This window comes from Pongo pygmaeus, chromosome 2 (assembly GCF_028885625.2).
Source record: "Pongo pygmaeus isolate AG05252 chromosome 2, NHGRI_mPonPyg2-v2.0_pri, whole genome shotgun sequence".
Lineage (NCBI taxonomy): Eukaryota > Metazoa > Chordata > Mammalia > Primates > Hominidae > Pongo > Pongo pygmaeus.
In genome coordinates this window covers 86301204-86373292 of record NC_085930.1, presented here as the reverse complement: position 1 = coordinate 86373292, position 72089 = coordinate 86301204, and positions in this window count along the sequence as shown.

Genomic DNA, 72089 nt, shown 5'->3' with positions numbered 1-72089 from the left:
GCAACCTCACCATGAAAAAGCCACAGGGGTAGAGTTTCCCAGGGCTTTGGGAGTCCATCCCTTGCAGCAGTGTCCCCTGGATGTGGTACATAGAGTCAAAGGAGGTTATTTTGGAGCTTCAGGATTTAATGACTGCCCTGCTGGGTTTTAGACTTGTGTGGGCCTATAGCTACTTTCTTTTGGTGGATTTCTCCTTTTTTGGAATGAGAATGTTTACCAATTCTTGCACCCCTCTTGTATCTTGGAAGTAAAAAACTTATTTTTGATTTTTGCAGGCTTGTAGGTGGAAGAGACTTGCTTTGTCTCAGATGAGACTTTGCACTTTGGACTTTTGAGTAATGCTGAAATGAGTTGAGACTTTTGGAGGACTATTGGCAGGAGATGATTGTATTTTGCAATGTGAGAAGAACGTGAGATGTGTGAGGCCAGGGACAGGATAATGGAGTTTGGATTGTAATCCTCAATGTTGGAGGTGGGTTGGAGGTGAGAGGTGTTTGGGTCATGAAGGTGGATTCCTTATGGCTTGGTGGTCTCCTCATTATAGTGAGTTCTCCTGAGATCTGATTGTTGAAAAGTGTTTGGCACCTTCATCCCCGACTTGCTCCTTTTCTTACCATGTGAAACATCTGGTCCCCCTTTGCCTTCTGCCATGTTTGTAAGCTTCCTGAGGCCTCCCCAGAAGCTGAGCAGATACCAGGACCATGCTTTTTATAAAAGCATGCAGAACCATGAGCCAATTAATTTTTTTATAAGTTACTCAGTCTCAGGTATTTCTTTATAGCAATGCAAGAATGGCCTAACACAACATATTTAACAAAGGACTTGTATCTGTAATATACAAGAACTCTTAAAACTCAACAAGAAGAAAATAAACAAGCCAATGAAAAAATGGGCAAAAGATCTAAACAGACACCTGAGAAAGAAAGATATAAAGATGGCAAAGAAGCATATGAAAAGATGCTAAATATAATTTGCCATCACGGAAGTACAAATTAAAACAATAATAAGATACCGCTACATTCCTATTAGAGTGACTAAAATCCAAACAACTGACAACATCAATTGCCAGCAAGGATGCAGAGCAACAGGAAATTTCACCTATTGTTGCGGTGGATGCAAAATGGTATAGTCATTTTGGAGGAGGTTTTACAGTTTCTTGCAAAGCTAAAATAGGCTTACCATATGTTCCAAGACTCATGCTCCTAGGTGTTTACCCAACTGATATGAAAGCCCATGTCCACACAAAAACCAGCATGTGAATGTTTACAGCTGCCTTATTTAAGATCACCATAAACTGAAAGCAACCAAGATATCCTTCAATAGGTAAATGGATACATAAATTGTGATACATTCAGACAATGGGATGTCATTCAGAAAAAATGAATGTGCTATCAAGCCACTAGACTAGGTTGGGGAGAACCATGCATGAGGTAGAATCTGACACTTTGGAGCTGGGCTGTCCAGGGGGAGAGTGACTAGCCACATGAACACTTAAAATATGGCTAGTGTGATTGAAGTACTGAATTTTCAATTTAACTTAATTTAAAATTAAATACACACCATGTGTCTAGTGGCTGCTATCTCAGCAAGTCCAGCTTTAAAACATTAAATTCTGTTCCTCTCTCCTGCAAATGTCTCCAACCCCAGATCTAGTGCTTCTCTCTCCATTCTTTGTTATAAGGATCAATTTAGACTTTCTCTGTTAGTTTTTGTTTGATGCTCCGTTATGGTGGAAGGTGAGGATATGGGATAGGAAGAGTGGGGATAAGTAGACAAGTCTACTGAAAAGACAGCACCCTCTTTTTGTAGAGTTTCAGACACTGTTCTAAGGATTCTGCATGGATTCGTTCATCTAATTGTCATAAAATCCTTGATCTAAGTACTATTATAATGATTTCCATTTTATAGATGTTGTACTTGACACACAGAGAGGATGGCAAGGTTCACATAGCTACGAAACAGTGGAATCAGGCCACGTTCACATTGTAAACCACTGTGCTATAGTGTCTCCTAGTATGGCCCTAATTTGTGGGGCCAATGGGCTTGAAATGGCATTCATTTACTTTCAATACTACAGAGTACGGAAACAGCAGCTTCTGGAATTTAGGTATCATGAATGATTAGTACCTTGTCCTACTCCAGGGAGTAGGACATAGAACATTGTAGGGCTGATATGGGCTGGGGAAGAGATGGCATCCATCTGCTAACAATATTTGCATTGATCATGTCATATTTAGGTCCAGTGTCTTCAGTGGCTTCCCAGTTGTCTAGGCATCAAATGCAAACTCCTCAGCCTGCAATTTGTATCTAACTTACCTTTGTGACTTGATCTTCAACTCCTTGGGTGTTTATAGCCTCTACGTGGTCTCTACTACCCACTGGTCTCTGAGCCCTTCTTGCACCAGTCTTCTTGACTTTCTAATTTGTGATTGAGGCATCTTCCCCAGTGGGATCTAGGTGGTCTAGCTCTTCACTCATGCTTCTCAACCTTTCATCTGCCTTGAAGCCTGTGTAGAATACACCAACCCAGTAACATGAAGCCCAGTGATTGCCTCCCTTCCATTCCACTGCCACTGCCCTTGCTTATGTCCACACTACCTAAACCACTGTGGTCTCCTAGCTCCTCCTTCCTGTAATCCACCTCCAAAATGCACCCAATAGCTGCTGGCTTGGTCTTCCTAGCACAGCTCAGCAACTCAGACTCTTGCTCATTTGCTTAACACTTTCACCCTTTCCCCACCACATGGTAATAATAAAGGTTTCCTACCTCTCTTAATCACTGGCCTTCTTGCGTTTTCCCAAGCATGCTGGTGTGTATTTACCCCTGAAGCTTTGCATGCAGTAGTCCCTCTGCCTGTGATGCCCAAGTGGCTGGTTCCCACGTAGCAGTCAGGACTATGCTCAAGTTTCATTCTCTCAGAGAAGCCTTCCATGAACAGAATACTGGATCTAGCTCTCCCTTTATTCTCTTTTCCCCTCTTCTTTATTTTTCTTTGAAGCATTTATCATTGCTTCACATTATATGGCAGGTCCTTGAAATATACCATTTTGTTCAATGTTTCATTACAATGTTGATGAGAAAAGTAATTGATTCTGTGGAGTCTGCATGTTCTCCCCATGTCCTTGTGAGTTTTCTATGGGTCTTCCGGTTTCCTCCCACATCCCAAGGCTGTGCATGTCAGGTTAATGGGTGTGTCTAAATGGTCCCTATCTGAATATGTGTGGGTGTGTTCATGCACCCTACAGTGGGCTGGTGTCCTGTCCGGGGCTGGTTCCTGCCTTGTGCCTTGAGCCACTGGGACAGACTCCAGCCGCTTGAGATCCTGAACTGGAAAAACTGGACAAATCATTATCTTACTTGTTTTGATTAATCTTTTAAAAATGTTAAGTATAGTTCACATTAATTTCAATGTTTAATATTAAAAGGGTTTTGGGTCTTTCTTTAGACGTTTGGCAATTTTGTGACTAGAAATATGCCAAAGGAACTTAACTCCTGTTGCTGTAAGTTAGCCTAGGTAAAACTGGTTTCATTATATGTAACTGCACTTAAAGTTACAGTTTCCAAGAATCTATCAAGGATATTAAGTGAAGACTTACTGAATATTTTTTGTGTTGTTTTTTTGTAGTCTCCCTACTGGAATGTAATTCTGCCAGGGCCCACATGCTGTCTGTTTTATTTACTGCTATCTACAGCACTGAGAACCATGCCTAGACCCCCAATAAACATTTGTTAAACAGATGAGAAAATGTAAAATATAAATCAGAATAGCTCTATTAATCAGACATCCTGGTTATAAGGAACAGAAATCTAGGAGGGCAGTGCTTATTAATAACATTTGGAAGGCGAATGGCCTATCAGTATTGTTTCTCTAGAGTTGTATGGACCAAACTGTCTTATCAATTTGCAGTGGCAGACTCATTTGGACAAAAAAAGATTAATAATAAATGCTGCATTCCATGTTCATTTCGTGAAGATCCACAACACATGGTAGCATCTTTAAGGTTCTGAGCCACCCTGTAATAAACAAACTAGACTTAAAAAAAACCTAAATATATATCAGCACAGAATTCGATTTCTAAAGAGCTCCTCAGAGTAGATTCAAGTTAAGGTGGTGGCCTGACATGAAATAATTCTATCCCACCTTCTTCTGATATAGGCATGCTATATCCTAGCACAGAGGTGTGCCTCTGTGCCTCACAATTTGTCTAACAGATGGACATATGAACTAAGCCAGGCCAATTAGAGGACATCTGAGAATTAAATGATGAATCTGAGAGACAGACTTCCCTTGCCTCGCAGGCTGTGGATCTAAGGCTGTAACTTTTCCCCCCATAAGTTAATGGGGTACAGGTGGTATTTGGTTACATGAGTAACTTCTTTAGTGGTGATTTGTAAGATTTTGGTGTACCCATCACCCATGTATACGCTGCATCATATTTGCAGTTTTTTATTCCCCAACCCCATCTCACTCTTCTGCCCAAGTCCCCAAAGTCCACTGTATCATTCTTATATAAGGCTGTGACTTTTAAGAGGCCCAATCTATACTCCTTGTCTCATGGAGAAAGTCTGTTTATGGCAGGACAGGAGCCAACATAATTCTCAACAAGAGAATTAGCTGAGAGATGGAGAGAAAAAGAGGAGGAAAAAGTAAATAATGGAGAATAATAGGGATTTAATAGGGATAATAATATGGCATTTAAGTCTTTAAATCCAGTCATTTCTGAAGTGAGATCCACCCTGTCTTGACATTTGAAAATTTCTTTCTTTTTTTTTAAAAAGATCAGCTCACTAATACACACTCAATACCATTTTTACATAATGCCCAATGACAAACCTCAGCAGTTAAGCCTGACTTGTTGACTAGCCCACTCAAAATTGTAAAGGACAACACATAACCAACCAACTAACCAACCAACAAGAGCAAATGGTGCCCTTGTCTCTGAATGATATACAGATTTTTTTCTACTCTTTCATGGATGAAATCTACATAGATTCTTAGCTTCCAACAAGAGTAAGATAATCAGATACAGTGTGATATTGTGCAAAGACCAAGGCGAGCACGTACAAGTTTAAAGTACACAATTCCAAGGGCTGGGGGTAGGTGCTATTCACAGCAGTCTTTAGAGGCTCTTTAGTCTGATGAACCTGACTATGCGAGTTCTCTACACCTGTGTTTCTGCAGAAGCAACAAGGGGCAATATTCCTCCACCCAGGAAAGCAAGACACTTGCCTAATGCTTCTTTATGTCCTCCAACAGTGTCTTACCTAGAGAAGGGCCTTAATTCAGGTTTGTGGAATGAATGAAACTCAGGCTGGTCCTGTTCCTTATTAACATGGTTATAGTCAAGGTTGGCTTAAGGAATTTGTAATAAAATTTATTTTCAGCACATTACTTCATGAATGCTATCCTTGTAGATTCATATATATTCAGTGGTTGCTTTTGAGAAATCTAAAAATACCGTCCCTTGGCATTTGCCCTAGAACAGTGTGCTGCCTTGATGCAGCCATAACAGTCATACCATATGGGAGGAAACCTGGGTACTTTCAAACAGACTCCTCTTTTAAAATCAAGTCTGCTGCTGTTGCTGGAGCTTGCAGCCTCCTGAACCTCTTTATTTAGATACAGCATTCCAGGGCCATTATTTCATTTGTAGAGGGATTTTTTTAAATAGCTTGCAGTTTGGGCTTTTCACCACTAGAGTTCAACCTTGCTCTTATCTAGATGATTTCATGGAAGAAAACTAACTACACAAAATAAATCAGCATCTCCTCAAACAAAACACAGAGAAAATTCCCTAAGTACCTTCTCTAATTCAAATCCTGACCTTTGACTACCAAAAGTCGGCTTTGTTCATGTGCCTTTTTTTTTCTGACATACTTAAGATTTCCTGGTTGGTCTTGTCATCAAGGATCAAATTCTTGAATGCCCTTGCTTAGTTACAAGTAATTTATCAATGCTTGATAAATAATTTCTCCTCAGATTCAGTTTGTTTATTTCTAAGTACAATCTTTAGCTGAAAATGCCTGGCTGATTGATGGGAGAGCATGCTTCTGGTTGGTAGATCCTGGGGGCTCACAACAGGGTAGTCAGAGCTACAGTGAAGGCAACTGCTGCTCTGGGTCTCATAGTTGATCATTAATTTTTTGAGAAGTTTTTTTTTTATAAATATAGCTTTCTCCCTGAGGTTTGGTTTTGATTTCCAAATTCAAGACATACCTCTTTTTTCCCTTTCTTTGTACCCATTGTCTTCAGATATATTTCTGAAGAGACCAAAATCAAGCATACAATTTTGTCACAATTTTGCTAGTGGTCAACCTATCACTCCCAGGGCCTCTAAAAACTATGCTGTGTCAAATTAGGGACACATAATAATTAGAAATGCATGATAAAAACTAACATTGGGCATTTATTATACACTTGGCACTTTAGATGGTTTATTTCATGCAATCTTCACAAAAGTCTCATGAATCAGGGATGATCCTCATTCCCATTTTACAGATAAATAAACAGTAATATATGTAAGTCTTTTTTTTTGAGATAAGGTGTCTGCTCTGTTGCCCAGGCTGGAGTACAGTGGTGCGATCTCGGCTCACTGCAGTCTCCACCTCCCAGGTTCAAGTGATTCTCATGCCTTAGGCTCCTGCATAGCTGGGACCATAGGCATGAGCCACCATGCCTAACTAACTTTTTGTATTTTTGGTAGAGACAGGGTTTATGCCATGCTGTCCCAGCTGGTCTTGAACTCCTGAGCTCAAGCATTCCACTCGCTTTGGCCTCCCAAAGTACTGTATATAAATAATTTGACTAAGGCCACTCAGCTAGTAAGTGGTGTAGTGAGAAGTGAAACACAGGTCTCTACCTGAACATTGTGGTCAATGAGGGTTCTACATTCATATAGCCTGAACTTTTTGAGGGCACAGATAAAGAGTATAATAACAACCCCGATAAAAGGAGTGGCCATAGCTAGGCAGAAAAGCAAGAAACTTGAAAGGGATACGCAGAAATTAAACGATGAAACAAAATGTGTTAACTGAGGTTTTGCAACAGACACAGACACAAACACCCTGTTCAAATGGCTGACGTATATAGGCTTCACCATCTCTAATAACAGAGAACAAGCTATCAACCTGTAATGTGGTAAGAACTTCTCTCAGTCATACTGGCTGAAATGTTCACCAATTTGTTACAAAGGAGAATCTTAAAATTGATCTTCAAAACTCACTATTTAGAATTTCACAGTTGTGACAAATAATAATGCTCAGGTTGGCTCTATGAGGAATTATCTAGAGTTCAAATAGTCTCATCTAACCTTTTGGTTATCACTTTAATATTCTGGGTTAATGAGTCCTGTGTCCTACCAAATGCTATTACAAGTACCTACCCCTGATAGGCCATTCATTCAACTATTTACTTATTCATTAAATACTAAGCGTCTACTACATACCATGCACTGTACTAGGTGCTGAGAATATGAAAGAAAACAAAACAAAAAACAAATAAAAATCTCTATCTACATTTTACATTCTGGTAGGGGAGATAGAAAATGAGCAAACAAATAAGTAAAATGTGTAGTATGTGTGATGGTGATAAATATTACATAGAGAAAAATAAAACTGGGAAGGGAGATAATAAATGCTGTTCGATTTTGTTTGCTTGTCTTGCAACTTGAAACAGGGTGGCCAGAGAAAGATAACAACAATAATAATAACAGTAATAGTAGTTCTTCTTCTTTTTTTTTTGTGAGACAGGGTTTCAGTCTGTTGCCCAGGCTGGAGTGTAGTGACACAATCTCTGCTCACTGCAACCTCTGCCTCTCAGGTTCAAGAGATTCTCCCACCTCAGCCTCCTGAGTAGCTGAGACTACAGGTCCACACCATCACGCCTGGATAATTTTTGCATTTTTTGGTAGATACAGGGTTTCACCATGTTGATCAGGCTGGTCTTGAACTCCTAGCCTCAAGTGATCTGCCCACCTCAGCATCCCAAAGTGATGGGATTACAGGCGTGAGCCACTGCACCCAGCCTAATAGCAGCTCTTGTTTTTGGTCATTCTAGGCAAAGTAGCGGCTAACATTAATTGAGTACTTACTATGTAGCAGGCCTCTTTAATTTATATCTCATTTAATTTTCATAACCACTCTATTTCACAGATAAGGGGCAACAAACACAAAAATCATGTAACTTGTCCAAATCACACAGCTAACAAAAGAAAGCTGTGGACATATTGAGTCAGAGCCCAGGTTCTTAACCCCACCAGCATGCTTTTCTTTTGGTATTCGCTGCTGTATACTTTAATTGCCTATATAAGAAACAACACCGAGTGAACCATGCTGACCTAATTTTCTAGTTCTAGTTTGTTTCATTCATAGTAATATAAAAATTAGCTGCTTATTTTCCATAATAACTCCTTAAATACACTTGTTATGTGGAATATATTAAGTTAGGAATATGGTTTATTTATATATCTAGAATGTGTACTCCCTTTATATTCCTTTATATTAAAATATTTATAGCAGCTGACAAAATTTAATGCAAAATAGACTGATTATCCATAAGAATTATAAATGATAAATAAATGAACCTCGGTAGGTTGTGCATGCAAAGACAAATCAGTTAATGATAAAAACAGAATAAAGATTATCTGCAGGAGAATGGAGTGCAGGTAATATCAGGCATTTGAGATGAACTCACTACTACTATCAGAAACTGAGTTTTGCTATACATTTCCTAGCTGCTAAGACAGAGCAACATCCATACTAGGTTACATAATATTCATTTTTTTGAGCAAAAGAAGATAGAAAAGTGTCCTTGAGAAAAACTTTCTTACACCTGATCCTTACAAAATGTTCATGGGCTAACAGTGAAGAATATTTTCAACTTCGCAGGAAGCAAGGACTCCTGAAAGAAAAAAATTTTCTACAATCTTCTATAATAAATGGGAGTGAAAATGAAATTGGCATTTTTTGAAGGGGTGGGGAGAAACCTTTGAGATAATATAATCTAGGTATTCTCTGTTCTGCATACCTTATTTAACAGTGGGTTGCAGAATGGGGAAATGGATAGTTAACAATTTCCATGGATTCTTCCTCAAAATATTAATTACAGTAAGCAAACTTTTGACAGGTGTCATATCAAAATTAATTTCATGACTAGTAAAAAATATAATAAGAGTAATAAAAACAGCTGCTACAAAATGACAGTGGCAGCTAATAACTACTGCATACTTATCAGGAGGCAAGATCTGTGTCGAATATTTTACAAACATTATTTCATTTAAGGTTTCCCATAAGTTTCTGAGTTAGGCACAGTCATGTTCCCATTTTAAAGATGAGAAAGCTGAGACTTAGAGAAGTTAGGAAAGTTTCCCAAAGTTGCCCAGCTAGTAAGGATCCAAGAGCTCAGATTCAACCATGGTCGGACTGGTTCCAAAGCTTGTGTTTTTATCTACTACTTTGTGGTTACTCTACCACCTTTATTATATTTATTCCATGTTTTTACTGAGACAATTGCACAAGACCTGAGGAGACATAAACATTTAAGATCAGAATACGCAGAGGAAAAAAAGATGTGTTTTCCACTTCCTAGACAAAATTAGTAAGTTTAAGAAGACACAGAACCATACAGATTACATGAAATCAGTTCTGCTATTTATCACGATGGACAAAAGAAACGATGAACCACTCTGCGCACTGTCATAGGTCAGACTAGGATCTCGCCTGGAATCCCAGGACGTGAGAAACCGCTGTGACTCATGGCTAACCGCTGTTTCAGAACCTAGGACAGCGGCACACATCCCTTCCACTAGGGGGCAGGTTGGTCATTACATTGTGATTGTTTATAAGCTGAGCCTGATTCTGACAGGCAGAAAGCCAGCTCAATTTCTGTAGCTTCAGAATAGGCAGCCAGTGGGGCCAAGTGTCCATGTTTGCCCCAGATAAGAAACTTGGACCTCTTTAAGTATTTGTAAAAGCATCCGGTGGACATCTTAGGTTTTTGCATTTGGTAACCACAGCGTCAAGAGCTAGAAAAAGTGTAAAATACCAAATATTAGAAGAGCTTTTGGACAGTGCCAGCTTGAAAATGCCTCTCTTAGCCACTGTACTTACGTTGATTGATTTCATATTTACCTGTGGACTGACTGCAATAAATAGTCTTGCTAGGACATTTTTGGAAATATCCTTACCTAGGCTATGAAAAGTTCAGAAAGGGAAGTTAAGGGAGAGCAGTATAACAAAAGTGGCTAGTAACATGGGCTTTGGAGCCAGATAGACATGAATTTAGACTTGATTTCACCACTTTTTCACAATAGGACTTTGAGTAAATGATAACCTCTCTTTCTGTCTTTCAATTTCCTCAACTATAAAATAGAAATGGTATAACAGATATCTTACAGGATTGTTATGATGACTAAATGAATCTCTAAAGCACTTGGCTGGATGTCTGGTACACAAGGCTCAATGATCACCATGATGATGATGAATCTGCTACCGAAGGAAAAAAATAATAACCTTAGCATATGTCAATTTACGTTACCCAATATAGTTTATGCATCTCAAACAAATATAAGAAATGTATATAAATATTCACTGGTTCATTTACTCATTTATTTATTCATCAAGCATTTATTAAACATCTGTAGTTTGCCAGGCAAGGGGAATACAAAGACAGTCATTAAGAAAGCTCACAAATATTCTAGCACATAGTAAGAATTGCTTTAGTCAATGAAACAGAGCAGTGACATACATTGTTGCCACGTAGGAGGATCAAAAGCCACTCTATACTTTGCCATTTGATATGGTTTGGGTGGGCTTGGTGTTCCCAAATCTCCTCTCAAATTGTAATCCCCACTTGTTGATGGAGGGACCTGCTGGGAAGTGACTGGATCATGGGAGTGGTTCCCCCATACTGTTCTCGTGATGGTGAGTTATCATGAAATCTGATTGTTTAAAAATGGCACTTTCCCCTTTGTTCTTTCTCTCTCCTGCTGCCTTGTGAAGAAGGTAGTTGCTTCTCTTTCACCTTCTGCCATGATTGTAAGTTTCGTAAGGCCTCCCAAGCCATGTGGAATTGTGAGTCAATTAAACCTCTCTACTTTATAAATTACCCAGTCTCAGGTATTTCTTATAGCAGTGTGAAAATGGACTAATACACTATACTTTCCTTCTCTCCCCTAAAACAATGCACGATATTACAGATAGCATCTTCTCTGCCAGTCTGGGTCTCTGAATGAGAATGATGGCAATGTGCAGGAGAGACCCCAGCTGACTTTTGATGGCAATAAAATGTGCACAAGAAATCAACTGTTTATTATAAGTCATTTAGGTTTGGGGTCATTTACTACCTCAGCACAACCTGGGATAGCCTAAATGATGTTAGGCTGCTGCTCTCAAAACAATCTACAATGCTGGAATCAATGTATGGATGCAAACAGGTAAACAATCATGCAAACTGCAGTATAAATGCTATAAGAGATGTGGGGGTGAAGTGCTATTAGGCAGGAACCAAAGTAATAAATTTGTGATGAACTTGAAAGGGTCAATATGCACCTATCTGCTAACAAAATATCTGGTGAGCCTACAATGTGGAACTCCATTTCAAGCAGAGAAAGACACCATCTGAGGGAGACACAGCAATGCCACAGAATGTGGCAAATATAAGACTTGGGGAAGGGGGATGGTTTATAATCCCACTGTAACTTGGAAGGAACATTGAGAAACAGAAAAGTAGGGTGACATTATATTCTAATGACCCAATGACAATAACAGTCTTACTAGTGTGCCATCTCTGGTCATATATTGTGTAATATTTGTCTTCATTTCCACTTTTGACCAATAGCTACACACAAGAGGCAGTAAAACCCCATATAATTTGGTCAAAACAATGTTGGGCTGGAAATCAGAACCTCTGGCTGCTAATACAGTGTACATCAATCATGAGAGGAAATCTGTACATATCGTTTTCTCTAGACCTCCATTACCTTATTGATAAAATGAATGGAAAAAACCTAGATTATTTCTGATCCATTCTATCTCTAAGAATGTGTTTCCTACACTTGAAATGTAACGTTTGAAATCTTCATTGTTTGCTTGAAAAGATTCCACCTGGGAAATAAAACCAGGCTATTGACTTGTTATAAATGGAGAGCTATTTGATTGCATCATAAACTGTAATAGACCCTGTGGAAGTGGGGAAGCTACTCCTGTCTCCTTGGAATTAGTGCACCCTCAAATTCTAATGGCCTGAGGGCTTTCTCTGGTGGCCAGAGGCTCCTTGGCCCCATTGAATAGGTTGGAAATCCTGAGAATAATTCCTCTTGGAAGCAGCCATGAACAATGACTACTGTAGGTTGGTAGACAAATGCCCAAGTTCTCTACTCTACAGGTAGGATAATTCTGAAGCTGGGCACCCTCAGGATTTCCCAGCAGGCCTGAGTTTCCATTACTCACATGATAACTGGTTTGACAATGTACATTTTATTGGCTACCTCCCCTTTCCTGTGTCACTACTCATTCATCTACTGGGATTTTCTAGATTCACCTCTGAAATAAAACATCTGCACTCGAATTCTTGTCTCAAGACCTGCTTCTAGAGAACCCTAAGACATATAATAATACACAGGTGAAAATACAACTACACTCCGCTGTCAATAATTTTTATGATTGGTTTAAATGTACTTCCTACACTTGGGTGCAAGTAAAATCACATTTTCAATTAATTAAATCTGGCTTTGGGCTGGGCGCAGTGGCTCACGCCTGTAATCCCAGCACTTTGGGAGGCCAAGGCAGGCAGATCACCTGAGGCCAGGAGATCGAGACCAGCCTGGCCAATATAGGGAAACATTGTCTCTACTAAAAATACAAAAATTAGCTGGGCATGGTGGCACACAACTGTAATCTCAGCTACTTGGCATGCTGAGGTAGGAGAATTGCTTGAGCCCGGGAGGTGGAGGTTGCAGTGAGCTGAGATCATGGGACTGCACTGCAGCCTGGGCGACAGAGTAAGACTCCATCTCAAAAAAAAAAAAAAAAAAAAAAAATCTGGCTTTGAACCCTAACCTCAATGCTCATTTTCCAGACTCTCATAATGATTCAAAGGTGAACGACTCCACTCCCTCTGTGCCAAACTGGGGCGTGGAGATTTTTGCAGTTGTTCACAAATATGTAAAATCTAATGTGCAGTCTCTACCATAGATGTGTTGCCTCACTGTGGCCCTATGACCTCCTTGTCATGCTTGAAACACATTATTTCTTTCTTCTGTGGAAAGCCCCATTTTGGTTTAAGGCACTCCACCTTGTCCTCCTCTAACTTCCAGTGCTGGTAGCCATCTTCTCTGACTTTGAAGGTCTGAAACGTGCAAACTAAATCTTTCATGTCTGAATGTATGAGTTTGGGTTGTGTGTGTGTGTGTGAGAGAGAGAGAAAGAGAGACAGAGAGAGAGAGAATGTGTCAGAGAAAAACAAAACAGAAAGGATAACTTAATTTTCTCCTGAAAACCCAACAATGCTCTCTCTTTCTGAATGGGGAAAATAAAATGCTTTATTCCCCACTACAATTCCCCAAAAGAAATGAAACTAGTGTTGAGATGTGTGCGGCTGTTATTGCTGTTAAAATAACTCATCCTATATCACCTTGTGAAAGTTTGAACTTCATGTGCCTAGGAACTGGCAGGGATAGATAAAAAGGAAAAGGCAAACAGGCATTATCTCCTTTTAAGATAGAAGACTTTTAAATATTACTTTTGCATAAGAGGGGCTCAAATCTTCATCTTCAAGATGTTGCACTCCCTTAGGTATTTAACTTGTGAGTAGGTTGTCTATTTCTCTATATACTAGTCTTGGAAGAGATTACCACTTATATAGTGGCAGAGGTAAAATCAGTCAGGTGTTTTTAGTGGCCAGATCACTCTCTGAGAATAATTTTCTTAGTAGATGTAACTAGGATTTGAGTCTAGCCCTAGTAAATGATATCGTCACTTTAATAAGCAGGCTGGATACCAATTCTCTTCAGATTTATGAAAAGAAACCCTCTTGGGGGAAAAAAAAGACTTCTAATATGGAGAGATTTCATTTTCAATGAGGTAACCTCTTTTCTCTTTGCACTGTCATACATAGCTTCCATGTAGAGCCAAAATGTTAAATATTTGAAAAAGGAAGAATTTATATACCTGAATAAGGGTAATCAGTTCTGTTAATGAGAGCAGGCTGCTAATGATGTCAGAGTCACAACTTTGATCTGTATCTGATTTATTAATTTCCAGTTGATCTATACCTTTATTTTCTCCTATCAACCCCCTGCCGACCATATGTCTAACGCTTTCAAAGGGGTGACTAGTTATTTGTCTGGCTATCAATCAAAATATCACCACAAAAAAAATCAAAACAAAACCCTTAAACAACCTATTCTGCTAAGGATGGAAGAGGAAATAAGTGAGCACCCACAATATTTTTCATTGGAAAGATGAGGTTATAAGTGATTTGCTTACTGGTAAGGCGATTCATGCAATTCCACTGAGTTACTTATGAACACAATCTGATCCTAGTTGTCATGGCAACATACAAAAAAAGTGGAAAGAGTTCACGATTACATTTTCTTGAAATGATCCAAAATATTAACTGTAAGTATGTGAATTCTGTAGAAAATGTTATTTAAACTTTTTCTTGGACTCTCGGAGCTGCTGCTGGATTCCAAGAGATGTCTGCCTGCAGCTGTTCAACCATTATCATCCCCCTCTGCGATGAGGGCAGAAAAGCAATGAAGATTTGAAGAAAAATAGAAGTCTTGCTTCACCCTCAGGACATCTTTCTCTAACACCCCCCTCCATTAATATGCAAGGCGTGAAACATTAAATGTCACATCCATGTCATACTCTAATGCCACTGCACTGTAGAATCAAAGTGTAGAATTCTTTTGCCAATACGACTTGGGCTAAAAAGAAATCCCACTAACCAGAATAAAAGGTCAAAAACATAATTCTTAGTTTTCCTTCAAATTTTCGACCAAATGAGGACAAATTGGGGGGAAAAATCCTAGGCTTTTAAGACATCATTTTCTCAGTGTTCTAGTAGAAAACAGTGCCCTGAATAAGAAGGTCACAAAAACCACCAAACACTCCTTTATCATATGTGAATAAAAACCTACAGCTTCATCCAAGAAAGGAAATGCCTAAAACCTTTTAGGAAGAGAGGCCACTGTTGTATCTTCCTTTGAAATATTTTTTATTGGTATTGTTTTTCAGAAGAGAGATCTGATATTTTCTCTCACAATCACGCACTTAAAAATGGTACTATGAAAGGAATAAAGTTAACCACTGATCATTATTTTCCTTCCCAGCAAAACAGAACTCACTCTATCAATGAAGGACCATCAGTATTTAATGCTGGAACTCTCTTGCACATGACTCTCATATCTCTACTTCTTGCATTGATGAGATTTCAACTGGGTTTAGTGACTAAGAGTTTGTGTGAGAATTTGAACAAGGCTAATTTTCCCATTGGTTTACCCAAAATTGTCTGCAACTGTCAGCATTTCTGTGTGCAGGCTGCTAGGTGGGATTAAATATATACGTCCTTCCACTTCTCAGCGGATACAAGTTGTCAGGTCAGCCAGGAACATTTCTATTCCAACATGATGACTCTGTAGGCTTTGGTGTAAGCACACAAGCCACACTAGAGTTGTAGGGTGCTGCTCTGTTCTCATGGGATATGTAAACACTCAGTTGTTCCTAATTTGTTATAGGAAACAGGTATTAGGGATTAGCTTTTTCTCTAGGCTGCTACTCTATAATTCAACTAGTTCATTCTCTTCTACCTTCCAACGTGAAAAGAACTCATTATTCCAATTTTACACCAGTGTTTTCCATCTTTGTGTGTATGCAACACATTTTCAAAAACAAACGTTTGAGCAGCACCCCTGACTTCAACAGTAATTTCAACCTAAAGCCTATTACAAAAGGACAATATTTTGTAGCTTCAGTAAATGCGTCCACAACGTTGCCTTGTTCTCTTGGTCACCCTCAGACCCTGTCTTTTTAAGTAAGATTGTTGGGCTGATTGATTCAAGAATTGGGTGCTGGGAATGCAGTACTGGTGAATAAACAGACATAGTTGTTGTCATCATGAAATTTATGTGATGGAGATGGAGAAAGGAGCTAAGCAGATAATTACACACAATATTTAGCTGCATTGTGATCAGTTTAAAGGGGAGAAAGACAAAACAAATGACAAATTTAAATATTGTTACAAGTAAACATTTTCTCTGTTTCCTGTCCTCCTTCTCTTTCTCCTTTAAAAAGCTTGGGGAAAAGTGATCAGTATATTCTGTTCACATAACCAATCAGCAACTGTTAAATACACTGACAACACCAGATGTTGACTCCAAAATCAATGGCATCTGGTCTAGTACACGAGAAACAGCACATGCAAGTGCAGGCCTGGGCTCTTAAACGTGACCTGAGACATCTTGGAGGATCTAGGGGAATTTTAGGATGGTATTAGCAACTGGTACTCCACTAGCCTGGGTCCTCTGGGAATTTGCTGTGGTTTCAACATTCTCCCAGAGATACTGCTATCTCTCACAGCCTTCATCAAAAGCAGGGTGTTCACCAAAGCCAGCCTTGTACCCTTGTGACCATGGCACACTGCTAATTAAGGGTAAGGAAACAAAACAGAAATAATATGTGAAGCCCTTGCCACTCTGAGGATATTTGTGAATGTCAGGGAGAAGAAAAAGCAACTTTCAAGAACCAGGGGGGCAATAAAAAGCACTGGATGGAGAATCAGGGGAGGTATGTTCTTGTTCTGGCTGTGTCTCTAAAAGGTTGCACTGAAATGGTTGGCAGTCCATTCCACCTCTCCGGCTCTCACCCAGAGGTGAACGAGTTGGCTAGATTACCTCTAAAAAAAGACAGGTTAACGAAGTGACTAACAAAACAGACTTTGGAGACAGTGAGATTTGAACTTGCATCACTTCCCTCCCATTTTACTCGGTCAGAAACTTAGGAGGGTTACTTAGCCCCTCTAAGCCTCAGTTTCCTCATTTGTAAAGTGGAGATGATTATAGAACATACCTCAGGATTGTTTTAAGGATAGAATTAAATAAAGCAAATAAAGTACTTGTCACAGTGCCTAGCTAAGGGCTAAGTATTAACTTTTTTTTTTTTTAGTTTTTTTAGAAAATTTATGTAATTCCATTGCTTTGTATGTAAATTAAGGTAAATGAGTGGTCGTGTAATTTTTCATGTAACCATGTAATGATATTGAAAAATTCTACTTGCCATTTCTTTTTATCAGTTCGCACTCTTGAGATGTGTGTGTGTGTGTGTGTGTTTATCAATGTATGCATGGGTGGATAAGGACACTTATTCACTTAGTAAGTATATACAACACAGTTTTGTTATGAAAATAACACTCTGCTAGTGCTATTACCATGTAGATACAAGTACAATCTAACTTTCACTTCTTGAAACATAACTGGGGGTGGGGGTGGGTAAGAAACACTCACAAAATAAGAGTTTAAAGAAATAATCAAATGCCAAATTAGAGGAAAAATGGTGAGTGCCATGGGATACAAACAAAAACACTCACACTTCACTATTAATTTACTGGCTTTATAAGAGAATTAAATTAGGACTTTATCTGAAGAGATTAATCATAGAAGTATTAAAAAGGGCCTCTATTAGACAGCCTGGCTCGTAAAACAGTCCTCTGATATATAATTAAAGGAACACTCCTGTGTGTATATAAAGTATAAGCCCTTCTTCATTCAGTATATTGTATCACAAAAGGATACAAAATGAAATATTAAAACTTGTTACAAATTACATTATTTGTCACCATTTATGAAATTTATAGTTTGGGGGCTTTGGTCAAATAGGATTGATCTGTTTGTGTTACCACTTGATTAATAAAAATAAGTGTTTCCAAGATATGTGTTGGTCTCCACGCAGCAGAGATGTTTGCTATTGTTTGAAAATACTAAGGTCCTATTATTTCCTCCTCAATCAGTGGTTTTGGTAATGAAATTTGATTGATTTTATGACCTTTTCTAGTCCCTTTATAATTTTAATGATAAAAAGGTAGCATCTAGATTTGATCGTACCATAAATTGCAGCTTGGTTCATGGACATGTATTGTGGTGATTACCTTCTCCTGCTATGTACCACTGACAAACGCAGCTCAGGGCTGTCCATCAATCAAGTCAATAGATACTGAAAAAGGCCTGTGGATCACTCCATTCTCCAAACTTAGTGGGTATCTTAATTCTGATACACCTTCTCCCGGGCTCCCAGTGTAAAATTCCTTGGGCCACTGCTTCAGTGGAACTTCATCCCTGATAAGGCTGTTTTTTTTCCAGGAAGTATGATGGTCATATTTGTTTCAGATCCCATCTTATTAAAAGATTTCATCTGCCACCCTGTGGGGGTGTAACTACATCACTAGAAGGGGTAAAATTGTTAATAACCTTCATCTACCACCCCAAACACCTCAGAAATAATTTTCTTTAAAATATTACAATTACTGATTATTATCTGAAACACATTTTCTCTTTATATTTATTCATATCATCTTTCAGTTTAGCCTCCTCCAGGAGAACTACACAGCTGATTCCCATACGCAACAGGAAAGTCAGGAGCTGAGCTCTGCTTGCTGCTGTTCCTGAAGAGTGACTACTTACGACCAATTCCTCATCCATTGTGAGCTGTTCACCAATCACTACTGAGTACATTCCAGGCACGGTTTTATGTCCTATACATGGGTTATTTTGTTTGATCCTCCAAGGGATGCATGGGGTGGGTATTTTCTTAACCTCTATTATTCTAATGGGTATTATTCTCTATTATTTGGATGGGTATTAACCTCTATTATTCTGATCGGTAATGAGGCTCAAAGAAGTAAGGGACTTGCTCATAGGACCTCAACTAGGAACTGAAGGCAGTGGCATTAAAAAACCCAGAAGTCGTGGTGCTGAAGCCCATGCTGTTAATCACTATAGTGCATGTTCTTACCTCTACAAACACTGGCCAAACACTGGATCATTATCTTGCATTGAAATAATTTTCCTGTTGCATTAGTTTATACAGTAGTTATAAAATAGAGAACAGACTCTGAGCTCAGACTGCCCAGCTTTTAATTATTACTCAACTACATTATCCATATGGCCTTGAGTAAGTTATTTAACCTCTTCGAACTTAATTTGCTCCTGTTCCAAGATGGCAAAAACAACAGGATCTTATTCTAAGGGTAGGTGTCTGGGAAGATTTAACATGATAAAACAGGCCCACTTAGTATAATGCCATGTGCTGAGTGCTCAACAAAGATTACTGAGTATTATTATTATGGTATAATTATCAAATATTATTATTCAATAAAATAGGGATGCGACACTCTGTTGTCCAAAGAGACATCAAGACATCTAATAACTTAGGGCTTTCTGGGTGAAGGTTGTGAAGAGGAAACAGGAGAGAGGGCAGGTAGTTTCACACACACACAAAAAGAAAAAGGCAAAATACTGAGAAACAGGTGCTAGAGGAAGCAGTTTCAGCCAAACCCATCACACAGCTTCCAGCCCCATGGAATTATTATGATTTCCCTTTCCTATTAAGGATTCACATCTGGATATAAAGTTCAATGCAGACTTTGTCAGAATGAGTGTGCGCAAGAGCTGCTTCCACAGATATCTTGGCTGCTGTTCACAGCGCTCGGTTTTGATGTCTCTTCTTTTCTCCTGAATTATTTATCCTGAGCATCTGTGTTACATTATCTTTACGTAACATCACAATGGAAATGGGAGAATGGGTGCTCTTTTCTTGTTTGCCCACTGACAGTAAATGTGCCCTGCAGCTTCCAGGTGTCTTTTCTGCCTTTCTTCACTCACTTATCGAGCTATCTCCCTGTCAAGTGGGGCACATCCCATCTCCTTGGGGGCTGAGTGAAGCCAGCTTCCAGTCAGCTTGGGGATAACAGATGGTCCCAGCTCCGCTTAAAGATAAGACCAATCGATCCTTTCTAAGAGCTCCACAGCTCAGCAACCATGATTGCCTAAGCAACTCATACTGCAGACTGAATTTCATTTTTCAGCCACCAAAATACAAATGTCCTCTGCAGGTGGGCTTGGAATCCCATGGCCCAGACTAAATTGGAAACTTCCTGGACATCTTGATTATTTGGCAAGCTATTTCAGAGGTCCCCATCTAAAGTTTTTACAATGAACCTAGAAACAGTAGTAATTATTATTCAACAACACTAATATGTGTTAGGCATTTAATATATGCTAGGAACTAAGTCATATACTTTACCTTGACTCGTTAAGATTTACTACAACCCTATGAGATAGGCACCTTATTCCCATTTTTAAAAAATGGAAGAAGATTAAGTTCAGAGAAATTAAGTGACTTGTTCAAGTTCAATATCGATTAGGCACTAAAACTAAGATTCAATCCTGAATCTTAGCCCGTGATCTTTCCTACTTCTTTTTGACTAGTGTTTGCATGATATGTCCTTTTTCTTTCAACCAATCTATGTCTTTATATTTAAAGTAGTTTTCTCTAAGTGCCATATAATTGAGTTTCATATTCTATCCAATTACACAATATCTACATTTTAATTAGATTTTTTAGAACATTTATATTTAATGTAATTATCAAGGTTTGGGTTGATATCTACCATCTTACTATTTATTTCCTCTTTGTATGATCAGTTCTTTGTTTCTATATTAGTATTTTCTTGACTTCTTTTGGATTGACTATTGTTTATCATTTCATTTTATCTCCACTATGGGCTCATTGGCTCTTTAGTTTTTGAGTGGTTGCCAGAATTTATAATACATACTTATCACAGTTTATCCCCAAATGATATTATATTACTTCATATATTACAGCAGAAAAGTTCATTTTCTCCCTTTTTGTACTATTGTTGTATATTTTACTTCTGCATAGTCTATATACTGCATAATCTGTAAAAAATATTTATTATTATTTTTGCTTTAAATAGTCAAATATTTAAAGAATGCTAAAAATGAAAAAAAATCTTTTTTTTTTTTTTTTTTTTTTTTTGAGATAGAGTCTTGCTCTGTCACCCAGGCTGGAGTGCAGTGGCACAGTCTCTGCTCACTCTAAGATCCGCTTCCTGGGTTCATGCCATTCTCCTGCCTCAGCCTCCCAAGTAGCTGGGACTACAGGCACCCATCACCACGCCCAGCGAATTTTTTTGTATTTTTAGTAGAGACAGGGTTTCACTGTGTCAGCCAGGATGGTCTCAATCTCCTGACCTCGTGATCCGCCCACCTCACCCTCCCATGCTGGGATCAGAGGAGTGAGCCACCACGCCCAGCCTGAAAAAAAAATCTTTAATGTTTACTCTCATAGTTACCATTTTCGGTGTTCTGAATTTCTTTGTGCAGTTCCACATTTTCGTCTTGCATTATTTTCTTTCTGAATGATGATAGAAGCTCTCTAAATAATGTAGTAAAAATCATGGGGTTCCACAGTCTGCCTATGGCTGTTGCTATGAAGAAATTGAGTTCCAATGTCAGCATCAGGGGTCTCTATTGTGTTGTACATCATGAGTGAGGTGAACCATGTTGAAGCAGACAGCTGAGCCACAACTGTAGAAATGGTCAGTCCCTACAGCCATAAACTGTAAACTTTGGCCAAATCATGGAATGGGGTCCTGAAGAGAAGATCTCCATCAGAAAGGCAAGTTTTGGATCTCCTTGTTCTTGAACAGTTCCTGGCTGAGAAGGAGTTCAGACTGCAACAGCATTTCAAGAATCTGAATCCTTTCCTACCCTATCTACATGTTAATGCCCTTTAGAAGCAGATGTCTAAAAAGTAGAGGACTTTACTAGCCAGCTGGATGTTTAAGTCAGCTGGGAATCCTAAAAATGGGGGTGTATCTTCTATAAAGGAGTTGCTTATCAGTCCTCCAAAGACCAGGAACCAACTCAGACTTAGGAAATCTTCCATTCAGTGTCATCATTTTGCATGAAGAGCAGAGTCTGGAGCCAGGCACTGCCATGGCCCAGCTCCAAGAGCTAGTAGTGATTATGATGGCGAATGATAATGATAAATAATATTAATGGAAAATTTAGGAATATCCAAGCATTGTTCTAAAATCTTGACAGTTACTGATTCATTTAATGCTGATAATAACCCAAACAGTAGCTACTATTACTTATTATTATTTTCATTTTCAGGGCACAGAGTATTTAAGTAACTTGTACAAGGTTGTGTGGTTATTAAGTGGAAGAACTGGGATTTTAATTATGGAAGTTTGGCCTTACAGTCCATGCTCTTAAAGACACACTACGTTGGAATGCTTCTAAGCAAAATGGAGCTCCCCACCTTGCCCAAAGCTGCCTCACTTTCTTCTTCACAATCTCCAGTATCCTAGGTTCCTTTGCTTACTGACTCCAAAGAAGCAACAATCACTTCGTTCTACCTGGTCTGAATGGATCTCATTCATTTAGACAAAGAGGAAGGCCTTTGAGTCTCAATGCTTCAAGGTCTCAGTTTTAGGTTCTCCACATTGGCCAAGACTTTTCAGACCTCTCTTTCCCTGAGAGTGTGTTGAGGGTACATAGTGGTTTTTTATTGGGTTCAGGTTTCTTGTGTTACTTCAGAAGGTACGTCCTGAGCCTGCAGACTGAAAATTCTGGCTTAGCTGGCCTTCAGAGCTCTAGCAGCTGAACCCTCCGGAAAACTTAGCCCTGAAAATAAATGATACTTCCTAGTAAATCTCATCGCAGCTGGCACAACTTGCAGAGTTGTCTCTGTAGAAAGCATAAGCGACTAAGAGACATTGCCTTTATGGATTTGGGATGCTAAGTTAAACGGTCCATAATTTTCATTGGTATGCCATTATTTTGGAGGAGAGGCCCAAGATAGCATTCTTAAAGAGGAGGTATTTCTATCATAGCAGATTGGTCCTGGAGACCTTTGACTCATGACATGCAGAATCATAAACTGAAGTGTCTTGTGTGCTAAATTTATTCAGAAAAATAGAGATCCCAGTCTCTGAAGATGTGAAGATTGCAGCTGAAACTCATGTGGAGCTGCCTTTGGGGAAGTCTTAGGGCTTGGATTATGGAGACTAGGGCCAGGACATGATTCTGGACAGGGCATCGATGTCTTACATGAAAAGGAAAGAGAGATTCTGGGATCTCATTTTCCTGTGTTGCTGAAAGTCTTGTCTCTCCTTAGGGACTGCCTGCCTGCCTGAAATTCAATTCAATGATATTCTAATTCAAATCCTGCCAGTCACAACATCCTGCCTGTAATGTCAGATGACAAGGTGATCCTCAAAGTGGTGGGGCTGGTTTAGGGGATTCGTGGGAAAGAAGAAAAGGTATGCCATTTGGCAAGCTGTTAGTTTGGGAAATTTTGCTTCCTGACAGATGTACCTTTGTCCCAGAATGTCCCAGGAAACAGGGCAAATCCTGGAGACACCCAACTATCTAGTGTTACCATACACTGAATTAGGATTCTATCAAATTTTCCAGCAAACAGAGGAAATAGTATCTACAAATAGCTATGTGACTTTGGGCATGAGTGCCAGCACTTGTCATTAACAAACTACCTCATTATCTTTGATTCTTACATCTTTCTGAGATGGTGGGACTGGAGAAGGAAAAATATATGTCATTATATTTATTCTGCCATTATTAGCACCATAAGACTATTTAACTCCAAATTAATTTTGTCTGTTAAGCTGTTGTGACTCTGATGTAATACTTCCTGTTAAGACAATAAGATTTGTTTTTAAAAATATATGATACATGATGCAAGATTTGAGTGATCATTTTGGTGACCAAGATCATTAAAAGAAACCAGTAATATTCCTGGATTTGGACAACAAGGGTCCGAGACCCTTACTTTAGTGGCCTCGCATGTCAAAACACTGAAAAAATAAACTTACTAAAAAACACGTGGCCCTTCTGTCAATTGGGATTTAGCCTTCCACACTGTTGCAGCACGATCCATAAGTTTAATCATCCCCTTTTGGGACTGACCCTATTCAGGCTCAGAAAATGTTTCTGCACATCTCCAATGTACTCAAACAGAAGATGATTTCTACCAAATATCGTAAAGATGTTTGGGTTGAGCAGCCTGGATGGAATTGGAGACTTTTATTCTAAGTGATGTAACTCAGGAATGGAACACCAAACATCGTATGTTCTCACTTATAAGTGGGAGCTAAGCTATGAGGACACAAAGGCATAAGAATGATACAACGGACTTTGGGGACTCAGGGGAAAGGGTAGGAGAGGGGTGAGGAATAAAAGACTACACACTGGGTACAGTGTACACTGCTTGGGTACACTCAGATCTCAGAAATTACCACTAAAGAACTTACTCATGTAACAAAACACCATCTGTTCCCCAAAAACCTATTGAAATAAAAAATAAATTAAAAAAAGATTGTGGTTTGTAGTGCTTCTGACACAGGAGCCAGATGGTGCTATGGAATGTGGGAAGGTCTTGAGAGCTAGAACAGCTTAGGTCAGAGATAGGACAAATTAACTTGTACAAATCCTTCAGATTGTAAAAATGCAATATATTCTTGCATAAAAAAGTGTCATTTCCACTTATGTTGAATATCCATTTGCTTTATACTCTTGGTTTTCCAATTTATAGTTTTAGAAATATTTGCAAGTTATCATGGTATTCACAGCAAATGCCTATGGAAGCTGAGGAATATTTTGCTACATTAAATTATCCATATTGCTGCTAAACATGTATGTACACCAGTCTACTCTAGACCTCATGCATGAACTGTATCACCAATGGTTTATATTGGCAACTAAGTAGATGCTGAAGCCTGACATTACAAATACTATTATTTTTATAAATGCAGTCAAGATAATTTAATTAAAAGAGAACATAAGATTTTAGTTTTTAAAAATAATCTTGAGTTAAAATGTATAATTACTATTTTGACAATCAATGTTAACAAATACTTCTGAATAATTAAAAATAACTTTTTTGTTTTTTTTAAATTTTTATTTATTTATTATTATTATTATTATACTTTAGGTTTTATGGTACATGTGCACAATATGCAGGTAAGTTACATATGTATACATGTGCCATGCTGGTGCGCTGCACCCACTAACTCATCATCTAGCATTAGGTATATCTCCCAATGCTATCCCTTCCCCCTCCCCCAACCCCGCAACAGTCCCCGAAGTGTGATGTTCCCCTTCCTGTGTCCATGTGTTCTCATTGTTCAATTCCCACCTATGAGTGAGAATATGTGGTGTTTGGTTTTTTGTTCTTGCGATAGTTTACTGAGAATGATGATTTCCAATTTCATCCATGTCCCTACAAAGGACATGAACTCATCATTTTTTATGGCTGCATAGTATTCCATGGTGTATATGTGCCACATTTTCTTAATCCAGTCTATCATTGTTGGACATTTGGGTTGGTTCCAAGTCTTTGCTATTGTGAATAATGCCGCAATAAACATACGTGTGCATGTGTCTTTATAGCAGCATGATTTATAGTCCTTTGGGTATATACCCAGTAATGGGATGGCTGGGTCAAATGGAATTTCTAGTTCTAGATCCCTGAGGAATCGCCACACTGACTTCCACAAGGGTTGAACTAGTTTACCGTCCCACCAACAGTGTAAAAGTGTTCCTATTTCTCCACATCCTCTCCAGCACCTGTTTTTTCCTGACTTTTTAATGATTGCCATTCTAACTGGTGTGAGATGGTATCTCACTGTGGTTTTGATTTGCATTTCTCTGATGGCCAGTGATGGTGAGCATTTTTTCATGTGTTTTTTGGCTGCATAAATGTCTTCTTTTGAGAAGTGTCTGTTCATGTCCTTTGCCCACTTTTTGATGGGGTTGTTTGTTTTTTTCTTGTAAATTTGTTGGAGTTCATTGTAGATTCTGGATATTAGCCCTTTGTCAGATGAGTAGGTTGTGAAAATTTTCTCCCATTTTGTAGGTTGCCTGTTCACTCTGATGGTAGTTTCCTTTGCTGTGCAGAAGCTCTTGAGTTTAATTAGATCCCATTTGTCAATTTTGGCTTTTGTTGCCATTGCTTTTGGTGTTTTAGACATGAAGTCCTTGCCCATGCCTATGTCCTGGGTGGTAATGCCTAGGTTTTCTTCTAGGGTTTTTATGGTTTTAGGTCTAACATTTAAGTCTTTAATCCATCTTGAATTGATTTTTGTATAAGGTGTAAGGAAGGGATCCAGTTTCAGCTTTCTACATATGGCTAGCCAGTTTTCTCAGCACCGTTTATTAAATAGGGAATCCTTTCCCCTTTGCTTGTTTTTCTCAGGTTTGTCAAAGATCAGATAGTTGTAGATATGTGGCATTATTTCTGAGGGCTCTGTTCTGTTCCATTGATCTATATCTCTGTTTTGGTACCAGTACCATGCTGTTTTGGTTACTGTAGCCTTGTAGTATAGTTTGAAGTCAGGTAGTGTGATGCCTCCAGCTTTGTTCTTTTGGCTTAGGATTGACTTGGCGATGCGGGCTCTTTTTTGGTGCCATATGAACTTTAAAGTAGTTTTTTCCAATTCTGTGAAGAAAGTCATTGGTAGCTTGATGGGGATGGCATTGAATCTGTAAATTACCTTGGGAAGGATGGCCATTTTCACGATATTGATTCTTCCTACCCATGAGCATGGAATGTTCTTCCATTTGTTTGTATCCTCTTTTATTTCCTTGAGCAGTGGTTTGTAGTTCTCCTTGAAGAGGTCCTTCACATCCCTTGTAAGTTGGATTCCTAGGTATTTTATTCTCTTTGAAGCAATTGTGAATGTGAGTTCACTCATCATTTGGCTCTCTGTTTGTCTATTATTGATGTATAAGAATGCTTGTGATTTTTGTACATTGATTTTGTATCCTGAGACTTTGCTGAAGTTGCTCATCAGCTTAAGGAGATTTTGGGCTGAGACAATGGGGTTTTCTAGATATACAGTCATGTCATCTGCAAACAGGGACAATTTGACTTCCTCTTTTCCTAATTGAATACCCTTTATTTCCTTCTCCTGCCTAATTGCCCTGGCCAGAACTTCCAACACTATGTTGAATAGAAGTGGTGAGAGAGGGCATCCCTGTCTTGTGCCAGTTTTCAAAGGGAATGCTTCCAGTTTTTGCCCATTCAGTATGATATTGGCTGTGGGTTTGTCATAGATAGCTCTTATTATTTTGAGATACATCCCATCAATACCTAATTTATTGAGAGTTTTTAGCATGAAGGGTTGTTGAATTTTGTCAAAGGCCTTTTCTGCATCTATTGAGATAATCATGTGGTTTTTGTCTTTGGTTCTGTTTATATGCTGGATTACATTTATTGATTTGCGTATATTGAACCAGCCTTGCATCCCAGGGATGAAGCCCACTTGATCATGGTGGATAAGTTTTTGATGTGCTGCTGGATTCTGTTTGCCAGTATTTTGTTGAGGATTTTTGCATCAATGTTCATCAAGGATATTGGTCTAAAATTCTCTTTTTTTGTTGTGTCTCTGCCAGGCTTTGGTATCAGGATGATGCTGGCCTCATAAAATGAGTTAGGGAGGATTCTCTCTTTTTCTATTGATTGGAATAGTTTTTAGAAGGAATGGTATCAGCTCCTCCTTGTACCTCTGGTAGAATTCGGCTGTGAACCCATCTGGTCCTGGACTTTTTTTGGTTGGTAAGCTATTGATTATTGCCACAATTTCAGCTCCTGTTATTGGTCTATTCAGAGATTCAACTTCTTCCTGGTTTAGTCTTGGGAGGGTGTATGTGTTGAGGAATTTATCCATTTCTTCTAGATTTTCTAGTTTATTTGCGTAGAGGTGTTTGTAATATTCTCTGATGGTAGTTTGTATTTCTGTGGGATTGGTGGTGATATCCCCTTTATCATTTTTTATTGCATCTATTTGATTCTTCTCTCTTTTTTTCTTTATTAATCTTGCTAGCGGTCTATCAATTTTGTTGATCCTTTCAAAAAACCAGCTCCTGGATTCGTTTATTTTTTGAAGGGTTTTTTTGTGTCTCTATTTCCTTCAGTTCTGCTCTGATTTTAGTTATTTCTTGCCTTCTGCTAGCTTTTGAATGTGTTTGCTCTTGCTTTTCTAGTTCTTTCAATTGTGATGTTAGGGTGTCAATTTTGGATCTTTCCTGCTTTCTCTTGTGGGCATTTAGTGCTATAAATTTCCCTCTACACACTGCTTTGAATGCATCCCAGAGATTCTGGTATGTTGTGTCTTGGTTCTCATTGGTTTCAAAGAACATCTTTATTTCTGCCTTCATTTCGTTATGTACCAAGTAGTCATTCAGGAGCAGGTTGTTCAGTTTCCATGTAGTTGAGTGGTTTTGAGTGAGATTCTTAATCCTGAGTTCTAGCTTGATTGCACTGTGATCTGAGAGATAGTTTGTTATAATTTCTGTTCTTTTACATTTATTGAGGAGAGCTTTACTTCCAAGTATGTGGTCAATTTTGGAATAGGTGTGGTGTGGTGCTGAAAAAAATGTATATTCTGTTGATTTGGGGTGGAGAGTTCTGTAGATGTCTATTAGGTCTGCTTGGTGCAGAGCTGAGTTCAATTCCTGGGTACCCTTGTTGACTTTCTGTCTCGTTGATCTGTCTAATGTTGACAGTGGGGTGTTAAAGTCTCCCATTATTAATGTGTGGGAGTCTAAGTCTCTTTGTAGGTCACTCAGGACTTGCTTTATGAATCTGGGTGCTCCTGTATTGGGTGCATATATATTTAGGATAGTTAGCTCTTCTTGTTGAATTAATCCCTTTACCATTATGTAATGGCCTTCTTTGTCTCTTTTGATCTTTGTTGGTTTAAAGTCTGTTTTCTCAGAGACTAGGATTGCAACCCCTGCCTTTTTTTGTTTTCCGTTTGCTTGGTAGATCTTCCTCCATCCTTTTATTTTGAGCCTATGTGTGTCTCTGCACGTGAGATGGGTTTCCTGAATACAGCACACCGATGGGTCTTGAGTCTTTATCCAATTTGCCAGTCTGTGTCTTTTAATTGGAGCATTTAGTCCATTTACATTTAAAGTTAATATTGTTATGCGTGAATATGATCCTGTCATTATGACGTTAGCTGGTTATTTTGCTCGTTAGTTGATGCAGTCTCTTCCTAGTATCGATGGTCTTTACATTTTGGCATGATTTTGCAGTGGCTGGTACCGGTTGTGCCTTTCCATGTTTAGCGCTTCCTTCAGGAGCTCTTTTAGGGCAGGCCTGGTGGTGACAAAATCTCTCAGCATTTGCTTGTCTGTAAAGTATTTTATTTCTCCTTCACTTATGAAGCTTAGTTTGGCTGGATATGAAATTCTGGGTTGAAAATTCTTTTCTTTAAGAATGTTGAATATTGGCCCCCACTCTCTTCTGGCTTGTAGGGTTTCTGCCGAGAGATCCACTGTTAGTCTGATGGGCTTCCCTTTGATGGTAACCCGACCTTTCTCTCTGGCTGCCGTTAACATTTTTTCCTTCATTTCAACTTTGGTGAATCTGACAATTATGTGTCTTGGAGTTGCTCTTCTTGACGAGTATCTTTGTGGCGTTCTCTGTATTTCCTGAATCTGAATGTTGGCCTGCCTTGCTAGATTGGGGAAGTTCTCCTGGATAATATCCTGCAGAGTGTTTTCCAACTTGTTTCCATTCTCCCCGTCACTTTCAGGTACACCAATCAGACGTAGATTTGGTCTTCTCACATAGTCCCACATTTCTTGGAGGCTTTGCTCGTTTCTTTTTATTCTTTTTTCTCTAAACTTCCCTTCTCACTTCATTTCATTCATTTCATCTTCCAGGGCTGATACCCTTTCTTCCATTTGATCGCATCGGCTCCTGAGGCTTCTGCATTCTTCACGTAGTTCTCGAGCCTTGGTTTTCAGCTCCATCAGCTCCGTTAAGAACTTCTCTGTATTGGTTATTCTAGTTATACATTCTTCTAAATTTTTTTTCAAAGTTTTCAACTTCTTTGCCTTTGGTTTGAATATCCTCCTGTAGCTCGGAGTAATTTGATCATCTGAAGCCTTCTTCTCTCAGCTTGTCAAAGTCATTCTCCTTCCAGCTTTGTCCCGTTGCTGGTGAGGAACTGCGTTCCTTTGGAGGAGGAGAGGTACTCTGCTTTTTAGAGTTTCCAGTTTTTCTGCTCTGTTTTTTCCCCATCTTTGTGGTTTTATCTACTTTTGGTCTTTGATGATGGGGATGTACAGATGGGTGTTTGGTGTGGATGTCCTTTCTGTTAGTTTTCCTTCTAACAGACAGGACCCTCAGCTGCAGGTCTGTTGGAGTACCTGGCCGGCCGTGTGAGGTATCAGTCTGCCCCTGCTGGGGGGTGCCTCCCAGTTAGGCTGCTCGGGGGTCAGGGGTCAGGGACCCACTTGAGGAGGCAGTCTGCCCGTTCTCAGATCTCCAGCTGCATGCTGGGAGAACCACTGCTCTCCTCAAAGCTGTGAGACAGGGACATTTAAGTCTGCAGAGGTTACTGCTGTCTTTTTGTTTGTCGGTACCCTGCCCCCAGAGGTGGAGCCTACAGAGGCAGGCAGGCCTCCTTGAGCTGTGGTGGGCTCCACCCAGTTCAAGCTTCCTGGCTGCTTTGTTTACCTAAGCGAGCCTGGGCAATGGCGGGCACCCCTCCCCCAGCCTCGCTGCCAACTTGCTGTTTGATCTCAGACTGCTGTGCTAGCAATCAGCGAGACTCCGTGGGCATAGGACCCTCTGAGCCAGGTGCGGGCTACACTCTCCTGGGGCACCGTTTCCTAAGCCCGTGGGAAAAGCACAGTATTCGGATGGGAGTGGCCCGATTTTCCAGGTACCGTCTGTTACCCTTGGAAAGGGAACTCCCTGACCCCTTGCGCTTCCCGAGTGAGGCAATGCCTCGCCCCTTCTTCGGCTGGTGCACGGTGCACTCATCCACTGACCTGCGCCCACTGTCTGGCACTCCCTAGTGAGATGAACACGGTACCTCAGATGGAAATGCAGAAATCACCTGTCTTCTGCGTCGCTCATGCTGGGAGCCATAGACCGGAGCTGTTCCTATTCGGCCATCTTGGCTCCTCACCCAAAAAATAACTTTTTTGAAAACACTTAACAATGTCTTTAAGTTCAGTTTTTACCATTTAATTTCATTTTTATTTTTGATGAAATATTAAACATATAAGTAGATTGAATACTATTCCATTTAATTTTCTAATCCTTTAGATTATCATTGTCAATAGAATAAAAAGAAGTAAAATTATGATTATGGCAATATAATTAGTAATGTTGCTAAAATCAAGGCCAAAATATTTTTGCAATAAATATGTAATCATAGAATAATTATTTCCTGATTTTATTACTTATCTAAACATCACTATCTTAATAACTGAACACCCTGAATAGAACTTAATAACAATCAAATTCATTTGCCTTTAATATTTGGCAAACTATCAGCCACATAAGAAAGATATCTTTACACATATTTTTATTTTGCATAATGAAGTTATATTTGCCAAAGTAGAAAGATAGAACTTGTTTTATTTAATAGTTTGTTAGATGAATTTATAACTTTAAACATTTAGGGCTATTGTATATGGGCTTCCATTTATTCTCTTGCCCCAGGGCCCACGAATGTCAGGGTCATAATTGAGGGAAACAAAAATTCTTTCCAAAGTCACAATTCGTGATGTATATCTCTTGAGGAGGGACTATTTACAGTGTTGCCTCCTAGATTCACCCTCGGCAAAAACTTTTACTTGGCATGAGCAGTTCTATTTGTATAGCTAAAATGTTGTGGACCTTGATTCACTCTCCAATTAACCTTGGCAAACTTAGAAGATGTGGGGAGTTTGAAGAACTTATAATTCATTTCTGCACACACCACCCATGAATCCAATTCACAATCTGTCACTGATCTTGCACAGCCCCAGGAGCCTGCTCTGCTGCTGTCCTCCTCAGACCAAACTGGGTCTCTACGCCTTTTCAGAGCCCCCCTCCTCCTTCCTTTACTACTCTGGACCTTTCTCTACCTCAGCCTCCTCTACATCAAAATTCTCCTACTTTGTTTCCCATTCCTCCTGGGCTTGCTCTCTACCTTGCATTAAGGTTTTCCCAAGTCCGGAGTGAGCTCATTAAATCTCTTGCCTTGGAAAGGAGCAAGGTGAGAGTAACAGGGAAGTCTTGAAGCGTTTCTGAAAGCAGAAATATGGCAGTTAACTCTGGATTCAGGGAAGTAAGTACCCCCAGGCAAGAGGAGAATTGTCTGTGTATCAGTTTCTTTTGCTCCACAATGAAGGCTGAAGGTGGAGATGTGCAGAATCCTAACTGTGTACTTCCTTGTTACTGGAGTTGCTGTAATAGGGCAGTTTGTAATTACGTAAGTGGTAGGATTATTTATCTTTTAATTTGTGCTTGTTTTTGCTGTATTTTTCCCTTCACCCACTCCAAGCAAGTAGCTAGTCTTTGTATTCCTTGTGTTGGGAATTTTGCAGGGTCCATTAAGAAACGGCAGGAAGTTGACTCTCTTTCTTTTCTTCTGCGAAAGCTTGAGCTTAGGGAAAATATGATGTTAGGTATTTCTAGAGAGGAGGAGGGAGAGGTAGCTATATTTGAGGATGGCAGGAAAAGAAAGAGAGGGTTTTTTTTCCATCCCTTGACTGAAAAGCGGATGCAAGTCAGGAGGCTCCATGAGCACTGGGGACTGTGTCCTGCCCCATGACAGTTTCTTACAGATAGATCCATAGTTTTAAGGGCATGCCTCACACGTACATTTCAGAAAATTGAACCCTAGCTCAATTCTCATTCTTGCCTGTACCTCCCAAACACAACAACACAGTTGCTGGTTTTAAGCAACCTTGTGCATGTAGACAATGAACACAGCAGTAATAACTGTTATGGATCAAAAACCTGATGCCTTGGCACAAGACGAGGGTACGGGGAGCTCCAGCAATGACTAAGACACTGAATTTTCAGCTACTCCAGTGGAATCAGGGCTCATGGTTTAATGTAAGTTTGTTTTGTTAAAAAACAACTTTTAGCTTTGGAATAATTTGAGATTTACAGAAAAATTGCAGAGAGAGTACAGAGAGTCCCCAATATATACCTGACCCAATTTCCCTATTGCTATCATCTTATATTACCATGGAACATTTGTCAAAACTAAGAAACTGACACTGATACATTACTATTAACTCAACTCCAGACTTTCTTTGGATTTCACCAGTTTTTCCACTGACGTCCCCTTTCTGTTCCAGAATCCTATCCAGGGTACCACCTAGCGTTTAGTTGTCATGTCTCCCCGTCTCTACTGGTCTGTGGTAGTTTCTCAGTCTTTCCTGTTTTTCATTACCTTGGCAGCCTTGATGAACACTGGCCAGGTATTTATAGGAAGTGCCCCAGTGTGAGTTTGTCTGATATTTTTCTTGTGATTACACTGGGAACGTGGATTTTTGGAACAAATGCCACCAAGATGAAGTGGTCTTCTCATTGCATCATATCAGGGGCTAAAATTATTTTGTTTAAAACAAGAAAAATGGACAATTCTCACACATCAGAATTTGTAGGTAAAGATTCATCGTTGTCATTTAAACATTCTTATACAAAAGAAGTTTAGACCAGTGTCACCTAAGAGAATCATAACTCTAAGCATTGCAATTGAAGGAGAATTCAGCCGCTCTTGCCTTTCCTCTAGGTTGGTCAATATTTCCATCAAGACCCCTAAAAGACCTTCTTCTGTGTTCTGCTGTGATTCTGGGACTTGTTTAAATAAGGATTTCTTAAGTATTTGAGGAAGTCTTTTGAAATCTTGTTTAAAATGAACTTCTTTGCTCTCTATACTTTTCATACCCCTTTTGGCTAAATATAATTAGCTTTATTTGAATCTTCATGAATTTTTTTTAATACATAAACCAAGAGCATACTGTTCCAGGGGCTCAAAACAGCATTCTCTCATGGCGGTTTCTAGCTTACAGGAACTCATTCATAATAACATATCTAGACTGGGTTTTAATAGTGTGGAAAAATTTAGAATTCATAATAAGAACCACAAGAAGGACAATTATCAAGGTTATTAAAAACAATTATTTCTTACTGCATTTTCACTATAACTTTCAGCCCTTAGCACATCCAAGTCACTATGTAGGGCATTAATCAAAATGTTTCCTCTAGCCCTGCTGGAAATTCTGACCCATGGATAATGATTGATGGTCCCTTCCCAGGGATTGGATGGCTGTCCCCTAGAGAGGCTGGACATCTGACCGGGGCAGAGAGCATTCACAACTCTCCCACAGCAGGTGCACATCTGTTCTATCAGGATGACATCCTCCTCTCTTTGTCACAGTTACTTACTCTTATAAAAGAGTTATTGGATGTTGACATTCTTCTCCTTCTTTGAACATATAGAAATCTAGAGACTTCACAGAATAGATGTTGGCTTTTTAATGATTATTTTAAATAGAAATGTTCTGCTGGTCAACAAATGCTAAGACTGATGTTCTTGAAATACACGTTTTGGTGTGTAATGATGGAGTTATTAGAGTAAAAGAGGTTCAAGAGATTGCAGGCACCTTTATCTTAGCTCTGTCCCAAAGAGCAATGGTTCAGTAAATTACTGGTTAGTTTGGGAATAAGGCTACCATCTTTTTGTTTTTCTCAGCCAAACAAGAACATACACAACACTCTAACCTTTTCTCTGTTGGAAGTAGGAAGATTTCTGTTTGCTCCACAGTGGAGCCTTTACCATAAATATCTTTCCCATTACTTATGTTTTCATTCACAGGAATAGTTTGATAATGTTCTAAAGGAGAAAAACATAAGGGATGTGTGTATGGTTAAAACACCCAACGGATATCAAAATGCAAGTTTCATTGCAGTCAGGCCCATGTGAGTCAGGCTAGCTCTGGGCAGAGGTAGGTAGAGAACAAATCTGAAGAACAGGGAGGAGATAACTATACCAGTGAAACAACCTTTAATTGTAGGCTGACTGTAGATAATGAATCAGTTAACCTGTTCATTTCCACAAATGCAAATCCTATGCTAAATAAGTTTGGCTTATACTAATGGGTCTGCCAAGTACAATTTAGGTTGAACCATTAACACAAAGATAAAATAAAAATTCACATTTAATTTTGTTTTCTAAGGATGCGGAAAGAACTGTATGGTCCATGCTCAAACACAAGTTATAGTTGTCCATGATGTCACTTTCATTAATATGGGCCAATAGAGCTAGAATGTAACACCTATGCAGCATCAGCAATGCAGTAAAAGTATCTCCTGAAGGACAAGATCTGAATCTGGTAGGATCATTGTTTTCCTCATTAACTTTGCCACTTTTGGGGTTTTCAGGACTATTCCTTGCAAGCTAAGGAAATAGGAGGAGCATCAAGATCAAAGTCAGCTCTCCCAAGTTTCTCTCTCTCTTTTTATTTTTATTTTTATTTTATTTTATTTTTTTGAGATGGGGTCTTGCTCTGTTGCCCAGGCTGGAGTACAGTGGTGTGATCTCAGCTTGCTGCAACCTCCGCCTCCCTAGTTCAAGCAATTCTCCTGCCTCAGCCTCCTGAGTAGGTGGGATTACAGGCATGTGCTACGATGCCCAGCTGATTTTTGTATTTTTAGTAGAGACGGGGTTTCATCATGTTGGCCAGGCTGGTCTTGAACTCCTGACCTTATGATCTGCCTGCCTTGGCCTCCCAAAGGGCTGGGATTACAGGCATGAGCCACCACACCCAGCCCTCTTTTGTTTAATACTACTGATATGTTGTTCAAAAAGAGCAAAATGCTGAGGCTTGAGGTCGCTTGAGGTCAGGAGTTTGAGACCAGCCTGGTCAACATGGTGACAACCTGTCTACTAAAATTACAAAAATTGGCTGAGTGTGCTGGTGCATGCCTGTACTCCCAGTTACTCAGGCAGCTGAGGCAGGAGAATCACTTGAACCCGGGAGTTGGAGGTTGCAGTGAGCTGAGATCGCGCCACTGCACTCAAAATGGCAAGCTGATCAGAGAAATGTTGTAAAATGCCCTGATTATGGCCCACTTCAATGCTACAGTGCTTTATATGCATTATCCCCATTTTAGAGACAAAGAAATCAAGGTGTAGGAAGGTAGAATCACTTGCCCGAAGTGACAGTTATTAAGTGGTGAAGTCAGAACTCAAACCCAGAGAATTTGATGCTGGCACCCAAGTGCTTACTATGCATCTTTCTCCCTTTCTTTTCTGATCTAGAAAAGATTGCTAAGATAAAATGTTTAAGATAAACCTAGATTAAAATCATTGATAGGAAAGAAAACCAATCATGAAATAATCAAGCGTTAGAAAGTTGGGTCATAAATTAACTTGCCAGCACTGAGTAGCAACAGAATTAATTGTCTCAGTCTACTTGACTTTAGCTACGTGTTGAAACCAGTCATTTTCCTTAATGATACTTGCAATTTGCTCCTTATATTCTTGCAATTATAAGTTACTTTCAGATCAACTGTGTCAGGCACACAGGCTCCTCTTTTACTATAAAATACCAGGACAACAACTTTAGGAGCTTTTAGAGCCACAGTTAAGATTGGGCAAAAAGAACTGACTTCAGCTCATGAGCTGGCTTTTATCTGTGTGAGAAGAATGGAGCACAGGGTTGGGAGATTTACGTTGCTTTTCCTTTCATTGTCTTCATTGGAATCTATTAATTCATTCATTCTAGCCTCCTCTCTGGAATTATGCTTTTTTTTTTTTGCCTGTCCTCTGGCAAGTCCAGACACAACACTTTCACCTCCTGCACAGAGGGCAAAATACTTTTCTGAAATGCCTCAACTGTTATCCATCCATCCATCCATCCATCCATCCATCCACCCATCCATACATCCCTGCCTCCCTCTATCCATCCTTCCACTGTTAAGTGAGACCACATGAATTAAATCAATTTTATACAATCTCATTATATCATAGAGGATTCAATTAGAAAATCCTCAAACCAAAAAAACTACTTATAACCAGTTTAAATGGGAGCAAATACAACAGTTTATTTGCCAGATTTCCAAGGACAAACAATTGTGAACCGTGACAAAGAATAGTTTGAACACTGTTGTGGCCATGGAGTGCACTACTCAGATCTCCTTTCTTTTGGGGAAGAGCTGAGAAGAGGTTAGTTGGCCAAAAGCCTCCTGCTGCTACACCTTCAGACTCACTATGACATTCATGCCAAGGTCATGTTTCCCCAGAGCTACTCAAAGACAGAGTCTAGAACACAGCGGGGGTTCTAGAGCTGGGCCATTTCTGCCTGATGTGGAACATGGGCATACCTTGTATTCAAATGGACAATCTTTGCTTGGGTACTCACCATCAACTGGGTGAGACTTTCTCAGGGCTGTGCTATAGTCAAAGGTGCTTCCTACTCAATACCTCTTCCTTTGCTTTCTCCTTTCAAATGCGTCAGACCTGCATTAAAATGTAAAGTTTCCCTTTGCCTACTCCTGCTCCTTTCCTCTTTTATCCTTCATGGCATTTTCCCCAATAAATCTCTTGTATGGCTGATCTCATCTTGGCACCTGCCTCTAAGAGGAACTCCACAGAAACAAACACCAACTTTTCATGTTTATACATATCACATATACTTGGTCCATTTTCAAGCTGTACTCAACCACAGTTTTGAGTTTTGTGCATCTATACATGCATAATTCCCAAATTTAATACCTCATGTTTAAGCTTGCTCTGAAATCTAAATGCCATATATCCAACTAACTGACAGCTTTACTTGATACATCCATGTTTAATATCTCAAGTCCAAACACTATGTTCTATACTTCAGCCATACTGGATTTCTTTAAAAAAACAAAACAAAATATTTATATAAACATAATGATTCTTTTTTTATATTATTATACTTTAAGTTCTGGGATAGATGTGCAGAACGTGCAGGTTTGTCACATAGGTATACATGTGCCATGGTGGTTTGCTGCACCCATCAACCTGTCATCTAGGTTTTAAGTCCCACATGCATTAGGTATTTGTCCTAATGCTATCCCTCTCCTAGACCCCTACCCCTCGACAGGCCCCACTGTGTGATGTTCCCCTCCCTGTGTCCATGTGTTCTCATTGTTCAACTCTCACTTATGAGTGAGAACATGCAGTGTTTGGTTTTCTGTTCCTATGTTAGTTTGCTGAGAATGATGGTTTCCAACTTCATCCATGTCCCTGAAAAGGACATGAACTCATTTTCTTATGGCTGCATAGTATTCCATGGTGTATACATGCCACATTTTCTTTATCCAGTCTACCATTGATGGGCATCTGGGTTGGTTCCAAGTCTTTGCTATTGTAAATAGTGCTGCAATAAACATACATGCGCATGTGTCTTTATAGTAGAATGATTTGTAATCCTTTGGATATATACCAAGTAATGGGATTCCTGGGTGAAATGGTACTTCTGGTTCTAGATCCATGAATAATCACCACACTGTCTTCCACAATGGTTGAACTAATTTGCACTCCCAACAACAGTGTAAAAGTGTTCCTATTTCTCCACATCCACTGTAGCATCTGTTATTTCCTGACTTTTGAATGATTGCCATTCTAACTGGTGTGAGTTGGTATCTCATTGTGGTTTTGATTTGCATTTCTCTAATGACCAGTGATGGTGAGTTTTTTCATATGTATTTGGCTGCACAAATGTCTTCTTTTTAGAAGTGTCTGTTGATATCCTTTGCCCACTTTTTGATGGGGTTGTTTTTTTCTTGTAAATTTGTTTAAGTTCCTTGTAGATTCCAGATATTAGACCTTTTTCAGATGGATGGATTGCAAAAATTTTCTCCCATTCCGTAGGTTGCCTGTTCACTCTGATGATAGTTTCTTTTGCTGTGCAGAAGCTCTTTAGTTTGATTAGATCCCATTTGTGAATTTTTGACTTTGTTGCCATTGCTTTTGGTGTTTTAGTCATGAAGTCTTTGCCCATGCCTATGTCCTGAATGATATTGCCTAGGTTTTCTTCTAGGGTTTCTATGGTTTTAGGTCTTAAACGTTTACGTCTTTAATCCATCTTGAGTTAATTTTTGTATAAGATGTAAGGAAGGGATCCAGTTTCAGCTTTCTGCATATGACTAGTCAGTTTTCACAACACCATTTATTAAATAGGAAATCCTTTCCCCATTGCTTGTTTTTGTCAGGTTTGTTGAAGATCAGATGGTTGTAGATGTGTGGTGTTATTTCTGAGGCCTCTGTTATGTTCCATTGTTCTATATATCTGTTTTGGTACCAGTACCATGCTGTTTTGGTTACTGTAGCCTTGTAGTATAGCTTGAAGTCAGGTAGCGTGATGCCTCCAGCTTTGTTCTTTTTGCTTAGGATTGTCTTGGCTATAAAGGCTCTTTTTATTTGATTCCTTATGAAATTTAAAGTAGTTTTTCCTAGTTCTGTGAAGAAAGTCAACGGTAGCTTGATGGGAATAGCATTGAATCTCTAAATTACTTTGGACAGTATGGCCATTTTCACAATACTGATTCTTCCTATCCATGAGCATGGAATGTTTTTCCATTTGTTTGTGTCCTCTCTTATTTCCTTGAGCAGTGGTTTGTAGTTCTTCTTGAAGAGGTCCCTCATATACCTTGTAAGTTGTATTCCTAGATATTTTATTTCCTTTGTAGCAATCGTGAATGGGAGTTCACTGATGATTTGGCTCTCTGTTTGTATATTATTGGTGTATAGGAATGCTTATAATTTTTGCACATTGACTTTGTATCCTAAGACTTTGCTGAAGTTGCTTATCAGCTTAAGGAGATTTTGGGCTGAGATGATGGGGTTTTCTAAATATGCAATCATGTCCTCTGCAAACAGAGGCAATTTTTGACTTCTTGTCTTCCTATTTGAATACCCTTTATTTATTTCCCTTGCCTAATTGCCCTGGCCAGAACTTCCAATATTATATTGAATAGGAGTGGTAAGAGAGGGCATTCTTGTGTTGTGCCAGATTTCAAAGGGAATGCTTCCAGCTTTTGCCCATTTGGTATGATATTGGCTGTGGGTTTGTCATAAACAGCTCTTATTATTTTGAGATATGTTCTAACAATACCTAGTTTTTTGAGAGTTTTTAGCATGAAGGGCTGCTGTTGAATTTTGTTGAAGCCCTTTTCTGCATCTGTTGAGATAATCATGTGGCTTTTGTCACTGGTTCTGTTTATGTGACAGATTACATTTATTAATTTGCATATGTTGAATCAGCCTTGAATCCCAGGGATGCAGCCGACTTGATCTCAGTGGATAAGCCTTTTGATGTGCTGCTGGATTTGGTTTGCCAGTATTTTATTGAGGATTTTCCCATCAATGTTCATCAGGGATATTGGTCTGAAATTTTCTTTTCTTGTTGTGTCTCTGCCAGGTTTTGGTATCAGGATGATGCTGGCCTCAAAAAATGAGTTAGGGACGAGTCCCTCTTTTCCCATTGTTTGGAATAGTTTCAGAAGGAATGGTAGCAGCTCCTCTTTGTACCTCTGGTAGAATTCAGCTGTGAATCCTTCTGGTCCTGGGCTTTTTTGGTTGGTAGGCTATTAATTACTGCCTCAATTTCAGAACTTGTTATTGGTCTATTCAAGGATTCGACTTTTTCCTAGTTTAGTCTTGGGAGGGGATATGTGTCCAGGAATTTATCCATTTCTTCTAGATTTTCTAGTTTATCTGCGTAGATGTGTTTATAGTATTCTCTCTGATGGTAGTTTGTATTTCTGTGGGATCAGTGGTGGTATCCCCTTTATCATTTCTTATTGTGTCTATTTGATTCTTCTCTCTTTTCTTCCTTATTAGTCTGGCTAGTGGTGTATCTATTTTGTTAATCTTTTCAAAAAACCAGCTCCTGGATTCATTGAGTTTTTGAAGGGTTTTTGTGTCTCTATCTCTTTCAGTTCTGCTCTGATCTTAGTTATTTCTTGTCTTCTGCTAGCTTTTGAATTTGTTTGCTCTTGCTTCTCTAGTTCTTTTCATTGTGATGTTAGGGTGTCCATTTTAGATCTTTCTAACTTTCTGATGTGGGGATTTAGTGCTATAAATTTCCCTCTAAACACTGGTATATCTGTGTCCCAGAGATTCTGGTATGTTGTGTCTTTGTTCTCATTGGTTTCAAAGAAATTATTTGTTTCTGCCTTAATTTCATATTCACCCAGTAGTCATTCAGGGGCAGGTGGTTCAGTTTTCTTGTAGTTGTAAAGTTTTGAGTGTGTTTCTTTTTTTCCCTATGTTTCTTTTTATTATTAGTTTATTTTTTAATATATATATTTTTATTATACTTTAAGTTCTAGGGTACATGTGCACAACGTGCAGGTTTGTTACATATGTATACATGTGCCATGTTGGTGTGCTGCACCCATTAACTTGTCATTTACATTAGGTATATCTCCTAATGCTATCCCTCCCCGCTCCCCCCACCCCACAACAGGCCCCAGTGTGTGCTGTTCCCCTTCCTGTGTCCAAGTGTTCTCATTGTTCAATTCCCATCAATGAGCGAGAACATGCGGTGTTTGGTATTTGGTCCTTGTGATAGTTTGCTGAGAATGATGGTTTCCAGCTTCATCCATATCCCTACAAAGGACATGAACTCATCATTTTTTATGACTGCATAGTATTCCAATCCTGAGTTCGAATTTGATTGCACTATGGTCTGGGAGACTGTTATGATTTCTGTTCTTTTGCATTTGCTGAGGAGTGTTTTACTTCCAATTATGTGGTTGATTTTAGAATAAGTGCTATGTGATGCTGAGAAGAATGTATATATATTCTGTTGATTTGGGGTGGAGAGTTCTGTAGATGTCTATTAGGTATGCCTGGTCCAGAGCTGAGTTCAAGTCCTGAATATCCTTGTTAATTTTCTGTCTCATTGGTCTAATATTGACAGTGGGGTGTTAAAGTCTCCCATTATTATTTTGTGGGAGTCTAAGTCTCTTTGTAGATCTCTAAGAACTTGCTTTATGAATCTGGGTGCTCCTGTATTGGGTGCATATATATTTAGGATAGTTAGCTCTTCTTGTTGCATTGATCCCTTTATGTTATGTAATGCCCTTGTCTCTTTTCATCTTTGCTGGCTTGATGTCTGTTTTATCAGAGACTAGGATTGCAACCCCTGCTTTTTTTTTTCTTTCCATTTGCTTGTTAAATATTCCTCCATTCATTTATTTTGAGCCTATGCGTGTCTTTGCACATGAGATGGGTCTCCTGAATACAGCACACCAATGGGTCTTGACTCTTTATCCAATTTGCCAGTCTGTGTCTTTTAATTGGGGCATTTAGCCCATTTACATTTAAGGCTAATATTGTTATATGTGAATTTGATCCTGTCATCACGATGCTAGCTTGTTATTTTGCATATTAGTTGATGCAGGTTATTCATAGTGTCATTGGTCTTTTTATTTTGGTATGTTTTTGCAGTGGCTGGTACGGGCTTTTCCTTTCCATATTTAGTGCTTCCTTCAGGACCTCTCATAAGGCAGGCTGGTTGGTGACAAAATCCCTCAGCATTTGCTTGTCTGTAAAGGATTATTTTTCTCCTTGGCTTATGAAGCTTAGTTTGGCTGGATATGAGATTCTGGGTTGAAAATTCTTTTCTTTATAAACGTTGAATATTGGTCCTCGCTCTCTTCTTGTTTATGGGGTTTCTGCAGACAGATTTGCTGTTAGTCTGATGGGCTTCCCTTTGTAGGTAACCTGACCTTTCTCTCTCACTCCCCTTCACATTTTTTCCTTCATTTCAACCTTGGTGAATCTGACAGTTATGTGTCTTGGGGTTGCTCTTCTCGAGGAGTATCTTTGTGGTGTTCTCTGTATTTCCTGAATTTGAATGTAGGCCTGCCTTGCTAGGTTGGGGAAGTTCTCCTGGATAATATCCTGAGGAGTGTTTTCCACCTTGGTTCCATTCTCCCTGTCACTTTCAGGTACACCAATCAAACGTAGATGTGTTTTTTCACATAGTCCCATATTTCCTGAAGGCTTTGTTTGTTTCTTTTCACTCTTTTTTTCTCTAAACTTGTCTTCATGTTTTATTTCATTAAGTTGATCTTTAATCTCTGATAACCTTTCTTCCACTTGATCAATTCAGCCATTGATCTTGTATATGCTTCATGAAGTTATCATGCTGTGTTTTTTAGCTATGTCAGGTCATTTATGTTCTTCTCTAAACCAGTTATTCTAGTTAGCAGTTCCTGTAACCTTTTATCAAGGTTCTTTTCTTCCTTGCATTGGGTTAGAACATGCTCTTTTAGCTCAGAAGAGTTTGTTATTACCCACTTTCTGAGGCCTATTTGTGTCAATTCGTCAAAGTCAAGCTCATTCTCCATTCAGTTTTGTGCCCTTGCTGGAGAGGTGTTGCAATCATTTGGAGGAAAAGAGGCATTCTGGTTTTGGAATTTTCAGCCTTTTTGCACTGGTTTTTTTCCTCATCTTCATGGATTTATCCACTTTTGATCTTTGATGCTAATGACCTTTGGATAGAGTTTTTGGGTGGGCATCCTTTTTGTTGATGTTGATGTTATTGCTTTCTGTTTGTTAGTTTTCCTTCTAACAGTCAGGACCCTCTGCTGCAGGTTGGCTGGAGTTGGCTGGAGGTCCACTCCAGACCCTGTTCGCCTGGGTATCACCAGTGGAGTCTGCAGAACAGCAAAGATTGTTGCCTGCTTCTTCCTCTGGAAGCTTCGTCCCAGAGGGGCACCTACCTGATGCCAGCCAGAGCTCTCTTGTATGAGGTGTCTGTCGACCCCTGCTGGGAGGTGTCTCTCAGTAAGGAGGCACAGGGGTCAGGGACCCACTTAAGGAGGCAGTCTGTCCCTTAGCAGAGCTCAAGCACTATGCTGGGAGATCTGCTGCTGTCTTCAGAGCCAGCAGGCAGGAACGTTTAAGCCTGCTGAAACTGCTCCCACAGCCACCTCGTCCCCCATGTGCTCTGTCCCAGGGAGATGGGAGTTTTATCTGTAAGCCCCTGACTGGGACTGCTGCCTTTCTTTCAGAGACACCCTGCCCAGTGAGGAGGAATCTAGGGAGGCAGTCTGGCCACAGCCACTTTGCAGTGCTGTGGTGAGTTCCACACAGTCCGAACTTCTCATTGGCTTCCTTAACACTGTGAGGGGAAAACCACCTACTCAAGCCTCAGTAATAGTTGACACCCCTTCCCCCATCAAACTCTATCATCCCAAGTTTACTTCAGACTGCTGTGCTGGCAGTGAGAATTTCAAGCCAGTGGTTCTTAGATTGCTGGGCTCCATGGAATTGGGACCCACTAAGCGAGACCACTTTGCTCCCTGGCTTCAGCCCCCTTTCCAGGGCCATGAACGGTTCTCTCTCGCTGGGGTTCCAAGTGCCACTGGGGTATGAGGGGAAAAAAAACTCCTGTGGCTTGCTAGGTGTCTGCCCTAACAGCTGCCCAGTTTTGTGCTTGAAACCCACAGTCTTGGTGGTGTAGGCACACGTGGGAATCTCCTGGTCTGTGGGTTGCAAAAACCGTGGGAAAAGCATGGTATGCAGGCCACATAGCACGGTCCCTCACAGCTGGGAAGGAGGGAGCTCCCCAGCCCCTTGCACTTCCTGAGTGAGGTGACGCCCCACCCTGCTTCTGCTCGCCCTCCGTGGGTTGCACCCAGTGTCTAACCAGTTCCAATGAGATGAACCAGGTACCTCAGTTGGAAATGCAGAAATCACCCACCTTCTACGTGGGTCTCACTGGGAGCTGCAGACTGGAGCTGTTCCTATTTGGCCATCTTGCCAGATCCTCCACACTGGCTTTCTTAAGAACTGTTACATAAAATGCCAGAAAATGTTTCCAACTTGGGGTTTTGGCATTTGCTCTTCTCATGGCCTGGATCACTCTTCCTTCAGACATTCACATGGCTTATTTCTTAACTTTAGTCACAGCTCTGCTTCAGTGGCACCTCCTCCAAGAAGCCTTCCCTAACCTTTCCCTTCCCCAAAGAAGTGCTACATATGAAAGCACCACACATCACACAACTCTTCTTTCCCTTACCCTGTTCTGTTTACTTCATAGTACTTACCACTAACATTTTGTTTAAAAAGAAAGGTCAAAAATTTTTTAAAAAGAAAGGAAAAATTAAAGAAAAACTAAACTCTGCTTTTAATTTATCATAACTGACTTGGCTAATTCAGCCAACTTGAGTCTTTAGTAGATTATTTGAGCAAATGATCTACTTTCGCCAACTAAAAGTTTTTAGGAGATTTGGGAGATATTGCTGGTCTATGTGTCATTATAATAAGGATGAGAATAGCGATATTGCCAAGTTAGGTATCTTAAATGTATCTGACACTTTACTGAAATTACATGGATAGGCATCACTGGTAAAATCTCAAAATGCAGGGACAAAAATCAAAGCAAACTTTTATTTAAAAATCTCCAGGACAGGTTGGGTGCAGTTGCTTACTCTGGTAATCCCAGAACTTTGGGAAGCTGAGGCAGGTAGATTGCTTGAGCACAGGAGTTTGAGACCAGTCTGAGCAACATGGCGAAACCCTATCTCTACAAAAAATTCAAAAATTAGCCAGGCGTGGTGACACACACCTATAGTTGTAGTCACTCGGAAGGATGAGGTGGGAGGATTGCTTCAGCTCAGGAGGTTGAGGCTGCAGTGAGCCATGACTGTGCCACCGCACTCCAACCTGGGTGACAGAGCAAAGCAAGACCCTGTCTCAAAAAAGAAAAAAATCTCCAGTACAAACATAATTTGAAATTATTTCTCTTAGTACCTGAATCACATCAGTAAGTCGTTGGAGAAAGAAATGAACTTTTTCATACTCCTGACATTGTACTTGCAATCCAAACAATAGAAGTACTGTATAAAACCTTAAAATGTGCATATACTTTGATCTATTAATCCTACTTATGTGTCTTTATCCCACAGAAATATCTGCTTATATAGGCAAATATATAGGCATATGCATATTCACTCTGTCATTGTTTATAACAGCAAAAATAGAAACACCTTAAATGTCCAGCAATAGAGAACTGTCGAAATATATGATGGTACATACACATAATGGAATTCTCTCCAGTACTTTAAAATAATGTAGATCTACACTTTCTAACATGGGGAGATGTTTTTGATTTATTAAATGAAAAAAATGGATGTTAAAAATTTGTGTGCAGTAAATCCTTCTGTTAAAAATATTGTGTGTATAAATACATATGTGTGTATGTATATATATGCATATAGACACATAGTTATCTACATACAAGCATAAGGAAAAACTCTGGAAAGGCATTGCTTTGAATTTTAATAGATTTGTAAATGCGTAAATTATGAGTGTTTTAAATGTTTTCTGGGTATTTTTCTGTAACTTGTAGATATTTAAAAATAATAAGTACATATCAATTTTTGGAATAAAAAGATTTAAACATATATGATGATCATGCCATGGAATTACAGATTATAAGAGCTGATGGGACTTTAGGATTCATTAAACGTTATTTTGTTCGAGAGATGCTTCCATTTTACCTAAGAGGAAACTAAGACCCAGAAGAGAAATTGAATTATCCAGGACTCAGATTTATGTCTCTCTCTCCAGTCATTCTCCCATTTTCACACCCCAGCAGGTGCTCAATTAATGCACTGATTGATGTAATTGGTTGGTATTGATGTGGAGGAGTCTGAGGGTGATCTCATTCCACTGTTGAACTGTGATAGAAAATTTCACAGTGGGAACAGAGATAGTTCAATTTTTCTCCCTGCAACAATTATGCAAGCCTCTGATTTACATTGATCAGGACATCTCCTTGGATAGCAAATGAGTTTATTATAGAAGTTGCTCATGTAAGATTTCCTCTGCCTGCAAATGTTTCTAATTATACCTACACTACTCATTGGCCAATTCTTAGTGATCATTGAGAAAAACATTTCTCCAAAGAACACATTTTATTTAGACTTTCCGAATTATTTTGTATAAACGTTATCCTGATAGAGAAACCAGAGCCAAAGTTGATAATAAAAGTGTTTAGATCTAATTGTTGTTATCCTCCCCAAAAGTTTGTAGTGTAAAATAATTTACTGTTGACAAAGGAAGTATATTAATAATAAAAAATCTGAAACATTATTTGCTAAGGAGGCAAAAAAATGCTCAGATTCCAGTTGTATGTTCAACACTGGGCTTGTGAAACTGACTTTTGTGATCTCTTGATGATGGAATAGCCAAAAAAGGGAATCTGTGGGAGTTTCATAATTGTCAAAAGGCCATTAAAATTTTCAATCTAAAATGGAACAGAATTCGTGCACTTTTGCTGAATTTCCCAGTTCTGTGGTTCAACAAAAAATGAACACAAGTTATGGTAACCACCAGTAGGATCTTTTGTTGTCTTGCTTTGGCCCAAAACTGAGAGTCACACAATCCTGTGCATCTTCATCAAAGAATCAGCCTTGACACAAATTACTTTCCTTTTGCCACAACTTCGGTGGCGCTGGACATCAATGGAGTTGTTTGCACATAATAAGGAAAAAAAATAATGACTGTGGGGGAGAAGTAACTCTCTGCCATCATCTTTCTTGCCAGCAGCTTACTGCCTGAAAAACTATTATTCAGGGAGAGAAAGTTTGTATTTATTAGGTAAATCAGAGCCAATCCAGTAGGTATTGGACAGGAGACATTTAATTTCCTCCTCAGTAGGACATCTTGTGTGGCATAACTGGTCCTTTATCCACTGCCTTCTTTAGAAAAGTGGTGTGAACTGTAAATTGATTGCATTAAGTAACCACACCACTGAACTTTGTTGTCTTAGGTTTGTTTCTCCTTTTCTTTTTTAAGCTTCTATAGAATGAGTTATCTCCTCAGCAGTGTGACTCACATGTTCTGCCCTTTGCCTTTCAGGATATTATTCACTTTGCACAAAATAGTCCAGCGCAAGATTGTTGGATGAAAAACATGGCTCAAATCCTCTTGCTCTGTGAGGGTAATTAAAAAATTTTCAATATGTCTAATTTTCTTGAAAATGTGTGGTCCTGATATATATATATATATATATATATCGGTATACTTATACACGTGAATGGCTGAATGAGAAGTACAGCTTATGAATAGCCCTCCCTATATATTTTACTATATACCAAGCTAATCTTTTGTATCAATATACAATTATGTAATACAGTGTAAAGAACCCTGGAATGGAATACAAAAACCCTGGGTTCTAGTTTGGGCTCTGACTCTAGATAGCTGCATGAATTTGAACAAGTCCCAATGTCAGATTTATTTTTGGTTTTAAATTTTATTTTGTTTTCAGAGAATGGTGTGACTACTTTGGGGCTCAGAAAATGATACCCCAAAGTAGGGTGTATTGGTATGCTTTGATTAAAGAAAATTAAAGACCTTACAAATTGCTTCAGAATTAAGTTCTCTCTGACTTTTCCTTCTTTCTCCCCCTAACTGCAAGGGTGGGCTTTCTCTGAAGTCCCTTTATCCGACAGAAAGTAGTTCTTCCAAAAGAAATGCGATTGCCTTAGACCCCTCCCTGGAATCTACATTAACCATAAAATATTAACTCTTATCACAGGAGAGGGAATGAAAAGTCTCCATACCCAGGACACTATGCCTAGACAGACTTTTCAGTTATTCTTTCAACTATTCTTCCAAGGGCTGTCACCTAAACAACTATCTGCAGAATAAGACAAATTTTATTCATAGTACACTTCTGCCCCTCATCTTCCCATAGCTTGTTGCCATCTCCTCCAGAGCCCAGTGGAACTTTGTCCAAGGCTGTTATCTGCTCTTTATGCCCATTCACTTCCCTTAACAATTATTTACTTTTCCTCTAATCCCTTTCCCCTATGAAAAGGTATTTAAACTTCAATCATCTGGCCCTTCCTTAAGTCTTGTATTTTGTGTGGCTCCTGTGCACATGTGCACGTAATCAATGTGTCTGACTTTTCTCCTGTTAATATTTTTATTGTCCATTTATTTCAACAGACTCAATTACCAACCTCCAGAGGGAAAGGTTACCCTTCACTGTTAAGGCAAATTATAAAATATGACTATGGTAGATTCCCTTCCCTCCCCTCCCCTCCCCTCCCGTCCTTCTTTCCTTCCTTCCTTCATATTTATTGTACACGATGTAATAGTTTGGAGAATAAAACTATAAGCTGGGTGCAGTGGCTCACTCCTGTAATCCCAGCACTTTGGGAGGCCAAGGAGGGTGGATCACCTGAGGTCGGGAGTTCGAGACCAGCCTGTCCAACATGGAGAAACCCCATTTCTACTAAAAATACAAAATTAGCTGGGTGTGGTGACACATGCCTGTAATCCCAGTTACTCAGGAGGCGGAGGCAGGAGAATTGCTTGAACCTGGAAGGTGGAGGTTGTGGTGAGCCAAGATCATGCCATTGCACTCCAGCCTGGGCAACAAGAGCAAAACTCTGCCTCAAAAAACAAACAAACAAACCAAAAACAAACTATAATCAATGCCATAAACATCCATCATCTCCAAGAGTTTCTCCCTACCCTCTTTATTAAAAAAATTTTTTTTTGGTGATAAGAACACAACATGAGATCTACCCTCTTAGCAAATTCTTACATACATATACAGTACAGTATTGTTAACCACAGGCAGTATGCTGTGTAGTCAGTCTCTAGGACATAGTCATCTTACATAATTAAAACTTTGTGGGATTTGCTGGCAAGTTGGCCAAATAGGAACAGCTCCTGTCTGCAGCTCCCAGTGAGATGGATGCAGAAGGTGGGTGATTTCTGCATTTCTAACTGAGGTACCCAGTTCATCTCATTGGGACTGGTTGGACAGTGGGTGCAGCCCAAGGATGGCAAGCCAAAACAGGGTGGGGTGTTGCCTCACCCAGGAAGCCCAAGGGGTCGGGGAACTCCCCTCCTAGCCAAGGGAAGCCGTTAGGGACTGTACCATGCACTCTGGCCCACATACGGCACTTTCCCCATGGTCTTCACAACCCGCAGACCAGAAGATTTCCTCCGGTGCCTATACCACCAGGGCATTGGGTTTCCAGCACAAAAATGTGTGGCCCTTTGGACAGACACGGAGCTAGCCACAAGAATTTTTTTCATACCCCAGTGGTGCCTGGAACACCAGTGAGACAGAACCGTTCACTCACCTGGAAAGGGGGCTGAAGCCAAGGAGACAAGTGGTCTGGCTCGGCGGGGTCCCACCCCCACAGAGCCCAGCAAGATAAGATCCGCTGGCTTGAAATTCTCATGCCAGCACAGCAATCTGAGCTCAACCTGGGACCCTCAAGCTTGGTGGGGAGAGGGGCATCCGCCACTCCTGAGGCGTGAGTAGGTGGTTTTACCCCCACAGTGTAAACAAAGCCTCCAGGAAGTTCGAACTGGGTGGAGCACACCATGCTCAACAAGGCCACTGTGGCCAGACTGTCTCTAAATTCCCTCCTCTCTGGGCAAGGCATCTCTGAAAAAAAGGCAGCAGCCCCAGTCAGGGACTTATAGATAAAACCTCCACCTCCCTGGGACAGAGCATCTAGGGGAAGGAACAGTTGTGGGTACAGCTTCAGCAGACTTAAACAGCCCTACCTGGCAGCTCTGATGAGAGCAGTGAATCTCCCAGCACAGCATTCAAGCTATGATAAGGGACAGCTTGCCTTCTAAAGTGGGTCCCTGACCCCATGTATACTGATGGGGAGACACCTCCCAGTAGGGGCTGACAGACATCTCATACAAGAGAACTCTGGCTGGCATCTGGTGGGTGCCCCTCTGGGATGAAGCTTCCAGAGGAAGGACAGGCAGCAATCTTTGCTGTTCTGCAGCCTCCACCTGTGATACCCAGGCAAACAGGGTCTGGAGCAGACCTCCAGCAAACTCCAGCAGACCTGCAGAGAGGAGTCTGACTGTTAGAAGGAAAACTAATAAACAGAAAGGAATAGTATCAATATCAACAGAAAGGACGTCCACTCAGAGACCCCATCTGATGATCACCGACTTCAAAGACCAAAGGTAGATAAATCCACGAGGATAGGGAGAAACCAGTGCAAAAAGACTGAAAATTCCAAAGACCAGAATGCCTCTTCTCCTCCAAAGGATCACAACTCCTTGTCAGCAAGGGAACAAAACTGGATGGAGAATGAGTTTGATGAACTGACAGAAGTAGGCTTCAGAAGGTGGGTAATAGCAAACTCCTCCAAGCTAAAGGAGCATGTTCTAACCCAATGCAAGGAATCTAAGAACTAAGAACCTTGAAAAAAGGTTAGAGGAATTGCTAACTAGAATAACCAGTTTAGAGAAGAAAATAAATGACCTGATGGAGGTGAAAAACACAGCATGAGAACTTTGTGAAGCATACACAAGTAGCAATAGCCAAATCGATCAAGCAGAAGAAAGGATATCAGAGATTGAAGACCAACTCAATGAAATGAAGTGGGAAGACACGATTAGAGAAAAAGAAGTAAAAACAAACAAACAAAGCCTCCAAGAAATATGGGACTATATGAAAAGACCAAATCTACATTTGATTGGTGTGCCCAAAAGTGACGGGGGGAATGGAACCAAGTTGGAAAACACTCTTCAGGGTATTATCCAGGAGAACTTCCCCAACCTAGCAAGGCAGACCAACATTCAAATTCAGGAAATACAGAGAACACCACAAGGATATTCCTTGAGAAGAGCAACTCCAAGACACATAATTGTCAGATTCACCAAGGTTAAAATAAGGAAAAAATGTGAAGGGGAGCCAGAGAGAAAGGTCAGGTTACCCACAAAGGGAAGCCCATCAGACTAACAGTGGATCTCTTGGCAGAAACCTTACAAGCCAGAAAAGAGTGGCGGCCAGTATTCAACATTCTTAGAAAAGAATTTTCAACACAAAATTTCATATCCAGTCAAACTAAGCTTCATATGCAAAGGAGAAATAAAATCCTTTACAGACAAGGAAATGCTGAGACATTTTGTCATCACCAGGCCTACCCTACAAGAGGTCCTGAAGGAAGCACTAAACATGGAAAGGAAAAACCGGTACCAGCCACTGCAGAAACATGCCAAATTGTAAAGTCCATCGACGCTATGAAGAAACTGCATCAACTAACGGGCAAAATAACCAGCTAGCATCACAATGGCACAATCGAATTCACACATAACAATATTACCTTAAACGTAAATGTGATAAATGCCTGAATTAAAAGACACAGACTGGCAAATTGGATAAAGAGTCAAGACCCATTGGTGTGCTGCATTCAGGAGATCCATCTCATGTGCAAAGAAACAAATGGGCTCAAAATAAAGGGATGGAGGAATATTTAACAAGCAAATGGAAAGTAGAAAATAAAAAAAAAGAGCAGGGTTGCAATCCTAGTCTCTGATAAAACAGACTTTAAACCAACAAAGAACAAAAGAGACAAAGAAGGGCATTACAAAATGGTAAAGGGATCAATGCAACAAGAAGAGATAACTATCCTCAATATACATGCACCTAATACAGGAGCACCCACATTCATAAAGCAAGTTTTTAGAGACCTACAAAGAGACTTAGACTACCACACAATAATATTGGGAGACTTTAACACCCCACTGTATTAGACAGATCAATGAGAAAGAAAATTAACAAGGATATCCAGGACTTGAACTCAGCTCTGGACCAAGGGGACCTGATAGACATCTACAGAACTCTCCACCCCAAATCACCAGAATATACTTTCTTCTCAGCACCACATCACACTTATTCTAAAATCAACTACATAATTGAAAGTAAAACACTCCTCAGCAAATGCAAAAGAATGGAAATCATAACAAACAGTCTCTCAGACCACAGTGCAATCAAATTCGAACTCAGGATTAAGAAACACATTCGAAACCATACAAGTACATGGAAACTGAATGATATGCTCCTGAATGACTACTGGGTAAAGAACGAAATTAAGGCAGATATAAATATGTTCTTCGAAACCAGTGAGAACAAAGACACAATGTACCATAATCTCTGGGACACATTTAAAGCAGTGTGTAGAGGGAAATTTATAGCACTAAATGCCTCCAGGAGAAAGCAGAAAAGATCTAAAATGGACACCCTAACATCACAATGAAAACAACTAGAGAAGCAAGAGCAAACAAATTCAAAACCTAGCAGAAGACAAGAAATAACTAAGATCAGAGCAGAACTGAAGGAGATAGAGACATGAAAAACCCTTCAAAAAATCAATGAATCCAGGAGCTGGTTTTTTGAAAAGATTAACAAAATAGATACACCACTAGCCAGAGAAGAGAGAAGAATCAAATAGATTCAATAAAAAATGATAAAGGGGATATCACCAGCAATCTTGCAGAAATACAAACTACCATCAGAGAATACTAAAAACACCTCTTTGCAAATAAACTAGAAAATCTAGAAGGAATGGATAAATTCCTGGACACATACACCCCCCCAAGACTAAACCAGGAAGAAGTTGAATCCCTGAATAAACGAATAACAAGTTCTGAAATTGAAGCAACAATTAATAGCCTACCAACCAAAAAAAGCCCAGGACCAGAAGGATTCACAGCCGAATTCTACCAGAGGTACAAAGAGGAGCTGCTACCATTCCTTCTGAAACTATTCCAAACAATAGAAAAAGAGGGACTCCTCCCTAACTCATTTTATGAAGCCAGCATCATCCTGATACCAAAACCTGGCAGAGACACAACAAAAAAAGAAAATTTCAGACCAATATCCCTGATGAACATTGATGGGAAAATCCTCAATAAAATACTGGCAAACCAAATCCAGCAGCACATCAAAAGGCTTATCCACCGAGATCAAGTCGGCTGCATCCCTGGGATGCAAGGCTGGTTCAACATATGCAAATTAATAAGTGTAATCTATCACATAAACAGAACCAATGACAAAAACCACATGATTATCTCAATAGATGCAGAAAAGGCCTTTGGCAAAATTCAACAGCACTTCATGCTAAAAGCTCTCAGAAATCTAGGTATTGATGGAACATATCTCATAATAATAAGAACTATTTATGACAAACCCACAGCCAATATCATACCGAATGGGCAAAAACTGGAAACATTCCCTTTGAAAACTGGCTCAAGACAAGGATGCCCTCTCTCACCGTTCCTATTCAACATAGTATTTGACATTCCAGCCAGGGCAATCAGGCAAGAAAAAGAAATAAAGGGTATTCAATTAGGAAAAGAGGAACTGAAATGTCTGTTTGCAGATGACATGATTGTATATTAAGAAAACCCCATCGTCTCAGCCCAAAATCTCCTTAAGTTGATAAGCAACTTCAGTAAAGTCTCAGGATATAAAATCAATGTGCAAAAATAACAAGTATTCCTATACACCAATAACAGACAAACAGAAAGTCAAATCATGAGTGAACTGCCCTTCACAATTGCTACAAAGGAAATAAAATATCTAGAAATACAACTTACAAGGGAAGTGAAGGACCTCTTCAAGGAGAACTACAAACCACTGCTCAAGGAAATAAGAGAGGACTTAAACAAATGGAAAACCATTCCATACTCATGGATAGGAAGAATCAATATCGTGAAAATGGCCATACTACTGAAAGTAATTTATATATTCAATGCTATCCCCATCAAGCTACCATTGACTATCATCATAGAATTGGAAAAAAAACTACTTTAAACTTCCTCAAAAAGGAGCCCCCATAGCCAAGACAATCCTAAGCAAAAAGAACAAAGCTGGAGGCATCACACTACCTGACTTCAAACTATATTACAAGGCTACAGTAACCAAAACAGCATGGTACTGTTACCAAAACAGATATATAGACCAATGGAACAGAACAGAGGCCTCAGAAATAACGCCACACATGTACAACCATCTGATTTTTGACAAACCTGACAAAAACAAGCAATGGGGAAAGGATTCCCTATTTAATAAATGGTGTTGTGAAAACTGGCTAGCCATATGCAGAAAGCTGAAACTGGAACCCTTCCTTATACCTTATTCAAAAATTAGCTCAAGATGGATCAAAGACTTAAACGTAAGACCTAAAACCATAAAAACCCTAGAAGAAAACCTAGGCAATACCTTTCATTCAGGACATTGGCATGGGCAAGGACTTCATGACTAAAACACCAAAGCAATGGCAACAAAATCCAAAATTGACAAATGGGATCTTATTAAACTAAAGAGCTTCTGCACAGCAGAAGAAACTATCATCAGAGTAAACAGGCAACCTACAGAATGGGAGAAAATTTTTGCAATCTATTCATCTGACAAAGGGCTAATATCCACAATCTACAAAGAACTTAAATTTATAAGAAAAAACAAACAACCCCATCAAAAAGTGGGTGAAGGATATGGATAGGCACTTCTCAAAGGAAGACATTTATGCAGCTGACAAACATATGAAAAAAAGCTCATCACTGGTCATTAGAGAAATGCAAATCAAAACCACAGTGAGATACCATCTCACACCAGTTAGAACAGCGATCATTAAAAAGTCAGTAAACAACAGATGCTGGAGTGGATGTGGAGAAATAGGAATGCTTTTACACTGTTGGTGGGAGTGTGAATTAGTTCAACCATTGTGGATGACAGTGTGGCAATTCCTCAAGGATCTAGAACTAGAAATACCATTTGACCTGACCCAACAATCCCATTACTGGGTATATACCCAAAGAATTACAAATCATTCTACTGTAAAGAGACATGCACACGTATGTTTATTGTGGCACTGTTTACAACAGCAAAGACTTGGAACCAAACCAAATGCCCATCAATGATAGACTGGATAAAGAAAATGTGGCACATATACACCATGGAATACTATGCAGCCATAAAAAAGGATGAGTTCATGTTCTTTGCAGGGACATGGATGACATGGGAAACCATTATTCTCAGCAAACTAACACAAGAACAGAAAACCAAACACCGCATGTTCTCACTCATAAGTGGGAGTTGATTAATGAGAATGCATGGACACAGGGAGGGGAACATCACACACTGGGGCATGTTGGGGGGTGGGGGACTAGGGAAGGGATAGCATTAGGAGAAATACCTAATGTAGATGATGGGTTGATGGGTGCAGCAAACTACCATGGCACGTGTATACCTATGTAACAAACCTGCACATTCTGCACATGTACCTCAGAACTTAAAGCATGACACAAATAAAAAATAAAAAATATAACTTTGTACCCTTTGACTATCATCTCACTATTTCTCCCACCCTTATCCCCTGGCAATCATTTTTCTACTCTCTGCTTCAACAAGTTTGACTATTTTATAATCCTCATGTCACTGGGATCACATAGCATTTGTCCTCTTGTGTCTGGCTCATTTTACTTAGTATCATGTCTTCCAGGTTCACCCATGTTGTCTTAAATGACAGGATTTCTTTCTTTTTTGAAGGCTGAATACTTGTATTCATCTTCTATTGCTGCCATAACAAATGACCACAAGCTTAACATAAATATTTAGCTCACAGTTTTGCAGGTCATAAGCCCAGTTGGTTTGACTGGTTGTGCTCCTCTGGCTTCCAGGAGGCTAAAATCCAGGTGAAGTTCAGCCTGGGCTCTTCTCTGGAATCCTTGGGGGAGAATCTGCTTCCAACCTCATTCATTTTTTGCAAGTTGATGGCAGAATTTGGTTTAAGCAGTGGGAAAACTGAAGTTCTCATTTCCTTGCTGGCTGCCAGCCAGGGGTTATTCTCAGCTTCTAGAGGCCACCTACACTCCCTAACTCTTGGTTTCCTTCACCTCAAATCTAGAAACAATGGGACATTTCCTCTCAGGCTTCAGATCTCTCCTGCCTCTTCTGCTGCTGCATCTGACTCTAGCCCAAGAAATATTTCTTCTTTTAAGGGCTCAAGTGATTAGATTGGACCTAACCAGAGAATTCAGACTAATCTCCTCATCTCAAAGTCTAACCTTAATCACATCCGTAGAGCCTATTTTACCATATAAGGTAACCTATTTACAGGTTCTAGGGATTAGAAGGTGACATCTTTGGGGAACATTGGTTTGCTTATCACACTTACCTTACCTGGACTGCCTCAGTGTCTTCACTTCTACAGCAGGGGAGTTGGATGAAATCAGTGTTTCTCAAAGTATGTGAAAACATGCCTCTGGAGGACTACAACACAAGTTTAGTGAATCCTGCTTCCGGATCTGATGTTAAATGACACCAAGAGTCACACACTGAGATTGTTATTCCCATGCCAGTTTCTTTCAAGTCTTTATATTAAGGCAGGGAAATAGTCTGTTTGGTTTTAGTATTTCTTTCAGACTGCTCTAATACTTGCTTATTTCCCTTCTTATTGGGATGGGGGTTGGGAAGAGAATGATAAAAAGGAGAGAGAATGAAGCTCAGGTCCCCCATTTCAGAGCCAATCTACCTAGTAAAATTTAATAATGTAATTTTGCTTTTATTGTATTTGTTTAAACTGCTATATTATGTTTATGGCAAATTGATATTGGTTTTCCATTTATGGTATTCAAATAAATTTTAATTTTAAAATCAATATATGTAGAAAATAAAATCAGTCAATATGAAGAAAAATATTAAAGAAAGTAACAATTCAGCAGATATACATATTATAGATAAAGTCAATTCTGTAAAACTAGTACAAAAATGAAGGAAACTGTGGACCTTGTACACTAGACAACCTCTTAATTCCCTTTGAGCTTCAAAAAAGTTAATTTAACCAATAGGAAAATTGCCCAAAGCTTGGAAAAGTGCTTCGAAAGAGAGGCTATTCACCCATTCTCCATGATATGATTATTTAACATTACACGCCTGTGTCAAAACATCTCTCGTACGATATATACACCTACTGTGTACCTACAAAACAAAAAATAAAAAATTTAAAAAACAAACAAAAAAGAAGCTATCCAAATGGCCAAGAAACATATGAAAAGGTGCTTAGCTTTATTAATAATCAGGACAATGCAAATTAGAATCATAGTGAAGCATTATTACACGCCCACCAGACTGACAAAAATTAAAAGGTCTGACAGTGCCAAATGTGGCAAGAATGTAAAGCAATGAGAATTTCCAGTTACTGCTGTGGGAGGATAAAATGGTGCTCTGGGGAAAAAGTGTGAATGACTTTGAAAAGGTTACTATGTGCCCTGTCTAGTGCATCCTTCCCGGTTATTATTGCCTTTCATTGTTTTTCAGCTATTTTACAGTTCTATGAATTTTAGAAAACTGATAGTAAGGCAAATGATTTTTGCCCATAGACATGCAAATTGTTTCCAGGGGAATGAAATTGATTATTGCCCAATGCATTTTTTCCAGTTTTGAATCTATCTGTAAATTCATTAAAGCCTACATATTTGTCTGTTCTTTAGATTCTCCTTTGAACTGGCTGCAACAGTTACAGTTTCCTTCATTGATTAATGAGTTAAATAAAATCTTCAATGTTTTGGCTTTATATTTGTGTGAGAGTCACGATTTTATATTTAGGAAAATATCCTTTAACAGTCTAAACTAGAAAACAGTTTACTATTAACAAGTTAGGATATGCATAGTCCAATTTTATTGAGTGCTGTTAACAAGATAACACAGACTGGGTAGCTTATAAACAACAGAAATTGCATCTGTAGATTGCTTTTGACAGTATGGTCATTTTCACCATATTGAGTCTTTCTATCCATCTATGAGCATAGGATATTTTTCCATTTGTTTGTGTCATCTATGATTTTTTTTTTCAGTAGTGTTTTTTAGTTCTCTTTGTAAAGATCTTTTACCTCCTTGGTAAAGTATATTCCTAAATATTTTATTTTTTACTATGTGGCTGTTGTAAAAGGTATTGAGTTCTTAATTTCTCAGCTTGGTCATTGTTGGTGTATAGCAGTGCTACTAATTTGTGTACATTGATTTTGTAACCTGAGACTTTACTAAATTCATTTATCAGACCTGGGAGTCATTTGGATGAGTCTCTAGGGTTTTTTAGGTAGACAATCATATCATCAGTGAACAGCGCTAGTTTGACTTTCTCTTTTCCAGTTTGGACGCCTTTTAGTTATTTCTCTTGCCTGATTGCTCTGGCTAGGATTTCCAGTACTGTGCTGAATAGAAGTGGTGAAAGGGGGCATCCTTATCCTGTTCCAGTTCTCAGGGGGAATGCTTTCAACTTTTCCCCATTCGGTATGATATTGGCTGTGGGTCTGTCATAAATGGCTTTGATTATTTTGTGGTAAGTCCCTTCTATGCCTAGTTTATTAAGGGTTTTTTTTTATCATAACAGTATGCTGGATTTTATCAAATGCTTTTTTCTGTATCTATTGAAATGATCAAAAAGTTTTTGTTTTTAATCTGCTTATGTCATCAAAAGCAATTGAAACAAAAGCAAAAATTGATAAATAGGATATAAACTAAAGAACTTCGGCACAGCAGAAGAAACTATCATAGAAGTGAACAGATAATCTACAGAATGGGAGAAAATTTTTGCAACCTATCTGTCTGACAAAGGACTAATATCCAAGGTGTACAAGGAACTTAAATAAATTTACAAGAAACAACAACCCCATTAAAAACCAGGCAAAGGACATGAACAGACACTTCTCAAAAGAAGACATTCATGCAGCCAACAAACACATAAAGACAAGCTCAACATCACTGATCATTACAGAAATGCAAATCAAAACCACAATGAGATACAATCTCATGCTTGTCAGAATGGCGATTATTAAAAAGTCAAGAAACAACAGATGCTGATAAGAATGTGGAGAAATAGGAACACTTTTACACTGTTGGTGGGAATGTAAATTAGTTCAACCATTGTGGAAGACAGTGTGGCAAATCCTCAAAGACCTAGAACCAGAAATATCATTTGACCCAGCAATCCCATTGCTGGGTATATAACCCCCAAAATATAAGTCATTCTATTATAAAGATATATGCACATGTATGTTCATTGCAGCCGATTCACAATAGCAAAGACATGGAATCAATCTAAATACCTATCAATGATAGACTGGGTAAGGAAAATGTGGTACATATATACCATGAAATACTATGCAACCATAAAACGGAAAGAGATCATGTCCTTTGTAGGGATAGCCTTTGCATGGATGGAGCTGGAAGCCACTATCCTCAACAAACTAATGCAGGAATAGACAATCAAACACTGCGTGTTCTCACCCATAAGTGGGAGCTGAACAATGAGAACATATGGACACAGGGAGGGGAACAACACACACTGGGGTCTGTCATGGGAGTGGTGGGAGGGAGAGAATCAGGACAAATAGCTAATGCATTCTGAGCTTAATACTTAGGTGATAGGTTGATTGGTGCAGCAAACAACCATGACACATGTTTAACTATGTAACAAATCTGCACATCCTGCACATGTACCCTGGAATTTAAAATAAATTACAATTTAATTAAAAAACTATGTTCTTGTGGTGTATCACATTTATTTACTTGTGAGTGTTAAACCATTCCTGCATCCCTGGTATGAAACCCACTTGATCATGGTGTATTATTTTTTCAATGTGCTGTTGGATTCAGTTGTCTAGCATTTTGTTGAAGATTTTCACGTTTATGTTTATCATGGTTATTGGTTTGTAGTTTTCTTATTTTGTTATGTCCTTTCCTGGTTTTGGTATTAGAGTGATACTGGCTTCCTAGAATGATTTAGGGAAGATTCCCTCTTTCTCAATCTTTTGCAATACTTTCAGTAGAATTGGCACCACTTCTTCTTTGAGTGTGTGGTACAATTCAGATGTAAACCCATCTAGTCCTGGGTTGTTGTTGTTGGCAGTTTTAAAATTATTGATTCAATCTTTCTGCTGGTTATTGGTCTGTTCAGGGTTTCTATTCCTTCCTGATTTAATCTAGGAGGGTTGTATGTTTCCAGGAATTTATCCATGTCCTATAGATTTTTTAGTTTGTGTGCATAGAGGTGTTTATAGTAGTCTCAAGTGATCTTTTGTATTTCTGTGGTATTGACTGTAGTGTCTCCAGTTTCATTTCTAATTGAGCTTATTTGGATTTTCTCTCTTCTTTTCTTGGTTAATCTCACTAATGGTATATCAATTTTGTTTATCTTTTCAAATAACTAGCTTTTTAAAAAATTTATCTTTTGTATTTTTTGGTTTCAATTTCATTTAGTTCTACCCTGATTTTGTTATTTCTTTTCTTCTGAATTTGGGCTTAGTTTGTTTCTATTTCTCTAGTTCTTTGAGGTGTGACAACAGGTTGTCAATTTGTGCTCTTTCAGACTTCCAGATGTAGGCATTTAATGCTATGAACGTTCCTCTTAGCACTGCTTTTGCCAATATACCAGATGTTATAATTTGGGTCACTATTATCATTCATTTCAAAGAATTTTTAAATGTCCATCTTGATTTTATTGTCAACTCAAAAATCATTCAGGAGCAGATATTTAATTTCCACATATTTGTATAGTTTTGAAGGTTCCTTTTGGAGTTGATTTCCAGTTTTATTCCACTGTGGCCTGAGAAGGTACTTGATATGATTTTGATTTTCTTAAATTATTGAGACTTGTGTTGTGGCCTATTATATGGTCAATCCTGGAGAATGTTCCATGTGCTGATGAGAAGATTTTATATTCTGCGGTTGTTGGGTAGAATATTCTGTAAATATCTGTTAAGTCCATATGTTGTAGATTGTAATTTAAGTCCATTGGACTTGGTGGAGGAAAGTAGGATGGGGGTGAGGGATAAAAGACTACATATTGGGTACAGTGTGCACTGCTTTGGTGATGAGTGCACTAAAACCTAGAATTTACCACTATAGAGTTTATTTATGTAACCAAAACCCACTTGTACCTCAAAAGCTATTGAAACTTAAAAAAACTAAAAACAGACATTTATTTCTCACAATTCTGGAAATTGGGAAGTCCAAGATCAAGGCAGATTTGGTATCTGGTGAAGGCCCATTTTCTGGTTCATAGATGGTGACTACTAGCTGTGTCCTTACATGGCAAAATGGGTTAAAACTTTCTTGGGCTTATTTTGTAAGGGCACAAATCTCATTCATGCAGGTCCTGCCTTCATAACCTAATGACTTCTCCAAAGACCCCATTTTCTAATACCATCATCTTGACAGACAGGATTTTAACATATGAACTTAGTGGGGACACAAACACCCAGACCATAGCATTTAGAACTGTATTTCTGTGTATATATCCTAGAAAAACTCTTTCACACAGGCAACAGAAGACACATATGAGAATAGTCAAAGAAATATTGCTGTAAAAATAAAAATAATTGGAAAAAAATCCAAATATATTTTAATAGAACAAATTAATACATTATGATATATTCATAGGAATCAATACTATGCAATAAAAATGAATTAAATACAACTGGGCACAACATAGATGAATAAGGAACATGATATTTAGTAAACAAATTCAGATGCAAACGAGTATATACTTATAATTCCATTTATATAAGCTTTAAAAAAATGGTAAAGCTAAACTCCAGTGTTCAGTGGTGAATGCTTATATAGTAACCTACAAAGAAAAGCAAGGTAATGCATACCACAAAGGTTAGGAGAGCAGATACATTGGATAGAAGGGTCTGACAAACATAGAGTGCAAACAACATTCTATTTCGTAAGCTAGGTGGTGGATATGCAAGTGTTTCTTTTATTGTTACTCTTTAAAATATACATGTATATTCTATATTTTCATATCATGTATCATATATATAATAAACATACTTTACCCCCACCAAAAACAATCAATGTCAATGGATTTATTATTTTGGGTCTTTTGTGTAAGTAAACTGCTAACTGAAATGTTAGGACAAATAATCTCAGAGACCATCGTTTGAACCCCATGGTCGATATTTGATGATTATTCCTTCAGGGTAATGATGTACATCAGAGGGTCTAAACCTAAGTTCTGCCCTTGCATGGCCTTCAGTACAGAAGGTCTCTTGAACGCTGTTATTCTACCCTCTCTTCTATATTAAATTGTGGGACAAATGACAGAGTCACAGAAAGCCTCAGGAGCAAGTAGCGACATTAGTCTGGGCCAATTCTGGAGAAGAATGAAAGTCCCTGTGTATGTACCAAGAAAAGACAGGGAAAAATCAAGGTGATCGGAAAGAAAAACAGATGAGAAAACTTGATTTTCAAATTGTTCTGTGGCCCAGATGTGGAACATATTCTACTGTTTTAGATAAATAACTTATTCTACAACAGTAAATAATATATTACATTGATTTTTTTCTTAGTAATGTGTTCTCTTCACTCTACCATTTTACTTTTCAATTTCTATTAGTTTTAGATATCATTTATTGCAATATCATTAGATTGAGATGTTAGATATGAAGCCATGTTGTAACTCATAAAGTATAATATGAAGGGTACAACATAGTACTTGGTACCGTGAATGTACCTGTTCAAATTTACCAATCCTCCTTTGCATAATTTCATGAAAGAAATGGTTTTGGCTAATAAAATTCAGGCAAACTTAGATTTCAAAAAATCAAAATGACATGTTAATCCTTATATTTATAAATATCCTGAAAGATACCTTAATAATGTTTCTTAATAATACTTTAATAATAAAAATACATTAATAGATAGAGAATAAAGGAAGACATTTTTACCTTTAATACTAAAAGCTAATCTAGATTTTTCTAGATATTAATATTAAATCATGCAGAGTAGGTATTTTGCTGTGTTTCAGCCCAATTCTTGACAGAAACTGCAAATTTCCTATAATCTAGAATTTCCATTATTTCTTTAGCTTAAACTGTGCTGGAAAAATAAATAATTAAACAATCAGCAGGATAAATGAATGGGTCCACTTGAAAAACCACAAAGTAGGGTGTCAATATAATAAGATTATATCCAGAACATAGAGTGAGCTCTAGATAAATGACCATTTATCAACCCCTTAAAAATGGCCTCTTAAAGGAATGGACAACAAATTCCAAAAGTACTCCATTATTCAGGGAAATTTCTTAATTAGGGTGCCTAGAAACTTTAAACCACCGTGACAATAAGCTCTGCTTGGCTTCAGAGACCCGCTAATATTTGTTCAAAGAGATCTTTCTTTAGCTGTGTCATCTACTACTATGATTACTCTACTGATCCCGTGACTATAATGGCTGCTACTACTGATGTCACAGTTCTCATTTGTTGAGCACTTACCCTATTCTAAGTTTTATATGTGTAGGCTTGAACCAAGCAGATGAGCCATTAACAGCAGCATCACCTCTTAGGTAGAGCTGGTCACTCACCATTGCAAGAAGATGAAAATTGTGTACATTCTAAATCACCCTTGACAGCTAAGCTGTGGGTATGCAAAGGCATACAGAGTAGTATAATGGACATTGAAAACTCAGAAGTGGGGATGGTGAGATGGGGGGTGAGGGATAAAAAACTATATATTAGATAAAATGTACACTATTCAGGTGACAGGTACACTAAAATGTCAGACTTCACCACTATGCCGTCATCCACGTAATCAAAACAACTTGTACCCTAAAAGCATACATACACATAACAAACAAAAAAGCCCACAAAATTACTCTTGAAATTTCTTTAAATCACCCATTTTTGGTAACATCTTTGTCTACTGACGCATTTCATTAAATAAATCAACAAAGTGAGTTTTCCTCTGCAGCGTTGGAACAGATCACTCTTTAGTTACATGAGGTGGTAGGATAATTTGGAGGTGGGGGCATGTGTACAAGTTGACTGTAAATATCATGTGGTCTCTATTTTTTTTAAAAAAACACATAGTACTATTTAATAAGTAGTGAAATAAACTCAACCCTTTCTCTTCACAGTGGATTCTTTCTGTAAAATATAAATTTTATTAGGAAGTAATTAGTTTATGTTTTAGGGAATTTGTTAAGCTTACATGTATATGTTGAAAAGTAAAGAGCACACACATCCCTATCATGGGAGGGCTGAAACAGCTGACTTTTTAGCTTACATCATGACTCAAGTCAAGATCTCAGGCATTAATTTGGATGGCTGGAGACCCTGAGATTTAAATCATTGATTAATGAGTCTTTAAATGGCTGGCTGCTTATGTGTAACTCCCAAGGTCGGTATTATCTTATTTATTTTTAAACACACTTCAACAAGACAGTATATCTTGCAGAGAGGCTGTGTAAAGAGAGAAATTACACTCGTGGAACATTTAGAATATTGATTACCCATTCCCATCCCAGTGTTCTCATAATAATTATTTAGTGATGTTTTAAAAGGTATAAGATTATGTATGCTTTATAGACAATAACTTTGGATACATTTCAGTCCACAAAACACCTTTAAGTTCTGTTTTTCTTAAGACTAGCAGGGGAGAAAAGCATTGAGTTCTGGCTATAAAATAAATACAAAATAATGTTCTCTGTTGTTGGAAAATTGTTAGTATTGGTTGCGTTTCTTGTTCATAGTCTGTTTTGACCAAAGGCTTTCTTCAAGCCACCACATCTTTGAAGTATTCTCCTATTGAATAATACTCAGGCAACTGAGATTTATGGAGCAATTTTAACTTTTACAAACATTTCTACAACAGTACCAAGTTTATCCTCCCTCCAGTCAAATATGCTTTTCCTTACTTTACTGATGCAAAACATGATTAAACAGGGATTTAGTGGCATATTTAAGGTTTCTAGCTATCTATGATCTGTTAGGAACCAGAACCCAAATCTTCTAGTTTTTAATTCTGTGCTCCTTCAGTTAAGCTGAGCCATGACACTAACTGGTTGAAAAGTTCATCTCCAAGTTTCTGAATTTGTCAGGAAAAATCTCCTGAGATATTCTTTGTTCAGTTCTGAACTCGTATCCAATAGCTTATTGGCATCTCTATTTGGTGAATAAACATCTTACTCTCTTGTCATTGTTCCTTACAGCTTTTTAAAACACAGGCTTATTGAGATATAATTGACTCACTGCACATATTTAAATTTTCAAGCGGATGGATTGTAGTCTCTGTATGCATCCATGAAACCAACAGCATAATTGAGGTAATGAACAAATCCGTACCTCCCCAAAATTTCCTGGTGAACTTTGTAATCTATCTCACATATCCCAAACGGAACTTTGTATTTTAAACTGTAAACATGTTTTTACCTTAGCTGTCCCTATTGTAGCAGACTGGACTGCCATCCATCCTGTTGCTAAACCCAATGCCCTACTCCCCATACATGCTATCTATCAGCAAGTCCTAGATACTGAATCCATCTTTATCTCTTCATCTTTCTGGCCACCTCCCTAGTCCAGGTCACCTGGTCTCTACAATGTGGCTTCATAACAGGTCTGCATGTTTCCATTCTTACTGGACATAATTTATTCTTAACATAGCACCTAAAGTTCTCTGTTAAAAATACAAATCCAGTTAAGTCACTCCCTTGCTTGAAAACCTCTCAGCGGCTTTCAGCTGCCTCTGGAATACAATGCATTCTCCTCATCATGCCTTACTAGCTCAGCTGTCATCAGCTGCTACCAACCTCTCTGATTGCCATCTCCTTCCACTCTACTACTTCCACTCCTCTACTCACTACATGCCAACATCTCCTCCTTTCAGCTTCTAGAACAAGAAAAGCATATTCTTGCCACCATGTCTTTGTATCTGCTCTTGTCTCTGCCTGAAACATTGATTATCCAGTTTTATGTAGGCTACCTCCTTCTCATCATTCTTTTCTCAGCTCAAATGTCATCTCTTTGAAAGAGTCTTCTCAGACCTCACTATCTCTCCTCCCCATCTCCAAGTCATTCTCTATCCTACTTTTTAATAGCACTTCTAGTGTTTGGAATTGTTTGTTTCTATGGGTTTAATAACTGGCTCTTCCACTGGAATATAAACTTGAGAACTCTGATTCACTCTATTATTCTATACCTGAAACATTCTAACAGCATTTCACGCATTATCTCATTTCATCTTCATAACACATCTATGAGAAAGGACCATTATCATCATTGTTTTAAGTCAAGGAAACTGAGGCTCAGAAATTTTAAATAATTTGTTCAAGATCACATAGCAAAGAAAGAGTGAACCCAAGGAGCCTCACTTTAACCTGTCTGCATGCTGCTCAAACAAATGAATTTCTGTACTCTCTCTATTCTGTACTCACTCTATTAGACAATACTCATGACACCTGGATTGAAATCCCAATGTGTATCTCTGGATAAGTGCTGAACTTAACCTCTCTAATTTGAATTCCTTATATGAGAAATAGGGATAATGCAGAAAATAACTCAGATGATAATCATGAAGTTAAATTAGTGTAGGTCGCTGGTTCTCAAAGGGTGGTCTCTGGACCAGCAGTATCAGCATCACTTGGGAAGTTGTTTTTAAAATGCAGTTTTTTGACCCTATTGCACAACTACCAAATTAGAAACTCTAGGAGTGGGGCTCAGCAATTTGTAGTTTAGTCTATCCTCCAGGTGATTTTAATGCACACTAAATGTGGAGAATTACTGGTAAGTAAACCTTTTAGTTAGTGTCTGGCACAGAATAAGTGAACATAAAAAGGGCTAGTATTAACATAGCCAGGTACAGTCCAATGATGTTCTCTTTAGCAGCACAACTTCTTATTTGGCCTGTCCCTCACATTTCAGCATGTTTAACATTCTTGGACTCTGGGCACTAAATATCATTTGCAACTCCTTCAAATTTTGTGACAAAAATATGCTTTCCATGTGTACCGAAGGCTGCCTGTTGGGGGTGGCAGACTTAATACTACCTCCAGTTAAGAACCATAGCTCACTAATTAGAATGACTATCCAATACATTTTCTTGTTCAGGTTACAAATGGACTTCCATCAAAGAGATATGTGGGTATGAATTGGAAGAATCTGAGTGGAAATGCAACACTGATATTTTGGATCTCCAGAATTTGCCTATAAGAAGAGTCATTTATTCAGGAGGTCCTGAATTTACTTATAAGAAGAGTCATTCTCTGCAGAGAATGCAAAAGATGAGTCAGGGGATGATTCTGCAATATAATTGGAGGATGTAAAGCAATTGCAAAAATAATTCTGTCACATGGAATCGTGAATGTCTCTAGGAAATACCAACCAATATTGGAGTTCTGAAAAAGTGATAATGAGCAGTATACTATAGGGAACTAGGAAAGACTACTTGACAAAGATAGTATTTGAGATCATAGATAAGTGCTTTGGGCTAAAAGAATTGTTACTTTCTCAGTTTAGTTGAAAGTGAATAATGATACTGTGCTCATTTTTATAGATAGCAATAGCACATATGTATGTAGATGAAAATGAGCAATACAAAGTAATTATGAGTGAAAGAAATCCTTGCAGAACTAACAATCCAGTGTTGTCCAAAACAAACCAATGGACAAAGAATTTGAAAATGCTAGTACCATCCTAACATTCCTATTGTTTTGAGCAAATTCTTATTGATAGAGATCTCCGGGCCTGCTTATCAACCAGTGAGTAATTCCAATAGTCAATAAACAAATGCTGCCTCCCTCATTAGGGATGGAAATAGATGGAAATAGAATTTCAGAAGAGTTGACAGACAAGCCAAATATTGTCAACTTTCAAATTTGTCATGCTGCCCCTAGTTCTAGCCTCACTGCCCAAATCCCAGAGAAAGAGATAGTGGGATGCGAGGAATGGAGATAATCTGTGTCTTTTTGGGAAGTTTTGGGGTCTACTTAGGGCCAGCATGGCAAACATATATAGTGACAACTCTAATCAATTGTTCTTGGCTGTCTGAAAGGGTTGGTGAGGCTACAGTGAGCAAGAAAAAAATGCCATAATTAATTGGCCATAATTACCTTGAAAAAGTGGTAACTTGTGATAGGCAACAGTTTCTATGCAGTGGTAAAACATGTCTTATACTATTCTGGAGGGGATATGATTTAATCCACAGTACAAATGAATCTGTATTGTATTGGGGCACTTAATATTAGAATTTTGCTAAAATATTTGATTTCTATTTAGACATACAGATCTCTAAAAGATAGTTTTCTGTCTTGATTACATGTTCTTCACTTCATTCTGAATCAGATTGGAAGTAATAAGTTGTGCTTTACATGCTTGTTAGCTCATTCATTCATTTGCTAATTCAGCCAGTCAGCCACTGTCCTAGTCATCTATTGCTGGGTAACACATGACTTCAAAACTTGGTGGATTGAAACAACAATAATTATGTCATTATCTCTTCCAGTTTCTGTGGGTCAGGAATCTTGGAAGGACTCAGCTAGGTGGCTCAGCTCAGGTTCCCTCTGTGGTTTCAAGTCAGATGGTGGCTGGGAGAGTGTGGGGCTGAAGCAGCTGGGGGCTGGATGGGCAGCTCACTGTCTTCGTGTAGTTCCTGGGCCTCTGCACATGGGTTAATCTGGACTCCAAAGGTAAGATGTACCACCTTTTATGACCTAGCTTCTGAAGTTAGGCAATACAGGTTGAGCATCCCTAATCTGAAAATCTGAAATCCAACATGCTCCCAAGTCTGAAATTTTTTGACGGCTGACATGAAGCCACAAGTGGAAAATTTCACACTTGACCCCATGTGACAGGTTGCAGTCACAATGCAGGAGCATAACAAGTAGTTTATTCTGTGCTTCCAAGGGAACAAAGACCCTTGGAGCCCTCCCCAGCTATGATGTACGTTTGTTGCACACGTCCAGATTCTCCCATGCAAGCAACCAGACTGTCCACATAGGTGGCTGATAGTGACATACTTACTTTCTGATGGCTCAGTGTATACAAACTTAATTTCATGCAAAAAAATATTTAAAATATGATATGAAATACCTTCAGGCTATGTGTATAAACTGTATATAAACCAGAAATGAATTTTATGTTTAGGCTTGTGTCCCATCTCCAAGATATCTCATTATGTATATGAAAATATTCCACACTCCAAAAAAAAAAAAACCTAAAAATCCAAAACACTTCTGTCCCAAGAATTTCAGAATAGGGATACTTAGCCTGTATCACTTCTACTACACATGACTGATTATAAGCTAGTTGTAAGACTACCCACCCAGGTTGGAGAAGTAGGGAAGTAGTCTGCACCTCTTTATGGGGATGTGGCTAGGCTTTTAGAAAACACATGGGATAGGAGATGATGTTGCTATCTTGGAAAGATACGATCAGCTGATTAGCCAGAGTCACAAACATTTGTTGGGAGCCTCTTATGTGCTAGGCTGCATATACTCTGGGAATACAGTGAAGAGGAGGGACAATGTCCTTGCTCCTGAGAGGCATATATTCTACTGAGGATGAGTGAGGAGATAAACAAGAAGTAAATACACAGGAAAGATAAGATTGAATTGTGATAAGTGCTATGAAGAATGTTAAACAAAACAGAATAACGGGGGTTTGGAGAGCTTCTTTAGATAAGGTGGTCAGGACAGGTCTCTCTCTCTCTCCCTCTTTTTTTTTTTTTTGCTTCAGTATCTATTTTATTTATTTATTTATTTATTTTTTATTATTATACTTTAAGTTCTGGGGTACATATGCAGAACATGCAGGTTTGTTATATAGGTATACATGTGCTATGTTGGTTTGCTGCACCCATCAACTCATCATTTACATTAGGTATTTCTCCTAATGCTATCCCTCTCCCAGGCCCCCACCTCGTGAAGTCCCTGGTGTATGATGTTACCCTCCCTGTGTCCATGTGTTCTCATTGTTCAACTCCCACTTATGAGAACATGTGGTGTTTGATTTTGTTCTTGTGTTACTTTGCTGAGAATGATGGTTTCCAGTTTCATCCACGTCCCTGCAAAGGACATGAACTCATCCGTTTTTATGGCTGCATAGTAGTCTGTGGTGTATATGTGCCATATTTTCTTTATCTAGTCTATCATTGATAGGCATTTGGGTTGGTTCCAAGTCTTTGCTCTTGTGAACAGTGCTGCAATAAACATACGTGTGAATGTGTCTTTACAGAATGATTCATAATCCTTTGGGTATATACCCAGTAATGGGATTGCTGGGTCAAATCGTATTTCTAGTTCTAGATCCCTGAGGAGTTGCCACACTGTCTTCCACAATGATTGAACTAATTTACACTCCTACCAACAGTGTAAAAGTGTTCCTATTTCTCCACATCCTCTCCAGCATCTGTTGTTTCCTGACTTTTTGATGATCGCCATTCTAACTGGTGTGAGATGGTATCTCATTGTGGTTTTGATTTGCATTTCTCTAATAGACAGGTCTTTTTTAATTAAAGAACTTAATGAGAAGAAAACAGGGAAACAAGAGTTCCAGGTGGATGGAAGAGCAAAAATGCAGCATGTGAGTTAAGAATGAGGTTGGCTCGTTTGAAAATCAGCAAAGGACCTGGTGGCAGGAGGGCAGTGGGCAAGGAGGAAGGTGGCATGAGATCAAGTCTGAGAAGTAAGCTGGGGACAGAGCATAGAGCTTTGAGGCTAAAAGGCATGGATTTTGTTTCAGTTCTCCTGAAAGGGCGACACTCTGCTTATTCACTCTTAAAGCTCCAGTGCCCAGAAGCCTATCTAACACACACCTGGCATTCACTTGAGCTCTGCCGAATAGAGAATGACTGAATGAACACCAAACCTTAAGTTGCCACCTGCCCACATCCCACTGCAAGCTCTACATGGTAAGGACATGTTCCATGGAGACAGAGTGGTTGAGATCTCACTTAAACTCTTTAGCTTAGGACTGGCTGGGCTACTAAACTGCATCTATTACCACCTAAATGAAGACACATAACAGGGAGCTAATATAATATGTCTTGCCCTGCTCTAGAATAATTAAATGTTTTATTGTGATGTTACAGTTTGAATTTATTATCCTTTGCTGGGGAACAAAATTAAACGTAATGAGGGCTGTTAGTCTCCTCTCAGTTCTGCCTGTATCCTGTACCTTATATCATTTTTACCACTTTGATTAATGGGTTTAATTTACTTTGACTGGGATATGTAGGAATCAGTAGGTGGGGGGAAGGTGAGACTCTTAAAATCCTTTTAATTAGACTAATAATGCCAAATCTGCATGTGTTAACAAGGGTGCACTATTAATTAGCTTTCGTAGATGGCTTCTGGAAAGGTAGCAGGGTAGCTTTGAAATATCTTTTGTGATATCAGGAAATCTATTAAGTTGACAGGGAAAGCATGACATTTCATATTTCCTCAAATGAAGAGCCTTTCATCTCTGAAGACGTAGAGAATCTCACATGACAGACCTTTCCCTAGCTTGTTGTGTGAGACGTCTTTTATGGACCCTCCAAGTTCATTCTTGCCCTTTCTTCACTCTGCTCTCTGTCCTAGGGTTGACCTACATGGACCATATCAGCAGGGCTTCTCTGCACTCTGTCT